General features: G+C 57.9%; 5 protein-coding genes across 6 annotated transcripts; all 5 read left to right on the top strand.

The window, feature by feature from the left end:
• Positions 1–10,091: 10,091 nt before the first annotated feature.
• On the top strand, positions 10,092–35,837 carry LMNA (lamin A/C). Its single transcript, XM_040088243.2, has 13 exons — positions 10,092–10,279; positions 10,954–11,475; positions 29,461–29,617; positions 29,803–29,928; positions 30,037–30,207; positions 30,308–30,433; positions 30,540–30,760; positions 30,852–31,056; positions 31,192–31,299; positions 31,465–31,584; positions 31,667–31,762; positions 33,505–33,756; positions 34,410–35,837. The coding sequence occupies exons 2-13, from the start codon at positions 11,126–11,128 to the stop codon at positions 34,440–34,442; spliced, it is 1,965 nt and encodes a 654-aa protein (XP_039944177.1). The 5' UTR covers positions 10,092–10,279; positions 10,954–11,125; the 3' UTR covers positions 34,443–35,837.
• A 4,161-nt stretch (positions 35,838–39,998) lies between these two features.
• Positions 39,999–47,555, top strand: SEMA4A (semaphorin 4A). 2 transcript variants are annotated; one of them, XM_040088094.2, is made up of 15 exons: positions 39,999–40,447; positions 41,807–41,944; positions 42,915–43,075; positions 43,189–43,251; positions 43,333–43,431; positions 44,532–44,640; positions 44,733–44,849; positions 44,948–45,078; positions 45,311–45,480; positions 45,557–45,707; positions 45,947–46,136; positions 46,225–46,340; positions 46,437–46,600; positions 46,673–46,785; positions 46,875–47,555. In XM_040088094.2, exons 2-15 carry the CDS (start codon positions 41,809–41,811, stop codon positions 47,495–47,497), a joined length of 2,343 nt encoding a protein of 780 aa, XP_039944028.1. In that variant the 5' UTR covers positions 39,999–40,447; positions 41,807–41,808; the 3' UTR covers positions 47,498–47,555. The 2 variants fall into 2 exon arrangements, with proteins under 2 accessions (XP_039944028.1, XP_039944027.2); XM_040088093.2 differs by lacking the exon at positions 39,999–40,447 and having other exon boundaries at positions 41,754–41,944.
• Positions 47,556–48,559: 1,004 nt separating this feature from the next.
• Positions 48,560–58,208, top strand: SLC25A44 (solute carrier family 25 member 44). Its single transcript, XM_040088273.1, has 5 exons — positions 48,560–48,673; positions 52,498–52,608; positions 52,951–53,667; positions 55,537–55,664; positions 56,049–58,208. Exons 3-5 carry the CDS (start codon positions 53,046–53,048, stop codon positions 56,238–56,240), a joined length of 942 nt encoding a protein of 313 aa, XP_039944207.1. The 5' UTR covers positions 48,560–48,673; positions 52,498–52,608; positions 52,951–53,045; the 3' UTR covers positions 56,241–58,208.
• Positions 58,209–59,017: 809 nt separating this feature from the next.
• On the top strand, positions 59,018–62,899 carry PMF1 (polyamine modulated factor 1). Its single transcript, XM_040087959.1, has 5 exons — positions 59,018–59,175; positions 59,679–59,784; positions 60,469–60,569; positions 61,225–61,420; positions 61,736–62,899. Exons 1-5 carry the CDS (start codon positions 59,018–59,020, stop codon positions 61,787–61,789), a joined length of 615 nt encoding a protein of 204 aa, XP_039943893.1. The 3' UTR covers positions 61,790–62,899.
• A 744-nt stretch (positions 62,900–63,643) lies between these two features.
• On the top strand, positions 63,644–64,426 carry BGLAP (bone gamma-carboxyglutamate protein). Its single transcript, XM_040088089.1, has 4 exons — positions 63,644–63,704; positions 63,963–64,007; positions 64,093–64,159; positions 64,294–64,426. The coding sequence occupies exons 1-4, from the start codon at positions 63,644–63,646 to the stop codon at positions 64,424–64,426; spliced, it is 306 nt and encodes a 101-aa protein (XP_039944023.1).
• Positions 64,427–66,585: the final 2,159 nt, after the last annotated feature.

The raw sequence follows: 66,585 nt of genomic DNA, 5'->3' as shown, positions 1-66,585 counted from the left end.
AACACAAGTGAGCTCATCAGCAACATCAAGCTGGAGGCAGCCTGGGCTGCAGTGACCCCATACCAGTGGAGTTCACAGCCCTGAGAGATGTGGGACAGACGAAGATTCAAGTTAGGACTGGACCCTGAATTTTAGTAAAGCAAACTGCAAGCTGTTCAATGACTTGGTCAATGGGACCCCTAAAAAACTGCCCTTGGGGATATGAGGGAACAGAACAGAGCCAGCAGAAATTCGAGGACTCTTTCCTTAGAGTGCAAGAACTCTCAATCCACATGAGTAAGAAATCAGGAAAGGAAGACAAGGGGCTGGCATGGCTGAGTGGAGACCTGCGGGTGAACTGGAAGGGCAAGAAGGAAACGGACGGGCAGTGGAAGCAGGGATCGTGGAAAAAGGACAAATGGCAGTGGCTTTAAACTTTAAAAGAGTAGGTTTAGATTAGATATTAGGAAGAAATTCTTCCCCATGAGGGTGGTGAGGCACGAGCACAGGTTGCCCAGAGAAGCTGTGGCTGCCCCGTCCCTGGAGGTGTTCAAGCTTGGACAGGGATTGGAGCAGCCTGGTCCAGTGGAAGGTGTCGCTGCCCATGGCCTTTAAGGTTCCTGCTACCCCAATCAGTCTGAGATTCTGAGGTTCTATCTGCTGGAGGAGACCACCTCTGTGCAGACAAACTCCCAGGTGTTAAGACAGCAATGGAAGAATGGGAAAATGGAAGAGTGTGCTGAACCCAGCCTGGCAAATGGAGAAAGGCATGGCCCTCTGCATCATTGACAGATGAGCTCTGAAGACCCCAAACCTCACAGGAGGGTGGAGGGGATGTTTTGGCACCCGGGCTGAGCACTGCAGACCAGGCAGATTGGAGCATACAGTGAGCAGGGCCAGGCTTTGCACAGAGAAGGGCAAAAGATAGAAGTGGAGGCAGTGGAAAGAACTCACCCCCAGCATGGAAGAGGAGGGCAGTTTGGTGCTCTGTGCCTCTGTTGTTGGAGCCAGGGCTGTTTTCTGATTGTCCATGAGTCATTCCCAGTAGGATCTGTCCTCCAGCCCCCCTTGTGTAGTGGTTCTTGGGGCTGCTGTGTCACAGCACCCTCTGCTTCTGCTGCCACTGGCCTGCACAGCCTCCATCCTGCCGCTCCCTCCCAGCCAGCACAGTCTCCTTTCCTGGTACCACAGCTCCACCGTGCCAAGCCTAGCCCCACCCTGCGGTCTCAGCTCTGCCCTCAGACCGCAGCAGGGATCCCCCAGCTTCCCCATCCCAAACCCTCTCGAAAGAGTGGCTGAACCACAGCGCTCACAGATCCCAAGCAGCAGCCACGGGGCCCTTGGCAACAGGCAAACAAACAACCCACGGCTGGCTTCGTCAGCAGCGTGATTAATGGTGAGGCCGGGAGCGCCTGTTCGGCCACTCGGCCTCTCCTGCCTGGGACAGACTGGGATGAAGCGCTTTTTTATCATCTTTTCCCTTTGATGTTAATCTGCTCGTCTCCAGCCTCTCCAGCCAAACCCCACTAAGAAAACTTGCACTGCTCCTGCGCCCAGCAGCCTGGGGTGCTGCAGAGCTCAGGAGAGCCACGGCCATGGAGCTGCTCTGGCTCTGCCCCGTGCTGCCAGCCCCAGATTCCCCCTGCAAACCACAACTTGGGGTCTCCCTGAGGACGTTTTGGCCCTTCCCCGGAGCCAACATCTGGAGTTTTCCCCACTGGGCAGATTTGTTCACCCTGCTTTGGGAAAAGATTTCTGCCTCCCAGTTTGGATGAGGGCAGCCTCAGGGCTGTTCTACCTGTGCAGGGGTGATAATGAGTCCCACATGCCCTCTGCACCATGCTCTCACTCCGGCTTGGTGCAATGTCCTGCTCTAATTTCTACAGCTGAACCCGTTTTTGTTTTCTCCTTTAATCTCAGGGACTCTCCCAGCGCTTGGGTTTTGTACTATTTTTGGTGGGGTTTTTTTTTTGTTGTTGGTTTGTGGTTTGGTTTGGTTTTTTTTTTTTTTTTTTTAATAATTTGGCTTTTTGGATCACTAAATGTGGTAAAGCCAACCAGCCACATCATGCTGCCCTCCACCCCTGAGGAGGCCAGGAGGGAGCAGTGTAGTGAGCGGCAGGGAAGCAGCCCTATTGCAGAAAGCGCCGTGGGTGGAAAGGACTGGAAGTGGCTGTGGACACACCTGGCAGGGCTAGCAGGGTTTGCCCCTTGCAGCTTTTCCTGCTGATGGAATACGGGCAGTGATGGTTCATCTCCAGGAAATACGGAGTGTGGAGATGGGGAAAGGTGCTCAGCAGCCCCCACAGCCCGTGCCCTGCGCTGGTGCCCATCGGTGCCTGCCAGTTCAGGTTCCCTCCCCAGAGGCTGCAGCCCCAGCGCTGAGATCTGCTGCAGAGGAGCCAGGGGATGCTCAATGTGCTGAGTGCAGAGAGAGCATGTAGAGATTTCTTCCTCCTGCTGTTGCTGAGGACTCCAGGATGGTGTAGATAAATGGAGATGAGAGATCTCTGAAGTTGGGTTTTAGAAGATGAGGTTTATTGTAAGGGATGTGAGGCCTTGCTCTGAGCTGCCAGGCTGCAGCTCGTGGCAAGGCCTAGGAGGGTGGGGGAAGGGAGAGGAGAGGCAATTCCAAGAGAGGAAAGTCCTCAGGGAAGGGTGCAAGCAAAGAGAGCAAAGAGAGCATCCAGCCCCCCGGGACCCCTTATCAGGGGTCTTCAAGGTGGGCTGGAACAAGCCTTGTGCCAATGGGGTTACAGATACCTGATACTTCAGGGGAGGGGTACAGGTGTGGGATGAACCATACATTGGGGTGAGACAGAACATTCCATTTGACCTCTGGGTCTGGCTGCAGGTGACCTTCAGATGGTCACATCACTGTTTTCCCAGACGTCCAGTATCTAATACATCTCAAACATCAAAACTTACTTTCAATTCTATCTCACCTACAGGTTTCACATTCTCAGAATATAGGCAGTCATATTTATAGGGTTTTTTGGCTTCATCCTCCCCAACATCAGCACAAGCCTTGGGACAGGGAGAGAATTCCCCGAGGAGCTGTGCCAGGGGAGCTTTGGGCTGGATGTCAGGGAAAGGTTCTTCCCCCAGAGGGTGGTCAGGCACTGCCCAGGCTCCCCAGGGAATGGTCACGGCTCCAAGGCTCCCAGAGCTCCAGGAGCGTTTGGACAATGCCCCCAGGCACAGGGTGGGGTTGTTGGGCTCATGATCCTTGTGGGTCCCTTCCCACGAGGATATTCCATAATTCTATGGTTTTGCCCACGGAATCCTGCTCTCTGAGCTTGTTAATATTGTTCAGAATTGCCTCCACGGCAGCAAAGAGGCAGATTTGGAAGGAAAGAATGGAAGAATGGAGACTTCCATGTCCCTGTCATTCTGAGCTGAAAAAAGCTAATGCCATTTTTTATGTGAGGAAATGTCTGGGATGTTTCTGGCAGGATTTGCTGGCACTGAGGTGCTCACTGCTGTCGGATCCAGGGTGGCCAAAGGACAAACAGGGATAATATGCTGGGTTTGGAGGAGCAGTGGATTTATAAAACATCTCTGGCATAAGATCTCAAGATGCTGATAGCTGAATTTGCTGGGGTGTGATTTTGCCAGTGTGGAATTGTCCCTCTGCTCTGCTCCCAGCTGGTCACAAACAAGTGCAGACGTGGCCCCTTCCCTGAGGAGCTGCCAGGGGCGGAGGAGGTGGCCCCACCTGAGGAACTGGAGCAGCATGAAGACTGCTGGGGAGATGGGATGCTGTTTGGAAACACGGAGTGTGTGTGCTCCATCCCCTCTGCACCAAGGATCCCAGGAGGAATATGCCAAGGCCTCTCCCCCTTTCTGCCTTTTAAAGGCAGTGGAAAGGGGTGTGAATATCCCACAGGCAATGTGGGGATGCAGGTGTTTGTCCCAGCTCCTGTGCCTTGTCCCTGTCCCCATCCCTTCCCCCGGGCAGCAGGAATGAGGATGCTCTCCACTACAGCCCCCAGTCGAAGGGGAGCTTTAGTCCCCGCAGCTGGAGCAGAGAGGCAGAGCTGGACATTGTGCACGTGGGAAAAATGTCACCCTAGAGGTGGCAATGGTTCATCCTGAAGCTGTTCCTGGAGGTTATTTTTCTTGTGGGATTCTCAAAGCCCCAAGCAGTGGAGACCCTTGAGCATGAGGATGTTTTATTGCAGGAGCAGCAGCAGCAGCAGCTCCGGGCTGCAGTTTCTGACATCAGAAGACAGGAATCCTGGGGCTTCCCCCGGGACAGAGTGAAGGTGCCGAGAGCACTGCCAACCAACAGTTGGGCCCTCAGGCCAGATTTGGGGCTGGGCTGGCATCCTGGAGGGTGCTGGGCAAGTTCAGCAGGGCTGTGGTGAGCCCTGGAGGCAGGATGGCTTTTATGCACCTTCAGTGTGGCAATGGGGAGGGCTAAACCCTTCCAATGGCCTGGATCCTCTCCAACTCTGTTCTGCACAGACATCCCCTTGGCACCTCAACTGCCCCGTAAGGAAACTGCTGAGCTGCCGCCCCACTGACAGCTGGAGATTCCTCTGGCTCGGGATGGGGGCAGATGCATCCTGTCCATGGTGCTGGCTGCCAGACCTGCTGGGGCTCAGCGGCTCCGATGCCCTGCGTGCCAGGGTGAGCTGGCACAGACCGCACGAGGAAAACCTCCACAAATCCCTGTGCAAACCACATCCCTGTCCTGGCATCCCTGGCCGTGCCACAGGCTGGAGAGGCAATGCCACGGGCTGGCTGTGGGGTTCTGGAGGTGTTCCCAGCCCACGCATTGACCAGCTCATCCCTACCTGGGAGCATCCCAGGGGACATCCCATCCCTGCCTGGCAATCTCCTCAGGGACATGTTACCCTGGTTTTTCTGAGTTTCTTTATTAGCCTTTTGATTTTCCTAAATGGAGTCAGATCTTTTAGTTACTGTAGAATATTAGAGCAGTTTTCTACCTTTCCCACAGATGTAATATAAACAAATCCTTTGTTTTTCATTCTCTGTCCTTTGTTTGCATATTTCTAACCTGAAAACAGTTGTAACTGACAATTCATCTGGCCACTGAGGCTGAGGGGTGGAAACCCCAAAAAGCCAATCTTCTGCTAGATCCACAAATGCATAAAAAGTAAAAAATAAACCAAGGGCTCTCTTCTCTCCGCTCTTTCAGCTGGGAGCTGGATCAGAAGAACCTCTGCGAAAATCTCTTGTCTGCGTGTGATCTCTTTGTGTGTCTCGGTGACAGGGACATCCCTGCTTGAACCCTTTTCCAGCACAAGCGGTGAGAGTGGGCAGGAATTACCGCAGGCAGCTCTGCTGGTTTCTTTGGGAAGCCCCGGGCCCCGCTCTGCCTCGGGGCCAGCAGAAAGCACCAACTGCTGCAGGTCCCCGGCTCTCCATGGCTGCCATGACTCTGCTGCTGCAGTGTGGGAAGCAAAGACTGATTTCCAGCTGTGCTGTGGTTCCCCTAATTTGCCTCAAGTGTCTGGATTTTTTAACTCTTTTGAGCCCCCCTTCAGGACTGATGGGGGTGAGCCAGGGTCCCATCAGTCTCTGCGGGTTTGGGGGCTGTTCCAAGGTGCCATTTAACGGGGCACATCCCGGGCTGGTGACTGTGGGTGTGAGCCCCCATCCCTCTGCCCCACGCTGGCCTGGTCTCGTGCCAACCCATTGTCTTTTGGCTCTTGCTGCGGGCACCAAGCTCGCTGCTTTGGGAAAACCGCTCATGAGAATGTGTGACCCCAACCCCACAGCGCTGGGGGCTCTGGGGAGCAGGAAACTGGCTTGTTTGGGATCTCACATTCAGAAACGCAGTGAAATGGGATATTTTGAGCAGATGTTTGTGTGGTCTACTGACTGACTTTATGGAAAATAGGCTGATCCTGCTTGACAGAAGGATCAGCTAAGCTGCAAAAGGGGTAGGAGGGCTCAGCATCTCGTCCCTCATCCCCCATGTGCTTAACCCATGAACTGAATAACGGAGCCACAAAGCAACACGGCACCAGGGCAGCTTTTCCTTTAAAGCCCTCCCCTTGGGAGCGCTCATGGGAAGCCATGAGATGCATTTTCCATTGGGTCACCACTTGCCACTTGGCAGCCTGACCGCAGCACCCGTGCTTGGGGTTTGGGAGGGTCTGGGAGAGCTTGGAGCAAGCTGCACACCCCAGAGCACACTCCCCTCTGCCTGGCAGCGTGGGTGGGCTTTATCCCTGCTACTGCATCCACAGGTCCCTGCACCCACGGATCCCTGCTCTCTTCTAAAGAGAGATTCGCACTCTGGATTACGGGGATGGTTCTTCTCCTGAAAGCGAAGCATGGGGATGTGGGGGCACACGGGCATCTCCATAGGCATTGCTGTGGGCAGACATCTGCCCCAGCACACGCAGACAGAGCTGCTCCCATCCCAGGATCTCCAGCAGAGCACAGGTGACTTGTTCCAGCGTCCCCAAGGGAGAGGTCAGGACACCGTGAGTCTGAGCCTGCCCCTAGGGAGCCTCCTGTTCCCATTTGTCCACCTGCCCTGCTGGGCTGCTGCTGGTGGGACGCTGCTGGTGCTGATGGTTCTCAGATTGTCCCAGGTGGAGGGGCAGGACCCATGCCAGAGAGGCTCGGTGGCTGCTCTCCTTCCCACTGCAGCGTATCAGAGCAGAACCACCAGTGCTGCCCTGGCTGCTGCACACTTCCAGACACAGCTCCTCAATAAATACAAATGGTAAATCTATTAATTTTACAGCTCTAATTGATGTATTGCTGTAATTACCTTTTATAACAAGGCAATTAAACCCGATTAAAGATTATTAGCTAATTAAAACTCCTCTATGCACACACCCCAACCCCCTTATGCGCACAGATTGTTGGATGAGGGAACTGGAAGCCCATTGCAGCTGGGTCTTGAGGTCAGCATGATGCATGGCATGATGTGATGGGTTGGGATGCTGGATGGGGAGATCATGGAATCACAGGCTTGTCTGGATTGAAAGGAGCCTTAAAACCCATCTCATTTCACCCCCTGCCATGGGCAGGGACACCTTCCACTACCCAAGGTTGCTCCAAGCCCCATCCAGCCTGCCCTTGAACACTTCCAGGGATGGGGCAGCCACAGCTTCTCTGGGTAGCCTCTGCTGATGCCTCACCACACTCACAGGGAACAATTTCTTCCTAACATCTCCTCTAAACCTTCTCTTTTTCAGTTTAAAGCCGTTCACCCTTCTCCATGTCCCATTCCTGCCTGTACCACCACCTGCCTCTTCACATTTGGGTGTGTCACTTAGGCTGTAAGGGATCTGGCCTGCTGCATGCATCCAACCCAGCGATTTTCAGCTTTCTGGGATCAGATGGGAAAAAAGTTTGAGGCTGGGATCTTCTCCTCCTGGTTGTGAGGTGGATGGAGGTGTGGGGCTAAGGATGGAGCCTTGGCCAGAAGAATGGGTTTATAAAAGGGAAATGCCCCACCTGGAGATGGGGTGTGTATGCCCTGGAAAGGAGAAATGGCCCTGTACTGGAAACAGGACTGAGGGGAATACATTGGCTGGGGAGAAAACTCGAGAGCTGTCTGCGACACAAGGGTGGCTCAGCCCTGGGTTTCTCTGCACCGGAGAAAGCAGGTGCCAAATGAAGGTGCCAAAAGTCTAGGAAGTGAACCCCAGGGTCCTTGCAAAGAGCCTAGAAGACCTGAAAAGCCATCAGAAAAGCAGCCACAGGTTCCCCCCAAGGGACACTGCCTGACCCCATGGCTCATCCCCTTCCTGCGCCCCTCCATGTGGAGCAGCCAGGGAGTGGAGGGTCCCTGGAGTTGCAGATCCTCTTGTTCCTCCCAAACGGAGCTTCATCACTGCCCACATGTCATTTGTATCACGAAATTGTACCAATTACAGGCCCCAAAACTGGGCTTTCCTTGGAGGCTAAAGAGCTGGAAGTGTGTTGAAATTCCAGGGATATGGCTGCTTTCCGCCTTCTGAGTCACGCCAGTAAGATACAGCCTCTGCTGAGACCCTCTCCTCCAGCCCCACACTCCTCTCCGTGCCTTGTCTCTCACCTGTCCATTACTCTGCTCAGTGTTCTGCACCTCGAGTTCCCCGGTGCCCACACAACGTGGGGAAATCCATGTGAGTGGGCTGAAGCCCAGCGCCGTGCCTGCGCCGAGCTGTGGAGCACAGCCAGTCCTCCTGGCTCATCTGGTTTGAGTTAAGCCCTCCTGCCTTGCGCAAATGCCAAGCGTCTCCTTGCCAGTGACCAGCTCGGGGCCGTGCTAGCGCTGGGCTCCCCGTCCCCGTTTTGGGTTGGGATGCTGGTGGGGAAGCAGAGCAGCATGGAGCTGTCCGTGCCCACGAGATGGGGGTTTGCAGAGGAGCAGGGTGGGGACAGCACTGTCCACCCCGTCCCGGGGGAGCTGTGCCGGGAGCAACTCCTGCAAAGGAGCTGAAGTCTCACTCTCCCTGTGGGCTTTTCACTCCAGGCTGCCAACAGCTCCTGCAGGCTCCAGAGCAAGCAGGGTTCCCCGTCTTGTCCTGCTTGCCCAGCCCGAGGGAGCCCCCAGGTTTGATCCCCCGGGCAGTGAAGCCCAGGAGCCGAGCCGGGGTCCCGTTCACAGCAGGAGCTTGGCGGGGAGCATGCGGAGCCAGGAGGTGCCAGGAGCGCCAGAACCGTGACAGGCTGCGCCGGTGACCCTTAGCTGTGATTTCCAGCTGTTGCTCAAGCTGGTCCCTCCCCGCTTTTACCCTGGATGCCGTTTCCCATATTAAGGCAAGGAAGCTTTAGCCCCACCACCCGTGACCCTGGAAATGCCCTGGTCCGTGCCCCCGCGGATGCCCCGGACCCCGGCAGGCGCCTCCTGCTGAGGGAGCGCCCTGGGGCGAAACGTCCTTTCGCTTTCCCTCCCGGCAGGGGGTTACAGTTTGAAACAAAACAAAACAAAACAAAACGAAGCCAAGGCGCGCAGGGCGGGCGCTCCGCGCGTCCCACAGTGCTGCGCGCCCTGGCAGCCGCCGCGCCCGCCCTCGGCTCTGCCGGGCGACCTTCGGGGCACCGTGGCCACCGTCCCTGGCTGCTCCCTGCCCCACGGCCCGGGCACGGGGTCCCGCCTGCTCTGCCCGCCTGGCTGTGTGACACGCACGGGGGTGCGGTGTCCCCCCGCGCCGGGGAAGGGTTATGGGAGGAGGGATGTGGGGAAGGAAAAACAGCCCGGGACAGGCAAGGAGGCAGGGAAGGAGGAATTGGTGTGGAACTGGAAAAGGAGTGGGATGAAGGTGCGCAGACCCCCCTGGAGAGGCGGGCAGGCCAGCGCTGGGTGTAGTGGCACAGTAACCCTGCCTGCAGCACTCATGGGGGCTTCTCCGTGCAGGGAGGGTTACTCCGCGAGCTGCGGTGGGGAAGGGGGTGTAGCGAGGCCGGGGGGGGGGTTGAGGGGAAAGGAGAGGGAATCCCAACCCCTCAGCCTGGCAGTGCCAAGAGGGCTGTGCCCAGCTGACACCCTCCTCACCCCCCAACTTTTCTCCCCTTTCCCCTCCCGTCTTTAACGTGGCGCTGGGACAGATTCCCGGCACGCAACTGTTGCTTTTTTAAAAGTTCCACCCTCGATTGTTGCCGGGGTCCCTTCCCTCCCCCGCTACCGTGCGCCGGCCGCCGGGGCCGAGCGGCTGCCGGGGGGTTAATCATTGGGAGAGGGCGCACACACGTGTGTCCTGTGTGTGCTGCTCGTGTTTGCGTGTGTTGCTCCGTTGCTGTGTGAGTCATTCTCAGCCTGCCTGGGGCTCTGCTGCGCTCCCGGAGCTGAGAAGGAAACTGAGCTTGGATTGCAGCGCGAACAGGGGGAGCGGGGCGGCGGCTCGGGTTGGCTGCGCCCTTGACCTTGGACCCCTCTGTTCGCAGGGAATGCTTGGGGGAGGTTATGCTTTAGGGGGCTCCGGTTCTCGCCAGTGTCCCCAGCTGCGAGGTGCTGCTGCTTCCCCCCACCACCAGCTTTCCTTGCCGCGGAGCTCAACTTTCCAAGCAGGAGCTCGCAAGGAGGAAGCTGGACCCCCCAGGAGCCCGCCCACCCCTCATTTCTAGGGCGTAAAAGGGTTGATTTTCCATTCCCATTGCCATTTTATTCCCATTTCTTACGCACGGGAGGGTTTGGCTCCACAGCACAAGCAGGGAAGGGAAGAAGTCCGAGGAGGGGACACTGGGAGTGCCTTGAAGCCTTTGGCCGATCTGGAAATCACGAGCTGCCCGAGTCTCAGCAGCGCTTCGAGGGAGACGGAGCCCCCCGCACCCACTGGGAGGACCGGGAATCACCCCCGCTGGAGCTGTCGACGCTGGAAAGGTGGTTGAGTGGGACTGGAGAGGGCTGGGAGGCAGGAGAACAGGAAACAGTGCAGGGAATTGGGGTGGGGGCTCAGCTGGCGCTCAGAATTTGGGGAATTACAAACTGGCACTGAGGAGAGCTGGGAAATGGCGACAACCAGTGCTGAGAGAAGTGGGCAAAACCCGGGTAGGTGGGTGGGGGCATTCTTTGGTGCCCCAGAGCTCTTTGTGTGGGATGCCTCAGGATTCAGAGGAACCCAGACCAAGGTGTTTCAGGTGACCTGGGACTGTATTTGGGTCCCTGGCCCCCAGAGTTTCAGGTACCCCGGGGTCCTATGCAGCCTATGGCTCCTGCATTCAGGGTGTGCCAGGACCCCCCTCCACAGCCGGCTGTCAGCCGCTGAGATGCTGCCTGCCCTGTCCTGCGGGAAAGCCATGTCCTGGAGGTGCTCAGCCCAAGGGTCCTGGGGGTGCCTGGCTGCACCCCCTCATTGCAGCCCCTTTTTCCTGGCCAAGCCCCCCCCAGTCTGCACCCCAGCTTCTGTCGGGGGAAGCGCCCTAGAAAAGGGTGTGGAAGGGGGCTACCCCAGACTGCGTCCCCAGAGACGCCCTCCCAAGGCTCCTTTACCCAGAGATATTTTCCCAGCCGTTCCTAAGGAAGGGCTGGAACTGATGCGAGCTGTCTCCACCCAGGGTTTGGATAACTCCACCCGCCGCCTCCTGGCAGCTCCTCCTCCCAGCGAACAGCCCAGCTGGGATATAAGCGAGTCACTCAGACACCGGGAGCTGCCGCGACAGCTGGGCGGGTGGCGAGGGACATCGCGCCGTGACCTGAGCCGTGCCCTTCGCCTCGACGCCGGACCCCATGGCGACACCTTCGCAGAAGAGGAGCACCCGCAGCGGGGCTTCGGGGACCCCCTTGTCCCCGACGCGCATCACCCGCCTGCAGGAGAAGGAGGACCTGCAGGAGCTCAATGACCGCTTGGCCGTCTACATCGACAAGGTGCGCTCGCTGGAGCTGGAGAACGCCGGCCTGCGGCTCCGCATCACGGAGTCCGAGGAGGTGGTGAGCCGCGAGGTCTCGGGCATCAAGGCTGCCTACGAGTCGGAGCTGGCGGATGCCCGCAAGACCTTGGATACGGTGGCCAAGGAGAGAGCTCGGCTGCAGCTGGAGCTCAGTAAAGTCCGGGAGGAGCACAAGGAGCTGAAAGCCCGGTGAGTGCCCTGGGGATGGCGGGGAATGCAGCGGGATGGGTGCTGTCGTCATGCTTGGCAGGGAGCCGGGAGGGGAGGAAGGAACGACCTGGAGGAGGCAGGGAGAGAGAGGAAAAACCCGTGGCCTGGCCGGGGCTGGAGTGTCTGTGATAGGGACCGAGAGAAGCTCTTTTGTCATTCCTCCTCTACTTCCAAGCGCCATCTTTGGCCGGGATGCCCTTGGAGGGCGGATTTGGGAGCGGAGCAGGGGACGCTTGGGGCTGAGCAGACATGCCCCGGGCCCCCGGCAGGCTCTGTGCTATGCGGGCCGCAAGCGCCGGGCTGGCGGCTCCTCTGCCTTCGTCATGCTGGAGCTATTCCTAAACACGCTCTGGCACAGCCCGGGAAGCGGTGCCAGCCAGCTGGCTCTGTCCTGCCTACAGATTTCGCCTGCTCGTCCTATTTTCTTTTGCTGTCTTTGGCACCGGTTAAAGAACCTGCTCCAGGTTTTGTGTGCCTTAACCCTCCCTGTGCCAGGCTGCTCCCGCTCTGTGGGGTCCCCGGCTTTGGGGTAAGCGGTGTGAGGGCAGCGCTCATGTCCCCCTCCCACCGGCTGTCTCTGGCCGATGTGCTCCCTGTCCGTACCGAGGCACGAATTCCTCCGGCCGCTTCCCCTAGTGTCCCTTTCTTTCCCTCGCTGCCTTCAGAAATGCCCCCTCATGGACCCCTCCCTGCTGCCGCCGGGTACCTCTGCCCTCCTCGGGGCTGTCACCGCTTCCCAGCACAGGTCCCCTGAGGACACGGGGCTCCCTGGCCGGTGTCACTGCTGGCCGAGCAGGGCCTGGCACCGGGCTTCCCCCGAGCTCTGCCAGCCCTTGCAGCGTCGGGACGTGTCCTTGCAGCGCTCATTTCCCCAAATCCTGCTCCACGGAAGAAGCCAGCGGATCCCTTTCCGTCATCAGCTTTGGCTCACAGCCGGATCGGGGCTGGGCAGTGGCGGGACAGCCCCCGCTTACTCCATTTGATCTTTTGCCTCTTGTTCTGGATGCCTCGTTTTGAGCCTGTGCCGAATGAGGCTAAAATTAACTTACTTAGTAGATGCCCTAAGTATTCTACCTGGGCGGGAAGGGCTGTGCTGCCTGTCACAGCCGTCTCCGAAAGCCATGCGGGGTTATATTTAGCTTTGCATTTCCCGTGGCGCTGCTGCAGCTTCGTCTTCGGATAAGGCGGCTTGCTGCTCGCCAGATCCCTGCTCCCGGATCCCAAAGATCCGGATGCTGGTGAGAGGAGGAGCTGAGCTGTCTAAAGGCTTTTTTCTGCCTTATGCAAACCCAAAACTATCTTGGCCACGATCTTTCGAGGGCTGGAAAAAATGCCCGGCTCGCAGCAGTGGTGGAGGGGAGCTGGCTGCGCTCCGGCCCTGTGGAAAACGGATGTGGAATTTTTCCTTGCCGTGGGGCTGCACTCGGGGAGCTTCTGTGCTTGTTCCCGGGCGTTAACAAATCCCCCGAAAAAGTGCTCTGACTGGCGGGGGTTCCCAGAGAGCAGCTTGTGCTTGAGAGATGGGTTTCGGTGCGTTTTGGGAGTTGGTGCGCGGGGCTCTGGGGGACAGCGGTGTTTCGGTGTTGAGTCATCTCTGAGTCACGCTCTGTGAGATGGGAGAGTGGAGATGCGGGGGAACCATTGCTGTTCATTCCTGCCTCTGGCTTGTCCCCTCTCCCTAGGGCGCGGTGTGAGGGCCGCTCTCTAACCCCCAAAACCCTTTCGAGGAGGCTGCAGCTCGTCTTGTTTCCTTGGGGGCCTGCTCCGTGTGGCAGGGCTGCTGGGAGAGCAGCACGATCGGCTGCTGAGCTGCAGTTCTGCTCCTCGGGCTCAGTTTGACTGAGGTGTCCCGAATCTCTGGGGTTTGGGGAATGGGGCAGCCACGAGCCCAGCCCTGCGGAGGGCTCGGAACTGTTGGTGGCGTTAGGAGGGCCCTGTTCAGACGCTGTTCTGCTCCTGCCATGCAGCTGGGCAGGGATGTGCCGGCTCTCCCCGCCCACCTTGAGCCCTTAGGTCAGCGCTTGGTCTGGGGCCACTTCACTGTCCTTGACACAGCGAGGCTTGGGCTAATAAGTAACTGGCAGCCCTCTGCAGCCCGCGCTGTGCCCGTCAGCCCTGGGGAAGTGCCGGGTATCTCCCGCGGGGCAGGCGCCCGGGGCTGCGTTATCAACACTCACAGCATCGCCACTGCCCGCTGCAGGGGTTGTCTCGGCAGCACAGAGGGAGGGTGGGGGGCCAGGATGACGTGTCTGGATGTGGCATGGTGCTGAGTGCTCTGTCTGGGGTGGGGAAAGAGGTGCTGAGTGGAGGGGGACAGGGTGTGCGAACAGGAGACCAGTCTAACCAGTACCAACGCAGGAGTGCGAGAGCTGCATGGGTGGAGGAGGGTCTGAGAAGAGCTGGGCTGGCTCTCCTGCCACCCCTCTGTTCCTGGCCAAATGCTCCTCTCTTGGGCAGGTTCCCAGTTCCCAGTGGGTTCTTCCCAGTGCCTGTTTGGTTGTTTCCAGTGCTGATTCAGGAGGGTTTCCCAAAGTGCCCACCTGGCTCTGTGCATGGGGACCCTCAGCCTTGTGCAGCCTGGCGCTTGTTGTGCCCCAGGACAAGGGACCCCTCTGGGCAGTCCTGCCTGTCCCCGTGCCACGTGTGTCCCCAGCTCTGGATGGCCTCTGGCTATGCTGTAGCCTCGCTTCAGGCAAAGCAGAGGGTGCGGTGAGGGTGGCTGGTGACTCAGAGGTGCTGGCAACAACAGCATCATCCCCTCCCAGGCCATGGGCAGGGACAGGGCCAGTCTGAAATGCCCCTGTCCCTGGTGTCCTCAAGCTTCTGTCCCCCTCCTCAGAAGACACCTGGATTCCTGCATGGCACCAGAGGTTGGAGAGATGCTCTGTGCTTGGTCCCGCTCATTGTCCCCTCTCCTTAAGCTGGCTTCTGACCCAGGGGGTGAGCAGAGCCACAGCCCTTGCCTTGCTCCATGAGAGTTCATCCCATCCCACATTTGTCAGTCTGGGGAGGCAGGGGTGTAGAATACAGACCTTCAGTCCCAGGAGAGGCCCCCTGAGGAATTCAGTGCCCACTCCATGGGCAAGGAGTGGCCATGTGGTGGCCATCCAGTCACCAGCTCCCTTCTCCAAGGCAGGAACCAGTCCTTGTTAGCACCATGGCTGATGATCGATGCCTTCCTGAATTACAGCCCCTAACTTGATTAAGCCAGTGCCTTGGCAGTGCCTCTTCCTCCTGGGGCCCTGATCTCATCCCTGGCTCTAATGAGGACAAATCTTCTATTTCCCAAATGTTGTTGTGGAGGGAGGAAACTCGTCTAAGGGCAGAGCAAGGGAGGCAGCAGTGGGGTGCCAGGAGGTGAACTCCCCAACCTTTCCCCAGTCCAAGGGGGTTTTTCCTTGTGCTTTGTTGAGCAATGACCCTCCAGGCAGGAGCAGGTAATTGAAACCTGTTTAGTTGGAAAAAAAGGGAGGAAAAAGAATTAGGGCTCAGTGCTGCTGGGGAGGAGGGGGGAGCACATAATTCCTTCAGCAGCAATGAGCTTGTGCTGGAACATTTTGCGTGGGGTGAAACCTCAGGCTCCTGGGTTTCTCCCCCATCTGCCTCACGGAATCCCTGCCAGGGAGGGAATGCTTTGGCTGGGAGGAGGCTTTGCCCTTTCAGAGCAAACAAAGAGTGGCTTGTGCAGCTGGGGATACTTTGGGGGAGTCGTGAACACAGAGCTGGGCTGATCCAGCCCTCTGTAGCCCCTGGGATGCTCTTAAACATGCCACCCTGAATCTCCAGCCCTGTGGACACGTTGGTTGCCCCTTGACATCTGCAGCCAGCAGCTCAGGACGGCTGGGCCGGCCCTCCTGGCACGCTGAAGGGCTGGAGGGCTCCGTGGCAAAATGTTTCTTCAAGGTGAAGGTTTTCATTAGCTGTTCCCAGTGGAGAGGAATTCTCGTCTGTGCAAACATCCAGCCCCTCTTTTTCCAAGAAAAATTGTGGCAGAGAAACGTGCTCCAGCACTTTTGGTTTGTGACCTCGCTCCCATTGCTGTTTGCCAGTGTCTTCCAGCCACGGCTCATCCCCTCACTTTTCCCAGGGACGAGGGGAGTGAGAGGAAATCCCGTTGCCTTATATATATTTAGGGTGATAGGATCCACTCTGGTAAATGAAGGACTTTATCCTTGGAGCTGGGGATTAAAGAGAAGCGCTTGCAAAGAGAATCAGGGCTGCATTTGGTGTGGGATGGGATCCATCCCCGGCAGCCCGTCCCAGCCTGCCCCGATCCCACATGCTGCCACAAGTGTTTTTCAGCCTTGCACGTGTCACCTCACTTGTCTGAATCCCAGCAACGCTCAAACTCCAGAGCCCAGAGGACAGGGAGTTGTTCCCAGTGTGGTGCTCAGGGATGCAGACAGAGAGAGTGGCACAGCCAGGGTGGGACTCGTGTGGCGGCTGCCAGTTCCATATTCTGCTGAATTTGTTCCTTTTGGGAAGTGTAGTTTCCTTCTGTGCTGCTGGCAACCAGGAAAGGAGGAAGTCACCAGAGTTCTCTCTCTGGTCCTGGACAAAATTAGGGCTGTTATGGAGGATTCCCCACAAAGTGTCAGCCCAGCGGGTTCAGGATGAGCTGGGAATCACTTCCACTGTCCCACCTCTGGCTGCATTACCTGTTTTGCCATCCTGCTCTTTGTGAGGTTGTTTGCTGAGCCTGTTCCTTCGTGACCAGCTCAGCATGTTCCCAAACAGCTGAGGCCAGTGCCATATAAAACCTTTCTCTGTCAACAGCTGCCATCAGACAGCATGGTGTCAGGGCTGGGTGCCCACCTGCCTCTGCTTCTTCCCCTGCCTGCCCAGGCTTGAATATCCTCAGTGTGAAGCTGAACAACTGTGGGGGCTGGCGTAGCCCCCCAGCCCCACCTGGTGCAGTGGCAGCTGCAGAGACATCTGTGTGACAGCCAGGCTCTCGGCCACCCAGGAAAAGCCCCATCCTTCCAGGGACAGGGCAGCCACAGCTTCTCTGAACAGTGCCAGGGCCTCACCACCCTCACAAGGAAGAGTTTTTTCCCAATACCTCGTCTAAATCTGCCCTCTTACTTTAAAGCTTCCCAGTCATTCCATGTCCTTGATAAGAGTATAATAAAATATACACATTTTTCCTTGTTCCTGCATATGCAGCATGTCCATGAACCGCGGTGTGATCCAGAGCTGTGGGTGTTGGGGAAAGCCAAAGGGTGTGGAAGTTGGTTAATGAGGTGCATTGAACTCAGCCCACAGAAATACCACAAAACCCAGCTGGGGTTGGGACACCTCTGTTCCTGGTGAGGCTGAGTCAACGTTTCACCTTCTGTGTCATAAACCAATTACCTTTTCCCAATGAAGGTGAAGGTGCCCTTGGCTTGGGGTGTCCTCCAGGCTGCAGGCAATGCTGTATTTCTGCCTTCCATGGAATTGCAACAGCAGCAGGGACAAAGCTCCCCAGCACACGGGGCACGAGGTGGGCACTGCCCTGCCTGTGTTGTACCTCCCTTAATTATGGGGTTGCACCGTTGCAGGCGTTGGCGCCGTGTCCCTGCAGAGACGTGGTGGAGCCAGGCTAGAAACAAACACGGGCTCTCCTGAAGTTGAATTTTTGTGTGAGTGGGGCTGTGAGTGGCTCAGAGGCACCTCTGTAGGAGCAAGGTTCTGATAGCAGAGGTCTCTCTCTCCTTCTTGCACAAAAGCCACCTCCAGCCACTTGCTCTGGCTGCTGGTTTGTGCACACACGTCCTCCTGCCGCCGTCCTGGTCGGGCAGAGCTTGGCGTCTCCCCGCTGCAGCTCAGAACTTTCGGTTTGTTGGGGTTTTTATTTATTAACAGCTTAAGGACACAGTTTCTCCTTAAAACGAGCCTGAAGAAATGTCCGAGCTCTTGGTGTGGATGTGTAATGTGATCTTCAAAAGGGGGTGGTGGTAGCCCAAAGGAAACTTGGCCCTGGTGCCCCTCGGTGCTGAGGGGTGCCCAGCTGCCCCCCTGCAGCTCCCAGCACCCCCAGAGCCGTGTGTGCCCCTCTCCTCACAGTGGCCCTGGCTGTGGAAGGGCTCTGGATCAGCCCTGGCAGACCAGGGAGGTGACTCACGCTCAGCCATGTGTCTCCGGGCTGGAGCAGGGTGCGGCACCGTGGGGCCGTGCTTTGGGGGGCCCCCGCCAGTCCGACGGCCACGCTCTGCCCCTTCCTTCCTGGCAGGAGGGCAGATAACCTGGCAGCATCCCTGGGGTGCGAGGATGCTCCCCCGCGGGGCACCAGGCTGCGCTGGGACAAACCGGGGGAGTTTTCTGAGTTGATCCTCCGTGCCGTGGGCTTTGGTGGGGAAGGGGAGCACTGAGGAGAGCAGCCTCACCCCTGGGTGTCGTGCTTGGCTGTTTGAGCGGCTGCCGGGCCCCAGAGACGCTGCTTTGTGCAACCCAGGCTCAGCTCTGCGGTTCCAGTGCAAAAAGCCACCAGGCTGGGGTTCGCCTCGTGCTGAGTGTGCTGTGGGCATGTGAGGCTGAGGAGGGAGGTGGAGGGGAGGCTGGAGCGCTTCATGGTGGTTCTGTTCACCGGCACTTCCCTGTAAGCAGATTTTGGGCTAAATTGCGCTTTCTAGGGATGCCTCATCTGCGGTCTTCGCTCTGGGGAAGTGCTCATTTCCTGCCCACGTGCCAAGCAGGTCTGGGCTCCATCCCGGCACAGTGCAGGCTGTCAGGGAAAGTGGGCAGAGGCGTGCTGGCAGCTCTGCGCGTGGCACAGCGCGGCAAAACGTAGTCATTCACCTTGGTTGCTGCTCGTCCCTGTGCTGAGCTGCGTTTTCCTGCTGGCATTCTGTCCGTGCCCACTCCTACAGCTGCCCCAACAGCAGCTGGAGCTCCTGGTGCCAGCAGCGACTCAGCCTCGCTGCCACCGCCACACGCAAACAGACCTTGTGGCAATGTAAACACCTTGCCTGCCTTTATCTGCGCTGCTGGAGCCGGGATAGCAAAACCCTTTTGTTTCCAGGAACACGTGTGGCATCTGGAGCCAACAATCCCCTGCTTTGTTTCTTAAGCAAATGTTGCTGGCCGGAAGCTTTGCGTACCCAATTTATGAAAAACAGGGTGAGCTACTGCCGCTTCTGAAGAGAAAAAGGAGGCCTTGAACTCGGCCCCTGCTTTGCCTCTTTTGGCTGCTTTCTGCCCTGTCCCACCTTGCAAAGGGACCTGGTTTCCGTTGTGGGTCAGGATGCAGCAGGTACAGAGCGACCTCCTCCTCCCTCCACATCACGCCTTTGGTCGCAGGAACTGCATGTGTGTTATGGGTTAGTACAGTTTGGTTTTTTAGTTATAAAGGAATGTAGAATGATTTTCTAACCCATGACTGTGTGAGCAGAAGAAGGGAGAGTTACAGCCACATCTGCACAGTGGCAGCATGTTTCCTTGCTCCTAGGGCTGGGATTGCATCCCTGCTCCACATCCTGGCTGTGTCTCTGGTTCCTAGCAAAACACGAGCTCACAGCGTTTTCCCCCAGTGCTCCTGGTCCTGGAGGCATGACTAATACAAGTGACTCAGCTCCCTGTTTTTAACTTCCTTTGTAAAGCTCCTGCCATGCCCAATCTCCCAGGGAAACACCGGGAATCTCTTCTGTCTCCTTCCTTTGAGATGGTGGTTTATGGGTTTAGCATTTCTCCTTCATCCAGAGAAGGATGTATTGAAGTGGAATGTTCTGGGGTTTCCATGGAGGGGCAACACTCAGAGCTGTTCTAGGTGAAAAAAAAAACCCAAACCCAGAACTTTCCCATTAAGTTTTAGCTCGGTTATTGGCTGGCTTTTGCGGTGCTGGAGTAATTTTTAATTTGTCATTACTTTATGTATAATTTAACTATATTAATGATACAGAACTGACTTGTTAAAATGGTGAGTGTTCAGAGTAGTGCCTTGAAGACTTGGAATTTCCTTCTTCCCTCCTCTTCCCAAAGGCTTTGGCTTTAGTCAGCAGTAGACAACACTGTAAAGTGTTTGCAAATTCTGGATTGGGAAAACAAGCTGACAATGCCCTCAAGCACATGGTGGGATTTTTGTGGCTGTCCTGTGCAGGAGTTGAAATCGATGATCCTTGTGGGTCCCTTCCCACTCAGGGTATTCCATGATCTCAAAGCTCTTTTCTCATGTCTCTCTTACTGAAATCTTGCCCTCAGAAGATGGAATTGAGCACAAGGTGGTGTATCGACATATTTGAGTTGTGTATAAAAAAAATCTCTTTCTGGCTCAATTCCAAGCTTTATTTATCAAGTTTCTTTTTCTTGATAAAGGGTATTGTTGCTTTAATCTATATTTAGGGTAGTCCCAATTCCAGGCCATCAAGTGTCTTCTAGACAGCCCAATTCAAGATTTCATGGGGAGCCACAAAAAGGCAGGCTGGCACGTTCAGAACGGATGGGTTTGGTTTGTGCCAAGCCTGGGCTGCACGTGGGGTTGACCAGTGTTTGACCGTGGTGCTCTGAGCAGTTGAGATGTTCAGGTTTATAAAGAGATAGAATCACATAACAGTTTGGGCTGGAAAATCCCTCCAAGATCATCGAGTTCCCCCAGCCCTGCCAAGGCCACCGCTAAACCATGTCCCCAAATGCCACATCTACACGTCTGTTAAATCTCTCCAGAAAGTGGACAACTGCACCGTTGCCCTGGGCAGCCTGTTCAAGTTTTTGGTGACTTTTTTCAATGGAAAATGCAGGGTTTTTTCAAGCAAGGATCTGGCCTCGCTCTGGAAACACTGAGCTCAGCCCATCCCCTCAGGACCTGCACAGACACTGGTCCCAAACTCTTCAGGACTAGCTGTGGTAGCAGACCTGGGCCTGGGCCAGGTTTGCTGAATCGAGTTTCGACTGGTAGCACTTTGCATGTCACCCCAGCCTGGAGGCTTGTTCCAGGTGACCCAGGGTTTGGTGGTAGACATTCCCCACAGGGAAATCCTGCCCTCGTTTTGCTGGGCTCCCTGTGCTCCCTACGCTGGGGACTCTGCTGGCTGATCCTCCTTGCACTTTGCATCCTCTTTGCATCTGTCTCCTAAGCCTTGTGGCACCCTGGAAAAGCTTTTCCCAGGCAGCTGGGAGAAGGAATTCCGTGCCTAACAGGGGGTCCTACAGGCAGTAAATGGGGTCCCACAAGTGACAGGGGGTCTCCCAGGCAGCCAGGCACTGGCAGAGCTGCTGGAGGGTTGTGGTGCATACTCCAAGCTGGGACACTTGTTCGTGGAGGGTAAATCCTGCCCTTTGTCTGTGCAGACACACAGATTCATGCCTGATGCAAACCTCCCCCAAATACTCGACGTGGGTAGTGAAAAACCAAGTCCTTCCCATTCCCCTGTCGACTCCCACATGGCAAAAGGGCAAAACCCCCATTTCCAGCCTTGAAAACCCCTCTGGTAATGCCATGGCAAAAGGGCAAAACCCCTATTTCCAGCCTTGAAAACCCCTCTGGTAATGCCATGGCAAAAGGGCAAAACCCCCATTTCCAGCCTTGAAAACCCCTCTGGTAATGCCATGGCAAAAGGGCAAAACCCCCATTTCCAGCCTTGAAAACCCCTCTGGTAATGCCATGGCAAAAGGGCAAAACCCCTATTTCCAGCCTTGAAAACCTCTCTGGTAATGCCATGGCAAAAGGGCAAAACCCCCATTTCCAGCCTTGAAACCCCTCTGGTAATGCCATGGCAAAAGGGCAAAACCCCCATTTCCAGCCTTGAAACCCCTCTGGTAATGCCATGGCAAAAGGGCAAAACCCCCATTTCCAGCCTTGAAAACCCCTCTGGTAATGCCATGGCAAAAGGGCAAAACCCCCATTTCCAGCCTTGAAACCCCTCTGGTAATGCCATGGCAAAAGGGCAAAACCCCCATTTCCAGCCTTGAAACCCCTCTGGTAATGCCATGGCAAAAGGGCAAAACCCCCATTTCCAGCCTTGAAACCCCTCTGGTAATGCCATGGCAAAAGGGCAAAACCCCCATTTCCAGCCTTGAAACCCCTCTGGTAATTCACCCTCCAAAGCCACAGTTACTATGGGGGACTCAGCCCAAACAGCAGCGTCAGTTGGTGACTTGGGATTTCCATTCCAGGCTGCTGGTGGAGGCTGGGCTGAGTCACCAGCTGGCGTGACAGGGAGTGAGCAGCACTGGGGCTCCCCAGCCAGCCCTGAGCTGCAACATTGTTAATTCTAGACAATTAATACACTATCTATTCTCAGAAATGCGCGGTTTTAAATGAGCTCTTAAGCAGCTCTGTTGGTTGTGATGCTGCTGAAGCTGAAGTGCTTCTCCCGTGGTGATGGGGGGGCTGTGTGATGACAGGTCTCTGCTCCGGTGCATCCAGGAGGAAAAAAGCTCCTTCAGACCTTCAGAGGGGACGTGTGTGGCTGATTCCTGGCGGTGTCAATATCAGCACAGTCAGGTTCCTTCATGCTCCAGTTTGTGTGCACCCACAGCTCCCAGCAGTGCTCCTACAGATGGGAGCTGTGGAGGGAGAGGAGCATCTTGGATTTGGGGAATCCTAGACAAGGAGGGGTCTGTTTGCCTCCCCATGAAAGGCTTTTTCCTGGTTCCCAAGGAAGCAGCAGTTTTGGTTCATTTCAAGGGCGCAAGGAAAGGCCAGATCCCAATTCCAGGAGGGGAAGCCCAGCTCTTGGGCGATGCCTGTGAGCTGGATTTGCTCCACTGGGGCCACGTGGAGCTGGACAAGCCCCTCAGCCCCATGGATGAGCATGTGGTGGGGCCAGCACTGGCCCTGGCGCCCGGAAGGGTCTTTGGCACCGGTGATGCCAGAGGTGGAAGCTGCTTCCACGCATCTGTGAACACAGCTGCCTGTGGCAGGGGGCTGGTGCCCAACAGGATGCCGGCTCCGTGCAGCCCTTGTCCTCGCTATACATCATGCTGGCTATTTCCAGCTCCCCTGCTAGGAGACCAGCCCTTGTTTATCCTGGTGATTTGGCAGAGGCGCTGTGGCACAGATGAGTCAGAAGCTGGGAGAAGCTGCTTTGCCACATTCCCATTGCCCCACTGCGGAGGTTTTCCAGGTCCGCCTCTCCTCGTGCTGTCCCTGCCGCTTGTCCTGTGGCGCCCTGGTCCCCTGGGGTGGGGGAACAATCCCTGGGGCTGGGGAATCCCTGCAATGGGGGGATGATCCCTGGGGTAGGGGAGTGATCCCTGGGATACATGTAGTGATCCTGGGACAGATCCCTGGCACTGCAGGCAGTGCCACGGAGAGCAGCCTGCCCAAGGTGGGGCAACGCAGGTTTCCTGGGTCCTCCTAGCAATCAGAGACTTCCATGGGCACACACTGATGCTCCTGCCTTGGGTTCCCAAGCTGTAAACATGTCAAACATACCCCTTTTCTGGGACAGTGTTCTCAGCCTGCGAGGCCAGGAGCAGGCAGCTGTGCCCCTGGCAGCCAGGTGGGAGTGAGACCTGCAGTCTTGGGAGATTTGCAGATGTCCATAAAGATTTATGGATGGGGCAGGAGGCAGAAGTTCCCTGAGTTGGCGCCTTTTCCGGGGTGGGGCAGCTGCAATTAAGAGGCAGGGAAGGCGGGGAACGCCTGCACCCTCTACGAGCTCCATCCCACTCGTTCCTCTTCCAGTGCATGAAGCCCAGTGCTGCCCAAGGTTCAGGAACACTTGTGGGGATTAATAATGGAGAGGGAAACCAAAGAGTGTTTCCTAAAAATGCATTGAGTGGGCTCTGGCATCTCAGAGAGGGTTGGCATCTTTCCAGCAGCCTGGTGGGCTCATGCCTGGAGCTGTTCCAATATGCTCCGATGACTTTGTCCTGTCTTGACTTTTCCAGAGGGAGAGCCCAGACCTGCCAGGTTTCCTGGCTGGGTTTTTGGGGCAGAGTGGGGGGAGCAGTAGCAGATGCTGCTCTGTGGGGCTGTCCCTGAGCCCTCTCCGAATCCATCGCGTCAACTTCGCAGCCTCGCGTCTGTCTGTGCTGAGCACAGCCAGAGCAGATCCAACTTTCCATTAACATTTGGATTTTCTGGCAGCTCCGCTGCAATATTCAATCTTTTTTTTTTTTTTTTTCCTTCTTCCTGCTTTTAAAAGCTAAAAATAAAATGTCTTGAGGCCCCTTTTCCCTCAATCTTTTCTCTTGAGACATTTGTTTCTTGAGGATTTGATGCCTCTGTTGTTTTTTCTCCTCTTGGATTGTTTTTACCCATGGCTCTTGCAGCACAGCGCATCAAATCCTGTGGGATTTGGAGGCACCCAGCCCTCCAGAATGAGTCTCTGCTTCCCTTTTCACTGGGGAATTTGGGATCTTGCAGGCTCTAGCAGGCAGGATGGAGAGGCCAGTGAAACCCTCTGGGGAGAGGAGGAGGAAGGTCTGGCTCCCTCCTCCTCTCCAGGGAAGTGGGAGTGACACAGCTGCCATGGAAGTTTTTATTTTTAGCCCAGCGCCAGCTGGAGCCTGTGAGGCTTCCCGGGAATAAAAGCAGGACCTGAGGGCAGGAGAAGGGAAAACTCAAACCTTGGCTGGCCTGGCATGAAGCAGTGGGCTGGGGGGTCCCCAGGGCCAGAGAGGACTCACTCACCTGTGTGCTGACACCTTATCCAGAGGCTGCTGCCACCTTTGGGGTCAGGGTGTGTTTGGAAGGAACATGGGGGGAGATGCTCAGGTCGCAGGGAGCTGAATTCTGCTGACCACTGGACTCCCCAGAGCAGAGGACAGCAGAGGATTTGTCTCACCCCTCTCCCTCGGGCAGAACTACTCCTAACTTAGCCCCGTGGCTGGTGAGCTCCAGGCTTCTGGCTCTCCTTCTCACAGTGGAATCCAGAGCACAGGAGGCTTCTAAGGAAAAAGGATTTGTCCTTGAGTCATCTGGGATTTACTACGGGGCTTTCCAGGCGTTGATGCCCAGAACTCTGGATACTTCTGGTCCCTGGAGAGGGTGAATCTGCTGCAGACACCCGGGTACCTATCAGCAGTTTTCCCTTGTTTGTCACTTATCAGTGGAACTGCTGTCCCTTGAAAGAGTCTTAGGATCCAGGTCATGCTTGGAGCCCCATCCTGGAGAGCCGGTGTCCTCCAGCTGTACCCAAACCTGCACAGCCAGCACAGCAAGCACGGAGCAGCAGCACAGCAGGGAGGAGCTCTTCCTGCAGTCACATCGCAGCTCAGCTCCATCGGGAACCACAGCACAGGACCCCGCCGGCAGTGCTGGGGTGGCCACGCTGGCTGCGGGGATGAGCCGGGGCCAGATGGGAAAACTCAGCCTGGAACGCGGGTTTGCAGTGAGCCTCGGAGCCTGGGATCCGCTCCCAGTTGGCATTCTTGTCCTGTGAGTCACTGGCACAAAAGGAGTGGGTTGAACAGGAAGGACCCAGCACGGAGCTCCAGCAGCAGCTCCATCAAGTGAGGCTGTGGCTCCCTGGAAAAGGGGGGCCGGCAGCATTTCTTGGTCAGTTATTCCACTGTGGGCTGAATTCCAAATCCTCTTGGCTGCTTAAATGCTACTTAGACATAAAAGAGGCTGTTCTATGGAATTTATGGACTATGAAATCATACTCTCTGCATATCATTGAGACCCTCTTACCTGAGAGCCCCAAACATTAAATTATGAAAATCTGACCACAGAAACATTACAGATTCATTATAGATCCAACATGTTATAGTGAGCCCTTTACACCACAATAAAGACAGTTCTGGGCTGGGAAAGGAGCTTTCAGAAATTGAAAGAAAGGCAGAAGATACATCTTCACTCACTTCCAAGAAAAAGTCTGCAAGCTGCTCCTGGATTCCCAGAGGCTCTGCTTTTCCTGACAGCAGCACTTTAAGTGATTCCGAATTTCGTTACTGTACATGTAGGAATTGTGTTTTTTCAAACTGCCTTTAAGTGGAATTCCCGCTCTTTTAACATGGAATACCCTGGGATTTGAAGTGAGGTTTGCACTTTAAAACAGTAGCCAGGGATTTCGAAATCTTTGCTTTAGTCTGCAAAATAACAGAATGCTAGCTAGGGTCAGGAAGCAGAAAGAAAAGCAGGAAAATCTGCCGCTGGCCAATCCAGGAGCTTCCGACGTGCCGCGTCTGCGACTCTGGGAGCTCCTGCCGGTCCTGGGTCCATTCCTGGCGGTCTGGACCCCGCTCTGGGATGGGCTGAGCGCGGGCGGTGCCGCAGCCGCTCCCTGGTGTTCGTGACCCGCGATGTCGCGGTGCGGGTGCGGGGCTCCCTCCTCGGCCGGGGTGTGCTCTCCTCGGCCCGGGTGCTCCCTCCTCGGCCCGGGTGCGCCTTCCTCAGCCCGGGTGCGCTCTCCTCGGCCCGGGTGAGCCCTCCTCGGCCCGGGTGAGCCCTCCTCGGCCCGGGTGCTCCCTCCTCGGCCCGGGTGCGCTCTCCTCGGCCCGGGTGCTCCCTCCTCGGCCCGGGTGTGCTCTCCTCAGCCCGGGTGCTCCCTCCTCAGCCCGGGTGCTCCCTCCTCAGCCCGGGTGCGCTCTCCTCGGCCCGGGTGCTCCCTCTCAGCCCGGGTGCTCCCTCCTCGGCCCGGGTGCTCCCTCCTCGGCCCGGGTGAGCCCTCCTCGGCCCGGGTGAGCCCTCCTCGGCCCGGGTGCTCCCTCCTCGGCCCGGGTGAGCCCTCCTCGGCCCGGGTGCTCCCTCCTCGGCCCGGGTGAGCCCTCCTCGGCCCGGGTGAGCCCTCCTCGGCCCGGGTGAGCCCTCCTCGGCCCGGGTGCTCCCTCCTCAGCCCGGGTGAGCCCTCCTCAGCCCGGGTGCGCTCTCCTCAGCCCGGGTGCTCCCTCCTCGGCCCGAGTGCGCTCTCCTCGGCCCGGGTGCTCCCTCCTCGGCCCGGGTGCGCTCTCCTCGGCCCGGGTGCTCCCTCCTCGGCCCGGGTGCTCCCTCCTCGGCCCGGGTGCGCTCTCCTCAGCCCGGGTGCTCCCTCCTCAGCCCGGGTGCGCCCTCCTCGGCCCGGGTGCGCTCTCCTCAGCCCGGGTGCTCCCTCCTCAGCCCGGGTGCGCTCTCCTCGGCCCGGGTGCTCCCTCCTCAGCCCGGGTGCTCCCTCCTCGGCCCGGGTGAGCCCTCCTCGGCCCGGGTGCGCCCTCCTCGGCCCGGGTGCGCTCTCCTCAGCCCGGGTGCGCATTCCTCGGCCCGGGTGCTCCCTCCTCGGCCCGGGTGAGCTCTCCTCAGCCCGGGTGCTCCCTCCTCAGCCCGGGTGCGCCCTGCTCAGCCCGGGTGAGCCCTCCTCGGCCCGGGTGCTCCCTCCTCAGCCCGGGTGCGCTCTCCTCGGCCCGGGTGCTCCCTCCTCAGCCCGGGTGCGCTCTCCTCGGCCCGGGTGCTCCCTCTCAGGCCGGGTGCGCTCTCCTCAGCCCGGGTGCTCCCTCCTCGGCCCGGGTGCGCTCTCCTCGGCCCGGGTGCTCCCTCCTCGGCCCGGGTGCGCTCTCCTCAGCCCGGGTGAGCCCTCCTCGGCCAGGGTGCGCCCTCCTCAGCCCGGGTGCTCCCTCCTCGGCTCGGGTGCTCCCTCCTCGGCCCGGGTGCTCCCTCCTCGGCCCGGGTGCGCTCTCCTCAGCCCGGGTGCGCTCTCCTCGGCCCGGGTGCGCCCTCCTCGGCCCGGGTGCGCCCTCCTCGGCCCGGGTGCTCCCTCTCAGCCCGGGTGCACTCTCCTCGGCCCCGGTGCGCTCTCCTCGGCCCGGGTGCTCCCTCTCAGCCCGGGTGCGCTCTCCTCAGCCCGGGTGCTCCCTCCTCGGCCCGGATGCTCCCTCCTCAGCCCGGGTGCTCCCTCTCAGCCCGGGTGCGCTCTCCTCAGCCCGGGTGAGCCCTCCTCGGCCCGGGTGCGCTCTCCTCAGCCCGGGTGCTCCCTCCTCGGCCCGGATGCTCCCTCCTCAGCCCGGGTGCTCCCTCTCAGCCCGGGTGCGCCCTCCTCGGCCCGGGTGCGCCCTCCTCAGCCCGGGTGCTCCCTCTCAGCCCGGGTGCTCCCTCTCAGCCCGGGTGCGCTCTCCTCGGCCCGGGTGCGCTCTCCTCAGCCCGGGTGCGCTCTCCTCGGCCCGGGTGCGCTCTCCTCAGCCCGGGTGCGCTCTCCTCAGCCCGGGTGCGCTCTCCTCAGCCCGGGTGCGCTCTCCTCGGCCCGGGTGCGCTCTCCTCGTCCCGGGTGCTCCCTCCTCGGCTCGGGTGCGCCCTCCTCGGCCCGGGTGCTCCCTCCTCGGCCCGGGTGCTCCCTCCTCAGCCCGGGTGCGCTCTCCTCGGCCCGGGACGCTCCTCGCCGCGCTGCCGGCGTGCGGCCGCTGCTGGGGCGAGTTCCAGCCCCGTTCTGAAGGAGGGGAGCTGACGATCCCACCCCGCGGTTGGCGGCTGCCTGAGGGGGGGCGTTGGGTCTTTTCTTTTTATAGGATTTACCGAAATAGCTCCGGGCTGTGTTTTGGTGGTGCGGTCAGATCAGATTCCCTGGTCACGCGGTGGGTCTGTCAGGAGTGGCTTTGACCTGCTGTCAGAGGGCTGGGAAAGAGAGGGGGGCAGCGGGGGCCAGGATGGTGCAGGAGTGTGGATGGTGATGCCAGAGATCGGACTGGGGAGGGGCTGAGGCACCGCAGCTCTGCATCCACTGAGAAACAGCTGAGCTCATGGCGAGGCACAGCCACGGGTGGCCCCTATGCCCTGCTCATCGCCTGGTGCTCCCTGTCCACTCCAGGAGAGGCATCCAGCTCTTGGCACTGGCAGGGTGCTCAGACTCTGCCTGGCCACCCCAGGTGGGCAACGCTGGCTCTGGGGCAGTTTCAGCTCCTCCCTCAGCTGCTGCTCCACCATGCAGCCCCACTTCACACGATGCTGGGCCGTGCTACGGCACATGTGACCGCATCGTGCCGTGGTGGGCTCTGCCCCACCTCGTAGTGCAGATCCGTGTTGTGCCGTACCACGCTGTGCCACGCCACAACATGCTGCAGGTGTCCCTCTGCCCTGCCCTGCGTCCCACCATGCCACACGGTGCCACCCCGGCCCCGGGCTCGTCAGCACCGGTCTGTCGCGATGCAGCCGTGCTGTGGGTGTGCACGTTGCACGCTGCACCCCAAGACTCCTGCTCTGCCAGTCATCCGCAGCCCTTCCTGCTTCCCCGTATCCAGACTAGGGCTGGGTGCGTCCAGTGGCTGGGATGGGCTGGTGCCCTTGGTGGGGGGTTGTTAGGGATGGAGTGCAGCCTTCTGGGGGTGATCAGAGGCATGTTGCTATATTATGTGAGCTTCTGTGAGATGTTTACAGCTCTGACTGAATTTTCTTTACAGTTTCTTGATGTAAACATCTTGTTTTCTACATTCTTTTCTGATGATAGTCAACTGACAGATTTCTAGCCTGGCCAGTGAGATGGAGAGGTGATAGCCTTGTTCTCCAATCCCTGGCCTTTCTTCAAAACCTATAAAAGCCAGGTCTTTGTAAACAATAAAGTCTTTCCTTCTTCAGCCTTCATTTTGTGGAGTCAAATCTGTGAATATTTACTCGTGTCCACTAGCGACACAGAGGGGGGCAGGTGTGACACTCTGTGCTTGGGGTACAGTAGCCAGGCTTTTCTGAGAACTGCCCTGAGGAGAAGAACTTGGAGGTTTTGGCAGATGAGAAGCTTGACAAGACCTTAGTGTCCCTTCCAGTACTTAGAGGGACTCCAGAATTCTGAGAGGGACTTCAGACAAGGGTCTGGAGTGACGGGGCAAAGGGGAATGTCTTCCTCCTGCCAGAGGGCAGGATTAAATGGGATACTGGGAAGAAATTCTTCCCTTTGAGGATGGTGAGGCCCTGGCACAGGCTGCCCACAGAAGCTGTGGCTGCCCCTGGATCCCTGAAGGTGCTCAAGACCAAGTTGGATGAGGCTTGGAGCAACCTGGGATAGTGGAAGATGTCCCTGCCCATGGCAGGGGGTGTAACTAGATGTGCTTTGAGGTACCTTTGAACCAAACAATTCCATTATTTCCTGATGACTATGATTATTCTTGCCATGCCACTCACCTGTGCCACCCTTTGCCCTGCAGGAATGCCAAGAAGGAAGGGGACCTGCTGACTGCCCAGGCACGCCTTAAGGATGTGGAAGCTTTGCTTAATTCCAAGGAGGCTGCGCTCTCCACGGCCCTGGGTGAGAAGAGGAATCTGGAGACTGAAGTGCGGGACCTGAGGGGCCAGGTGGCCAAGGTGAGCGGTGGCAGCTCTGTCTCCAGCTGACCCAGGGATCCCTTTTCACCCTGCTACCTGGAGGCTGCCAGGTCCCTGCTATGTCAGGGGCCGTGGGGCAGATGCAGTTGGGTTGTGGGTCCCCAGCCACGCCAGGTGCAGTGCCCAGAGCCTGCTTGTGATGGTCCTTCTCAATTCCCTGCCAGCTGGAAAGTGCCTTGAGCGAAGCCAAGAAGCAGCTGCAGGATGAGATGCTGCGTCGCGTGGATGCTGAGAACCGGCTGCAGACCCTGAAGGAAGAGCTCGAATTCCAGAAGAACATTTACAGCGAGGTGAGCCGTGGTGCGCTGCAGTGGGGCCGGCGTCGCTTTCGGTAACCCCCGCTACGTGTGTTGTGTCCCCTCCCTGAGGTGACACAGCGTCCCCTGACCCGTCCCCAGGAGCTGCGGGAGACCAAGCGGCGCCACGAGACCCGGCTGGTGGAGATCGACAACGGGCGGCAGCGGGAGTTTGAGAGCAAGCTCTCCGAGGCCCTGCAGGAGCTGCGGAGCCAGCACGAAGCCCAGATCAGGCTTTACAAGGAGGAACTGGAGAAAACTTATGGGGCGAAGGTGAGCAGCCTCCCCACACCACTCTCCTCTCCCTCCAGCCCCGTGGAGCACGGGTGGGCTGTGGGTGCTGAGGTGCTGATGCCCCTGTCCTGTCCCCCAGCTGGAGAATGCCAAGCAGTCAGCTGAGAGGAACAGCAACATGGTGGGTGCTGCCCACGAGGAGCTGCAGCAGACCCGTATCCGCATTGACAACCTCTCCTCGGAAGTCAGCCAGCTGCAGAAGCAGGTGAGCTGAGACCAAAGGGTTCCTCGGGATGTCTGCCCCGGGGGATGGTCCCCTTCTGGGCATGGTCCCAGGTGGAGTGGCCCACCCTCGCCTTCCCTCCCCACAGCTGGCTGCCAAGGAAGCGAAGCTGCACGATCTGGAAGATATTCTGGCCAGGGAACGCGAGACCAACCGGCGCCTGCTCTCCGACAAGGAGCGGGAGATGGCCGAGATGCGGGCGCGCATGCAGCAGCAGCTGGATGAGTACCAGGAGCTGCTGGACATCAAGCTGGCTCTGGATATGGAGATCAACGCCTACCGCAAGCTGCTGGAGGGCGAGGAGGAGCGGTGAGCACAGGATGCAGTGCCCGGCTCTGGGCTATGTGGGTCCCAACCCTTGTGTCCTCACGGGCTTAATCTTCTCTTCTCCCCCTGCCAGGCTGAGGCTGTCCCCCAGCCCTTCATCCCACAAAGGTGCATCCCGAAGCCACCTGTCCACCCCAGGCTCCTCCAAGAAGCGGAAGCTGGAGGACAGTGAGAGCCGGACCAGCTTCTCCCACCATGCCCGGACCAGTGGCCGTGTTGGCGTGGAGGAGGTGGACTTGGAGGGCAAGTTCGTCCGTCTCAGGAACAAGTCCAACGAGGTGAGTTTGCCTTCAGGAAGATCCAGAGAGTCCCTGGGGTGAGGTTCAGCCCTGCTTCACCCTATGGGCAGGACGTGAATGGGACAAGTTGGAGAGGAGCCAGGGTTCTGAGGGTCGCTGCTCTCTCTCTCACAGGACCAGGCGATGGGAAACTGGCAGATCAAGCGGCAAAATGGGGATGATCCCCCCATCACCTACCGCTTCCCCCCAAAGTTCACCCTGAAGGCTGGCCAGGTGGTCACGGTGAGTCGCTGCCTGGTGGAGGATCCAGGCAAGGTCCCAAACCCTGCCAGGCCGCTGGTTACGTGGAGTGCTTGGTGTGTGGCTTTCTGTGGTGATGGGCCCCCGTCCCCGGGCTGTGAAATCTGCAGATCTGAGAAGTCACTTTTCTCCTGCTTTTCTCCTTAGATCTGGGCCTCAGGAGCTGGAGCAACCCACAGCCCCCCCAGTAACGTGGTGTGGAAAGCCCAGAGCAGCTGGGGCTCTGGGGACAGTCTGCGCACTGCCCTCATCAACTCCAACGGGGAGGTGAGAGCCGATGGCAGCTCCAGCATGGGGCATGGGGGGTGGCAGGCACTGAACCTCCCAACTCACCTCCTGTCCCCTGCAGGAGGTGGCCATGAGGAAACTGGTGCGCACTGTGATCATCAACGACGATGAGGATGAGGACGATGATGAAATGAGCATCCACCATCGCCATCACCACGTGAGTTGGGCGCTGGTTCCGAGGGGTGCGAGGGGGTGCAGCTCCAGTCAGGGTGGGAGGGAGCTCAGCAGCACACAGTGTCAGGCTTATAGAAGGAGGCAGTGGGGAAGCTGCTGTGGAAACAACTGCAGGAGAGAGGCCAGCAGACCTCTGGAGGAGATTGCTGCTCACTATAAAAGCTCTGAAGACCGTGCTGAAAGTTCCAACCCTAAGGAGCCCAGACATGGCACAAAAAGGGCCAGAAGAGTCAGAGGGAGGCTGAGCTGGTACCCAGCATGGCTTGGAGGATAGGATGGTGGGAAGTTGATGGACAACATTCATCAGCAGCTGCTCTGTCCTCTCTGCTTCATGAGGGTGCTGGAACACATCCAGAGGTGGCTTTGTCCTTCCTCTCAGCCCGTCTTTCCCCATATGGAGCTGAAATATGCACCAGGAGGAGGAGCAGGCAGTGGGCAGAGAGCAGGCAATGTGCCAGGAGCGGAGCTGCAGCCATTTCTCCCCAAGAGACATCCCTGGCTGCAGCCCAGCATCCCCCACCAGCCCATCCTGCAGGGTGTGTGTGTCCTGCACACGAGAGACCCTCAGGAATCACACGCAGAGAGGTGCTGTCATGGCCAAGCCATGCCTCAACGATGGTGAAAGATCTTCTGGATGCCATTTCCAGAGCTCTGCAGGAGCACAATGGGGCATCCATCATTCACTTCCCTTTGAGTTCTCTGGATCTGAAGAGCTGTGCAAGACTGATACCAGCACATTGAGCTAATGGATTGTCCTCCTCTACTGTGCCCTTGTGAGACCCAACTGCAGAGCAGGGTCCAGTTCTTGGGCCCCCAGCACAAGAAGGACACGAAATTGCTGGAGCAAGTCCATGAAGATGCTCTGAGGACTGGAGTCTCTCTGCTCTGGAGGCAGGCTGGATGAGTTGGGGGCAGCCTGGAGAAAAGAAGACTTCAGGAAGACCTTAGAACTCCTTCCAGGGCCTAAAGGGTCTCCAAGACAGCTGGAGAGAGACTTTGGACAATGGCCTGGAGTGACAGGACAAGGGAGAATGGCTTCCCACTGACAGAGGGCAGGGATAGATGGGATACTGGAAGGGAATTGTTCCCCATGAGGGAGGTGAGTCACTGGCACATGTTACCCAGAAAAGCTGTGGCTGCCCCTGGATCCATGGAAGTTTTCAAGGCCAGGCTGGATGAGGCTTAGAGCAACCTGGTGTAGTGGAAGATATCCTGCCCATGGCAGGAAGCTGGAATGGGATGAGCTTTCAAGTCCATTCCAACCCAAACCATTTCACGATTCTGTGATTCTTTTCTATATTGTCTTTCTATTATTGTATTTCTAATCCCAAGCTCCTGCAGCCAGTGCTGCCCAGTCATCTGGAGGCTGAATCCTTTCCAAGAGCAAATTTCCCATCAGGAAGCTGCCAGCTTAGGAAGTGGTGAGGAAGATGTTTTGGGGAGCACAGTTCAGGTGTCTCCCATGTAGCAAGAGCTTGGTGTGCAAGGTCAGGGCAGCAGGGCAGTGTGCTGGCCCCAGTCACTTGGGATTAGAAACACAATAATAAGGATTCTATTCTATTATTTTTAAACCCCATGATGGAGAGGACAGGTGAGTCAGGCTCTCTTCAGGGCCTAATGTGAAGAGCTCTCCTGGATCACACCGGTGCTGTGCCACCATCCTCAGGGCAGAGGATGCTCTGGCAGGAGCTTGAGGTCGTTTTGTCTGTCCCCTCTGATGTCTAGGGCTGCAGCAGCTCTGGGGACCCCGGCGAATACAACCTGCGCTCCCGCACCGTCGTGTGCGGCACGTGTGGGCAGCCGGCCGACAAGTCGGGCACCCAGAACGCCGGCATCAGCACCGTGTCCTCGGGCTCGTCCACGTCCAGCGTGACCGTCACCCGCAGCTACCGCAGCATGGGCGACTCTGGCATCGGCCTCGGGGACAGCCTGGTGTCCAGGAACTACCTCCTGGGGAACTCCAGCCCCCGCAGGCAGGTCAGTACCCGTCCCGGAGCCCGGGTCAGGTCCCTGCCGCTGCGCCGCTGGCTGTCCTGGCGCTGCTGGGTCTCCACCCCGTCCTGGCATCATCCTTTCCCAACGGGGCAATGCTGTGGGGGTCCTGTCCCCTCCCACCTCTCCTTCTCCCTGCTCTTCCTCCTTGGGCTTGCACAAGGCTCTTTATAAAGGATGGGAGGTCCCGAGAGGGGTTGGAAAGGGATGTGGCCATAGCAGCTTCCCACCACATTCCGTCTTAGCTTGGCCCCCTTGGCACCCCAGAGCATTCCCCATCCTCCACATCACTCACTCCACTGCTGCTAAGTGTTCAGGCTGGTAATCGTGAATATTTCAGCCCTTTAACGTATATTTTATATCTCTATAATTAGATTGATGTGTGATATATTCTACATTGATACTCTTAGTCAATATCATAATCCTCATGTATCACCTACCAATAATTCTCAAGTTTTGGAGCTATGAACATCCCAGCTTGGGAGGATTTATTTATCACACCACAAGGGCCAGGATGGAGGAGAGCCTGGGGGTGCTCTGGGTATCCAAAGGATCCCACTGGGCATTTTGCAGTCAGAGCAAATGGATGGTGACTTTGGGGTCTTCTTAACTCTTTTCTTTTTCTTTTTCCCTCCCAGGCTCAGGCTGTGCAGAGCTGCAGCATCATGTAATTCCCTGGCAGATTCCTGTGGTTCCTGCCCATCTCCAGCTACGTTGTATTTTTTTTTTTTTTCCCAAAGCAACAGAGATTTTTTTTTCCCTAAAAAAAACCAAGATATCAAAAACCAAGGGGGTTTTTTGTTTGTTTTCTATAGCAGGAATTTTATATATATATATATATTAAAAGTGCTAAAAGATGCTTTGATTTTTTTTTTTTTTTTTGTAAAGAAAAAAATCTATTTCTATATTAAAAAAAAACAAACCAAAAAATAGCTTTTCAGCTTCAAATATTTTTTAGAACTTCAGCCAAAGACAGCAAAGAACTGTGTTTACAGAGCAGCCATGCAGAAGGAGTTTGTAGCTGAAATGCTCCTTAGATTGTACCTTTTTTGCCAAAGCTTTTTACATAGGACAGGGAGAAGCGCAGCCTCACCCACTGGAGCTGCATGCCACAGGAGCCGCTGTCCTGTCTCAAGTGGAGCACAGTGCCTTTACAACCCTTTTTCTTGGGATCTGAAGCCAAAATTCCCTTTTTCTTTTTTTTTTTCCTCCCTCTCTTTTTTTTTTTTGAATTGTGATTCCTGGCGGTGCTGGTGCGGGGGCTCCTGGCAGCTCGTGGGTGATGCCCATGTCTCTGTGGCCATTACCCCCTCCCCAGCCCCCTGCCCGCCTGCACTCCCGGCGCTCTATGTACTGTATTCCCCAGATTCCCCTATTCCCCTATTCCCCATCCCAGGCACTTCTTGCCCTTTGGGCTCCCTTTTTTCTTAATCAGCCAAGTTGTGCCTTAGCTGGGGCGGGGGCCGGGCTGGGAACCCCGCTGGACCCCACCTGGCATCGAGCGGAGATGGAGCAGGAGGAGTGAAAACACCCCGGATCTGCGTTCTGGGACCAGATGGATTTGATGATGGACCTCGGTCCCGCAAGCTCAGCCCCAGTTGGGGCCCCCCCAGCCCCCTCCTCAGGACCCACTGCATCCAGCGGGGTTCACCCCATCTTTTCTCAGCTGCGGTTCTCGGGGCTCGTCTCTCGTGGCCGAAGCTCGGGAGCTGTTTCAGGGATTAAGCGAAAGATGCTCAGTCCAGATCAGAGCTGGTTTTCCAGGAAAGCACCTAAGAAAGCGTTTTGTTCTAGTGAGATGGAGTTTGGGGTCTGGGAGGTGCAGTTTGACCCTTGGCAGGAGTCCATCCAGCCACTGACAGATGTCTTGCCTTTTTGCCTTGATTGAGAGATGCCCTCAGCCCCCCGACCTCAAGGGCAGCAGAGGGATGGGGCTGGAGGAGGTGCCAGGACAAGCCCCCCGCGCCCGTGGCTTTTGGGGGGGTCGTGTATGTATCCGTGCTTGCAAAGCTTCTGTATTACTGCCTATATTTTCTTCCAGAGTCAAAATACAGCTGAACCCTTCCCATGCTGTGTGCTGTCATCATTTTTGTCCAGGGGGATTTGGGGGTGCTGGGCTGTGCCCCATCAGCAAAGGGACCTCCCAGGGATTTCTTTCCACCCCACAGCCAGGGCTGGGGCTCAGCACCCGCCATGGGTGGGGGAAGCAGGGTGGCCCCTTACACCCCGGCGCACCCAGGGGTGGGTTGCTAAGAACCGGGGCAAGGAGCCCCCCGCGAGAGGGATTGGTCAGGGGATGGAATTTGAGGTAAGAGAGACTCAGAGGGGTCCTCTTGGGGTTTTGGGGACCAGACATTCCCCAAGGTGGGGTGGACTGGGGGGGTGCAGACCCTGAGCGAGCCCCTGAGTGAAGGTTTGCTCCTACCGTAGGGATGACCCCACACTCTGCCAAGTGGATCCCCCGTGGCCCCGGGCCGTGCCAGGCACTGGAGCGAGGCAGGAGGGGATGCTGGGGAGAAGGAGAGCCGTAAAGCCGATGCATAATCGGCTTTACCAGGCACAGCGCTGCGGAGCCACGATGTGAAGGGACGCAGGCGGGCGCCCGGGGCGCAGCACAGCCAGGTAGGTTCCCGGGATGCCCGGTCTGGGGGTACCCCCCGCACCCAGTGCTTGCATGGCTGGGTCCCCCCATGCCGTGTGAGGCCTCATCGCCCCAGGTTTGGGTGCAGCGGGGCTGAGGCTCAGGAGGGCGGGGGTTGCCAGGGGGTCGAGGGCATTGCTGTCACCCCACGGCTTCAAGTGAGCCTGTGGAGACCCAGCAAGGTGCCATCTCCCCTCCCAGAGAGCGTACAGGGAGGTGTCAGAGACAGGTGCTCACAGCATGAGAGGGGACACCCTGGCCCCCTCTCTGTGCCCTGTTTGCCTCCCATTTCTGCCAGCTCAGGGGTACCCGTGCCACAAGGCTGGGGCAGCTACCCCCACAGTGCTGCAGCCTGTCCCCTTTCATGGGGATTCAACCCTGCTCCAGCCTGGCACTGCCAAAATCATGAGGTTCTGCCTGAAATAGCAGGTTTTGAAACGATGGGGGGGAAATGAACCGTGCTGCTGGCTGGACGTGTTCTTGGGAGGAGACAGGTCAGGAGGCACGGGAACTGCCACGGGGAACTGCCATGGGGAAATGCAACGGGGAAACGATGCCCTGGATCCTCCCCACTTCCCTCACAGGGCCCCAGTGTCCTGGCACTCCTGAGCTGGCATCCTCTCCCCCTGGGGAACCCAGCGGGGCTTGCACTCCAACAGGCTGGGGAAAGGTTGAGCTGGAGACGCATGCAGAGCCCCCAGGGACATTGCAGAGCCCCCAGGGACATTGCAGAGCCCTGTAAGGACAATACAGACATTGTGGGTTCCGTACAGAGCCACACGGGGTCCATGCACTCCCCCACAAGGACTCTGCACACCCCAGTGTGGATCTCACATGATCCATGGGGACCTTTCACCTCCCTATGGAGCCAAGTGCAGCCCACGAGGACCTTGCACAGCTCGGGGGAGCTACAGCCCACAGACACCTCACACACCCCCACGGGGACTTCGCAAAAGAGCCTGTCAAAGAGCTCCAGCACCCGCTCAAGCCAAAGCACCGCCTCAAGGTCAGGTTTCTCCTGCTCCTCCTGTTGTCCCATGGATCTGAGCCCTGCTTCAGGTCCCCCAGAGCCTGGCAGGAGGAAGATGGGATCCCAGAGCAAAGGCCACGGCCAGGCCTTGCTCACTTGTGCTCTGGATGCTGGGGTCTCTTCAGAGGCAGCCTGGGTGGGCAGGAGCGCCGGGGTTTGGGCACATGTTGAGGAGAACCGGTTTTTTGGGGGGAAAGTCTAGCACAGGAAGCCCTGGAGCAATCACTGGGATGGGGTAAAGCCAGGACTGACTCCAGTGTCTGGCAAGCCACCAGGGTTTTCCAGCCAGGACACGGCTGAGTGGGTGCTGGGGGCCCCGCCAGCCCCACAGCAGCCCCTCCAGGCCCCTGCGTGCCCAGGGAGATTAAGGTCAAGCCACCCTGCTAATCTCAAGGGAGGGTTTAGATGTGAGCTTGTGCCCACTGCTACCTTCCAAAGCTGCACCCCAAGGTGCTGCAGGAGCCCCACAGGGCGCCCTGGGGGTGTCTAGGCAGGGCTGAGAGCAGCAGCTCAGCCTTGGGGCAGGAGGAGTCTCTGCAGCAGGCTCCAGCTAAGCTTGGACTTCTGGTGGGCACTGGGCACAAGCTCCTCAGAGAATCCTGCGAAAGGCTTCAACTCCTGAACCCTGTGGGAGCCGCAGGGACGCTCAGCTCTGCCCTCCAGCCCAGGCAATGCTGCAGGCCTGTGGCTTTTGGGGGTGCTGATACTGCACCCCAGCTGGTGCACAGGGCTGAGACGCTTCTGTGCCTCGGCTGCAGCTGTGCACGGCTGAGGTCACGCAGGGAAGGTGGCTGCAGAGCGGGGGAGGAAGCGGTGGCTGGGGATCCTGTTTCGGGGCTCGTGGCACCACGCTCTCACCTAGCTGGGAAGGGAGCGAGTTCCACAGGAGAAGTGGGGTCTGCAAGCACCGGCGAGGCCAGGCTTCCTGGCAAGGGAAATGCCATAAACCAAAATTTGTGGATGCTGGGTGGGGGAGAGGGGGGCACACGTGCAGCCTGGTGCCACAGCTGCACCTCCAAACCTCCTCCTGGGACCCCCCAAATCCGCATGGGATGGGAAGCCAGAGCCAGCAGCACTCCTCTGGGATGGGTAAGAGGGAGGGCTGAGGCAGGAGCGGGCATGAAGTGATGTGGGGATGGAATGCAGGGATAGGGTCTGGATCTAGAGGTGTTGACATGGGGGTGCAGGGACTTTGTTGCCAAAAGCCGAGAGCAAAACTGGGGTGAAGGGCCCCAATGTCGTTATAGGGGGACAGCAGTGTGTCAGGAGAGGGGCTGGATGTGACACATCTGGGGGCAGAAGGATGTCCCCGCGCTTCCTGGGGGTGGGGGTCTCGGTGGTGCGTGTGGCCAGGGGGAGGCGGTGCCCGCCCTCCGTACGCGGAGCCGTGGCCGTGTCCCGCTGCGGGGGGAGTCTCGGGGTCCGCAGCCCCTCGTCCGTCCGTCAGGGTCTGTCGGTGCGGGGGGGGTCGCGGTCGGTGCAGCCGTAGCTATGGCGACGTGAGCCGGATGCGGGGCCGGGGGATGCTGCTCCCGCCCGCCCGCCCGCCGCAGGTCGGTACCGCCGCACCGCGCCCGGGGCCGGGGGGCCCGAGGGGATCCGGGGAGGCTCCGCGTGGGAGGGAACTCGAGCGGGAAGGGGGATGTCGCCATAGTGGGGTTGGGCTTGGGGGACCCCCAGCGCTGATGCTGCCAGCCAGCAACAAAGAGGCCGAGGTCCCGGCGCTGGGGAGACTCCCCTGCACCCCCTGCACCCCCTGCCTTCACATTCCTCCCGAGACCCCCCCCCTTTCCCCCATCTCCGTGCGCCCCTCCACGCCTCCTCCACCCCGCACCTCCCTCCTGTGCATCCTCGTCTCTCTTACCTGCAGCCCCCCAGCTCTCCCCACCCTCTGTATGGAACACCCCCATCGATACAATCCTCTGCCATTTCATCTTGCATACAGCCCCCCCCATTCCTCCCCTTCATCCTCCCCTGTTCTTAGCCCACACCCCCACTCCTCCCCTGCCTCCCATCTCCCCCCCACGCACACCCTGCTCCGGATCTGGGGGGGTTGAAAGCGTTTACCCCAGGCTGAGCTGCCCCAGCCTCTCTTGGGTGTTGGGAACATTCCTGTGTGGGAAGCTGCTGGGATGTGACATGGGCAGGGGATTTAAATCCAGCTGCAGGGAAGGACCAAACTCTTCTCTGCTGTGGGAAATTGAGGCACGGGGAGGGATCAGCGCCGTCAGCTTCACACCTGCCCTGCATCCGTCACAGCTCACCCTGCTGAGCACAAGGGCTGTGCCTGCCTCCATCCCCTGGCAGGTGATGTGCTCTTTGCAGGGAGTGTGAATGCTCATTGACAGCACAATATTCCCTGGCTTAGAGGGAATCCTCCAGGTGGAGGAGATCCAAGCAGGAGCAAGGCCCATGAAGCTGCAGCTGTGATCAACCTGAAAGCGCTCGGGGAAACTGAACCACCCCGGTGTTGAGAGGCCCTTGATGGCACTCGCTCCCTTGTGCTAAATCCCATACAAGGAGACTGTAAATTACATCCCCCTACCCTGTCCCCAGACCACTCTGACCAGGGTACCCAAAAAAGAGAAGGGCTGAGAAGGGATTCCAGCTTCCTACGCTGCCGGAGCAGCCTCGAGGCTGCTGTTGCCTCACATCCTGTGTCAGCCCCGGCTCACGCTGGGGAACACTGGTGGTTTTCCTCAGCCCCACCGCAGCCCCGATCAAGCCTTCAGCCTCGCTAAAGAGCCTCTGCTCCCTTTCCCATCCCTCCTCCCCCTCCGCGGCCTTGGTGGCTCTGGCCCAGGGCAGAACAATGCAGCCGGTCCAAGGCTCCGTGCGGCCCCGTCCCTCAGCCAGCCCTTCGCCAAGTGGGAAATCCGGGGCAGAGTAACCTACTTTCTGTGCTCACAAGGAGCTTCTGTCCCAGCCAAGCAAGGTGGTGAGGACAGCGCTGCCCTCCCAGGGCTCCGTGTCCCGGCGGGCTGCTGTGGGGACGGGAGAGGCAGGTAAGGAGGCCCCAAGAGGGCGGGATGCTCCTCAGCCCTGTCCAGAGGGATATTGGGGTACCTCAGGTGATGTTGAGGAACTCCAGGGCTTTGACTTTGGGGGGTTTCTTGCCTACAGCCATCCCAGAGCAGCCTGGGGTTAAGGATGGAATCTCCAGGGAGGCAGGTTCCTGGAACAGATGCAGGAGCTTTGCCCCACGATGCTCTGCCCCACGGGGCTGTTTGTGGGGGGCAATGCTCAGCCCTGGGGGGCTGGATTTCTGGGTGATGCTTGTCCCCGTGGGGCTACTTTTGGGGGTGGTGCTCTGTTTCGGAAGTGGGGACTGTTGGTCCCCACAACCCACAGGAAAAATGCCATCGTTTTTCCCAACCCCAAAGATTTCCCCAGCAAGCAAACGCAGGCACCTGAGCACATCTCCCTCCCCCACGTCGCCCTCCGGGCCATCAGCTGGAGGAGCGGAGCTCCCCGGTTCCCATCCCAGCTCCCTCCGCCAGGCTTCGCTGCTGTCCCTGCGGAGGTGCGAGGCGGCGAAGGCGGGCACGGGCGCCCACTGCCCCGACCTGCCGAGGCTCGTCCTCTTCCAGCAGGACTTTCAGGTTCCCGCAGTCCCGGCGGAGCCGCGCAGGGTTGGGCTGGGCTGGGCCGGGCTGCAGCGAGCCCAGCACGAGCCGGGCTGGGAGCTTGGAAGCGCGGCCACCCTTCGGCTGGATCCAGGGCATGGGCCCACGCGAGTGTGGTGGGCGCAGCCCCCAGGGCTCAGGCTCCTGCCTGGTGCCCGTGCTCCGGGGGTGGAGGTGAGCAGCTCTGTCCTCGCCCGCCAGAGAGGTAATGCCGCTCGCTGGGGACACGGTGGCCATCAGCAAAGGGGTCCTGGGCACCGTCCGGTTCTCGAGATGTGGCTCTTTCCTCGGTGCTTCTGGTAGGAGCTGCAGAAAGAGCTGGAAGGACGGGGTTCCCGTGTACGTCCGTCCCCCCCATTTTGTGGATGCTGTGATAACTGATGGAACCGGTCAGAGGAATCCCTGATGGGGATGGGCTCTGAGGCTCCGGGGGCAAAGGCAGGAGCACCTAGACACCTCTGTGCCAAAGTCCCCGGTGCAGGAGGCCCAGAGGATGGGGGTGGGGGGGTCCCTAACCGTGCCAGAGATTTGGGTGCAGGAGGAGGCTGCGTCTCTGACTGTCGGTGCAGCAGTAGGAAGTCGGTGCCCACACTGGGGGGTACCACGTGCGCCTCGAGGCGCTGGGGGCCCCCCCATCCCCCGCCTCTCTGCCGGCTGCTGCTTCCCCTCTCTTGTTTCCGCCGGGTGAAGTGACACGCAGCCCAGCAGCGTGTGCCCTCACCCTCGGCCTCCCCGCAGGGATGGTGCTGGGACCCTCTTGGGGCGCGTCCCTGCCGCCCCCCGCCATGCCCGCTGCCCTTCGCCTGCTCTGCGGGGTGGTGGTGCCGGCTGCCATGCTCTGCGCGGAGTCCCTGCCCCGCGTCACCTTCCCCAGCGGTGAGTATGGCACCGGGAGCAGGAGCACCGGGAAGGGATGGGACGGCTGGGGAGGGGCACGCACAGCCTCTGCGGGGGAGAGTGTCCGTCCCCAGGGTTGAGCATCCAGCATCAGGAACCTTGGGGTGCCCCCCCATCGTGACCCCCATCACTGACCCTCACGTGGGGCTGGAGACAGGGGCCGTGGCAGCGGGCAGGGGATGAGAGCAGATGAGGCTGCTTGGCACCCCGACACCCAGTGGGCCAAATCCAACAGCGATTTTGTCACTCACCTGGCACCCAGGGTCTGCTCGGGGTCACTCTGGGAGGAGGAAAAGCTGCCTCTGGAAGGAGCAGGGCATAGCGTGTCCAGCTGAAAGGCAGGAGGCAAAGCAGGAGCTTGGGGGGGGCTGTGACGTGGCAGTCGGGCTGCAAGAGGGTCTGTGCTCATGGCAGGGTTGTGCAATTCCAGCCCTGACTGCGCTGTCACTTCCCTTTCCCCATGCAGCCTTTCCCAGAACAGAAAAAATCCCCCAGCCTGGTGCGGGTGAAAGAGATTCTGCAGTCCCTGGCTGTGCCCAAGGGCACCCTCGGGGCTGGTGATCCCCCCAGTGTGGCACCTCGGGGGTTTGTAATCCTGCCAGGGTGGCGCCCTGGGGCTGTGCATCCTAAACAGAGTGCTGCCCATGGCCATGGCCCCAAAGCATCACAGGCACAGCTTGGGGGAAAATGTACCCCATCTCTGGGGGTCTGCAGCTTGGGGATGTTCAGCTCTTGCAGCAGGACCTGGAGGGGACAGGGGGAGGTGGGAACCTGGCAGGCGAAGGGGTGATGGCGATGTGGGAGCTGAAGGGGAAGAACTGCACCGTGTGAAATGTAACGTGAGCCACAATGGGAACTGCTGCCACATCCGCAGTGAATGACGCTGGTGGGGTGTGTGTGGGTGTGTGTGTGACCCCTTGGCCCCCATCACCCCCTTTTCTCCTGCCAGGGGACCCCCGGCGGACCCTCATCCACTTCAGCCAGGATAACGTTTCCCATTATGACGTCTTCCTCCTGGATGAGAGCAAGGAGGAGCTGTACGTGGGGGCACGCGACTGGGTGCTGGCCCTCACTCTTGGCACCCCTGGCAGCATCCATGCCAAAGCCTCGGTGAGCAGCCAGCACTTCTGGGGATTTGGGAGGGGGCCGATGCCTCCGCTGTGTCTCAGTTTCCCCGTGGAGCTGGGCTCAACAGCCCAGGAACATCTCCATTCTCTTTGCAGTTAATGTGGGGACCCACGGCCGAGAAAACCTCGGAATGTGCTTTTAAGAAGAAGAGCCAAGAGGTGAGATGGCCCTGTGAGGGCTCAGGGCTCCCACAAAGCCACTGAGGTGCTCAGCACCCAACTTTTCTCTTTCCCTCTCAGACCGAGTGCTTCAACTTCATCCGAGTCCTGGTGGCCGTGAACCAGACCCACCTGTACGTCTGTGGGACCTACGCCTTCAGCCCCACGTGCACCTACATTGTGAGTGTCCACCCCAGCACGGGGTGCAGCAGGTCTCTGGGCAGGTCGTAGTGTTGCTGTGAGGTCCCACGATGGGGGTGTCCCCCTGTCGTGGTTTCGGGCAAATCTGGGAGAAAATCTCTGAATCTGGTCCCTCTGGTGAGCAAACCCAAACGGCTGCTCCTGCAACCGGTCCGGGAGAAAATCTCCTCAGAGAAACTATTTAACAAACAAAGTGCCCACGAGCATAAAGAGCTAATAATATGAAACAGTAAAACCTCTTGTTCTGAAGTGAGATGGCAAATTGAGAAAGTCTGTGCCGTGGGTTAGCTGGGCTCGCTCAGTGTCCCATCAGTGCCTCTGGTGCTGGAAAATGCCGAAGTCCAGGCCCCAGTGGGTCACAGGTGTGAGCTCCCTATGCTCCTCTGCATTTTTAGTGCAGGGCAGGTTTTAACAGTCCTGAGAAAAAGAAAAAAAAAACCAGTCCAGGGAGCTTCTCTGCTTCACCTATCCAAAACTAACTAAAAGCAAAGAAATCTCTGTCCCGCTGCCTGCCTGTGCCTCAGACAAACACCGTCCGGAGGAGGAATGTGTAGGAGTCAGGCAGTTTTCTCAAAACAAACTCAGTGCTTCTCCTTCTCCCTGCTTCACTGTCAGAACCAGTCTTAAATGTACAGAACACAACAGCCAACACAAACAGAACAGATCACTGGGGATACAAGCATCATAAAGTCACCCTAGGACATCCCCCCAAGGGACGTCTTTGTGTCCCATCTGCTAAAGGAGCCCTTGGTGCTTCTCACTCAGCTGCCAGCAACTCCTCCTCTGGCAGGGAAACCCCAATTTTGGGTCCCCTCAGGGGACTCAAGGCTCTCTGTCGCCGCCTCCGTTTCCTCTGTGCTGAGCACACGGTGGGGACAGCCACTCCCCAAAATGAAAATGACGGAAGGTGACGGGAGCTGGGTACCCCCAGCATCCTCTGTCATCATCCCCTGTCATCATCCCTGCACCCACCTTGAGGACACGGGCCACCCCATGTCTGCAAGGTATTCCACAGTCGTTCCCTACAGATTTGGGCTTGTTTTCACTCCTTTGGCTGTTTTTTCTCCCCTTTTCCACAGCACCTGGAAAACTTCACACTGGTGTCCAGTGACAGAGGACAACTCTTCCTGGACGGGAAGGGCCAGTGCCCCTTCGATCCCCAGCACACCTACACGGCCCTGCTGGTGGGTGAGTATGGGGCCAGTGGCCTCATGGGTGGGCACCCATCCATGGGTGGGGGGTCCTCACGGCGGCTCACTCCCCACTCTGTCCCTGGGCAGACGGGGAGCTCTATGCCGGCACCATGAACAACTTCCAGGGCAACGAGCCCATCATCTCCCGCTCGCTGGGCACCCGCACCCTCCTCAAGACAGACGCCTTCCTCCGCTGGCTCTCGGGTGAGCGGTGGGAAGGTCCTGGGGAGGATTCCTGGGGAGGTGCCAGCAGCCTGCCCCTGCTCCAGCTCCTCACCCACCTGCCCTGGCTGTGCCTGTAGCCGATGCCGCCTTCGTGGCCTCCTTCAGCGTACCCGGGGACGACAAGGTCTACTTCTTCTTCGAGGAGACAGCGGACGAGTTCGACTTCTTTGAGCGGCTCCTGGTGCCACGAGTGGCCCGTGTCTGCAAGGTGTGTGCAGGGGTGACAGCAGGGAACGATGATGGGCTGCAACCAGGGTACAGTGATGGGGGTTGATGACCACATGGGACAGTGACAGGAGACGATAGCGGGGACAATAGCTGTACTGGGATGGGCATCGACGATAGGGGACAATGACTTGGGATGATGACACCGTGATGTGGGACAAAGGGAGTAACTGGGTCCTGTCACCTTGGTAATGAGCACCCTCCGGCTCCTGCAGAGCGATGTAGGTGGGGACAAGGTGCTGCAGAAGAAGTGGACAACTTTCCTGAAGGCGCAGCTGGTGTGCTCCCAGGCCGGCCGCTTCCCCTTCAATGTCATCCACCACGCCTTCGCCCTGCTCCGCCAAGACGGCCGCGCTGACTTCTACGCTGTCTTCACCTCGCAGTGGTGGGTGCCCAGGGGTGTGGAGGAAGTCTGGGGGCCTGTGCCCTACCACTGCTCACCTGGCTGTCCCTCCCTGCAGGCAGGCGGGCAGGGCGGGCAGTGCTGCCGTCTGTGCCTACAGCCAGGAGGATCTGGAGAAGGTCTTTGACGGCAAGTTCAAGGAGCTGAACAAGGAGAGCTCTCGCTGGACCGTCTACAGCGGCCCCGACATGAATCCCCGGCCTGGCAGTGTGAGTGCTGCCCACTCAGGGGGACTGGACTTTCCAGGGGACAGTGTTGATCCCCAGGAGATGGGTCTGTCTATCCCAGTTTGCCCTGCGTGCTCGCACTTGCAAGCAGGATGAGAAAGGAGAAGGGTCCCTCTGCATCCCACGGATGCTGGCACAGGGCAGTGCGGTGATGCAGCACATCCTCCCCTCCCCGTGCCTCAGTTTCCCACACCAGCACAGACCCCTCTCTCCTCCTGCAGTGCTCCATGGGTCCCTCCTCGGACAAAGCCCTCAGCTTCATGAAGGACCATTTCCTGATGGACGGGAAGGTGTCACCCATCCAGGGGCGGCCTCTCCTCGTGATGCCGGACGTCACCTACACGCACATCACGGTACATGAGACTCGCGACGTCTTCGGGACCATGTATCGTGTCATGTTCCTGGCCACAGGTGGGTTTATACCTAGGTGCACACAGGGTCACCCCTCCGACCCTTCCTTTGGCTCCAAAGCTTCAGTGCTGTCCCTTGTGCCCCACAGCTGAGGGTTTTCTGCACAAGGCAGTGGAGCTGCCCGAGGGTCCCCACATCGTGGAGAGCATCCAGCTCTTTGCAAAGCCAGAGTCGGTGAGGAACCTGCTGCTGGCCCCACAGAAGGTAGGGCAGATGCGATCACCCAGACCACCCAACAGCTGTCCAACTCCGGCACTGGAGGCTCTGGGGAGGCTCAGCTCTGCACCTCTCGCTCTCTAGGGCATCCTCTATGTGGGTTACTCCAGAGGCGTCCTGCAGATCCCGCTGGCCAACTGCAGCCTGCACCGGAGCTGCACCGAGTGCGTGCTGGCACGGGACCCTTACTGCGCCTGGCACGGCCCCAGCAGCTCCTGCCGGCCTGCCCGCTCCGCCACCGAGGACACGTGAGCACTGGGACAAGAATGGGCAGGGGGTGTGGAGGTCATCGGGGTGCTGACCCCGCTCTCCGCCTGCAGGAGTGCGTGGCTGCAGGATGTCGAGGCAGGGAGCCCGATCACCACGTGCCACCGTGGGAGGAGTGCAGCCATGCCCCCATCCTGGGGGGCACCGGAGGATCCCGCTGTACAGGGTTGAGTATGGGAGCGCAGCAGGGTGGGCGCCTGGGGCGGGCTGGGGCACGTGGAGTGCACCCCGTCACCCCGCTCTCCGCACCCACAGGGCTCAGCCCCCGGATGAACACCGTGGTGCAGCTGAAGTGTCCCCGCCACTCTGCACTGGCCACCTACCGCTGGCAGCAGCCCGGCAGTGCCCGGGGCCGCACGGTGCTGCTTCCTGACCACACGCTGGTGGTCGTCATGCAGCAGGGAATGGCGGGCACCTACAAGTGCCAGGCCACAGAGAACGGCTACACCTGGACCGTGGCTCACTACCAGCTCCGGGACTCTGACGGGGGTGCCCTGGGAGATGGGCTGGATGAGGAGGAGTTGGCCTGGGGGTCCTCAGGCCGCGGCAGCTCCCGGTCGTACTGGCCACAGTTTGTCACGGTGACGGTGCTGCTGGTGGTGACCCTGACCGTGGCTGCCTGCCTGGCCCTCCTCACCTACCGTGACCAGCTCAAAGCTCGCAGCAAGGTGCGGGGCTGCAGCACGCCCCACAGCCCCCCGTCCCGCTCCCGGGAGAAGGTGCCCCTCAATGGGGGCACCAGGGAGCCCCCAGCACCTGGAGCTGCCACTGAGGAGGAGGAGGAGGATGAAGGATCACACGCCTGCTGCCTCCAGCTTGATGGGGACGTCGACGCTGACAACAACCGACTCCACGTGCCAGCAGGGGACACGGCGTGACGCTGCCAGCGGGTCAGGGAGACCCTGGGGAGGGAGGATATGGGGAGGGGTGTGAATGTGAAAGAGGTTCTGCTTTGTTTGTTTGCTTTTTTTTTTTATTTAATACACCTGGTTGAACCTAAGGTTCACATTCTGGGGCAGGGGGTGGAATGGGCCCTGGGAGCATCGGGGTGGGACGGGGCAAGAGGATGGGATGAGGCAAGGGAGTGGGATGGGGAAGGGAGCGGAGGGCAAAAGAAAGTCATGGGGATGGGCAAAGGATGTGGCACAGAGGAGAAATGTGGCTGTGGGGCAAGGACGTGGGGTGGGGATGGCTGGAAATGGTGGCTGCTGACGCTGTTATTACCCCAGGAAAAAACCCAGGTTCCATAAAAACCTCAAGATGGGGTAAGCTGTGCTCAGTGGGCTCCGTAAGCCAGCCCCGTGGGCACTCACCCTGTGCTGCCACCCGCCCCTCAACGCTGCATGATCCTGACCCTTGGGTCCCCGAGGTGGCAGAGCTATCCCCCCATCCCCCATCCCATTTCCAATGTCTTTGATCTGCCTTTTTAAAGTCAAACCAGCTGTAAATTTTTCTGCTCTTTTCTTTTTTATTAAAAAAAAAAAAAAAAAAAAAAAAAAAAAAAAAAGGAAAACTCAAAACCTCACATTGCTGGGTCCACGGAGCAGCCCGGGGTGGGGGGCTTTTGGGCAATGTGCGTGGGGGGTGTGCAAGGCCTGGGCCAGGGGAACACGCGTGCACACGCGTGGGCGTGCAGGGACACTCGCTCCCGCGTAGCGTGCGCCAGGTGCGCACGTGCAGCGAGGGGCGGGGAGAGTGGGGACTGCGGGACAGCTCTCTCACGCTCGCCCATCACTCTCTTCCGTGGGTGCATCCCTGCTGTTTTCCCTTCCAGCACGTGGCACGCGGGACGCGCACGCCCCCGCTGACGGCCGCTGGCCCTTTAAGAGCCGTAATTCGGCGCGGTCCCTTTAAGGAGGGCGCCCCCTCCCTGCCGCCCTCTTTACTACGGGCCGGAAGCGCGTGCTCACTTCCGGTGCTGCTTCTGCCCGCTTCCAAGATGGCGGCGGCGCTCGGGTGGTGACGCCGGCGGTCCCTTCCGGCCGAGGAACGGCCATGGGGCGGCGGGGCCGGGACGGCTGGGGGGCGTCGGGGGTCGCTCCCGGCGGCGTGAGGTGAGGGGGTGCCGGGGCCGGGGCCGGGGCCGGGCCTGCGGCGGCCCGAGGAGAGGCTTGGCCTGGGCTAGCAGCGGCGCGGCAGGGCCTGAAGGTGGTGTCCCGGCCCGACGCGGCGCCGGGGTTGGGGGCGGCGATTGAGCGGAGGCCTGGGCAGGTGTGGGGGCTGCGCGGCTGGACGGGAGGGCGGCAGGCTGGGGACAGCGGGCGGCTGGCGAGGGGTGCGCGTAGAGCGGGGTAGGGGAGGGGGTTGGTGTGAGACCCACTTGGCCTTGAAAGACCCCGGAGAAGGGGCCGGAGGATCCCGGGGCAGACGGGGAAGAGCCCGGAGGCCTCCTCGGTGAGGCCCCCCGGGGCAGGCGGGACAGGGCTTGAAAAGTCGCGGGGAAAGAATCTGGATGGTCCAGGGACCCTCCCCAGGGCAGAGGCCGAAGTCCTCCCCGGGATGGACGGGGAAGCGGCCGGAGCTCCCCGGGGCTGCAGGGGTAAAGCTGGCTTAGGGACAGCGGGGACAGTCCCGCTGTGCGGAGCCGCGGTGCTGGAGGCGCGTCTGGCCCGGCAGTGACCTTGAGCGGATCCCGGAGCGAGCTGTGCCGCTGTTCACGGCCTCAGAGCGCGGCCGAGCTTTTGTGGACCAGGGATCAGAGCTGGTGGTTTCGCTCGGGGGGAGGAGGATGGGGGCTCCCGCTCGCGGGGCTGGGGGTGCTGGGGAGAGAAGTGCTGTCATCAGAGTGCCGCTGCCACCTCGGTTACAGAGCGACAGCCGCTCTGGATAGCTGCGGGTTGTCAGCGGGGCTGGGGTTATAGCCAGCATTCCCTCGCGGGTTTCTATCCACTCCCACCGTGGGCTGAACTTAAGGAGCGAGCAGTGGATTTGCTTAGCTCGGTGAGTTGGATGTGGAGCTAATAACACCGAGGTCAAGGTTCGATCCCCGAATGAGCCATTCACTCGAGAGTTGGACTCGATGGCCCTTCTGGGTCCCGTCCAGCTCCGACTATTCTGTGGTTCTTTGCTGAAGGAGATGCCAGGCAGCCTCGGTGCTGACTCCGGATGCTTCCCAGGCGGGTGCTGAGGCATTAGCATGCTGGGCAGGACACATCCCTGGCCAGGGAACACAAAGGCCCTGTCTGTGTTTGCCAGAGAATCATCTTTAGCTCCAGCTGCAACAAAGAGCGGTTTGGGACCAGACTGACAAGGTGGCATTAAAAGGACATAAACTGGGGGGTTTATACTAAGTTGAGTTCTGTGTATAGGAGACTGAGGCTGTGCCCAGACGAGAGAGCAGGAGCAGGGACACCATGCTTGGTATCCCCTGCTTGGTTTCCCAGGCAGAAATTCAAGAAATGCTGTTTTGTGCATGGTGGGAAGGAACCACTGAGGGCTGGTTTTGGCACGGAAGCTGCTCCAGAGTTTAAGGATGTGAGAGCTGTGGTGTGCTTGTACCTTATTTTGGAGGGCAGGTCACTTCTTAGGAGATGTAGCATTACTTTTATATCAGTCTCCCTAAAATTACTTGAAAGATCATCAGAGAGTTGCTTAATGAGTGTGACAGGATCCCTGCCCTGAGCAAGGCTTTAGTCTAAATTTCTGGAAAATTAAATGCTCTGAGCAAAACTCTTTGTGTTGGCAAAGTAAGAATTGCAGCCATGTTGGTCATCCCTGGAGCTGCCAGGTTCCTTCTTCCACACAGGAGGGACTTTGAGTGCCTCAGAGCCATGGGGTTAAAGTGACTTTGTTTAATATAGATCCCAAATGAGAGGAGTTATTGGTGAGCATCCAGAGAAAGCACAGCTGTTTCCTCAATAAGTTGTTGAAATTCTAAACCCAAAGCACTTAGAGCACATAGAAGTAAATAAAGATCAAAGGTCATTACTACTACTACTATTATTATTTTGTCTTCCATATTGCAGTAATGAGAATGTTTGTTTTTTGAAGGCAGCCCTTCCCTTTCCTTTGTGGAGAGCTCAGTTCCATCCCTGGATGGCAGAGGAATTTGGAGTATGGACTAAACCCTCAGGCTTCACCAGGGAATCATATTGGCTAGACTTTTTTTTTTTTTTTTTTTTTTTTAATGAAATATTAAGCTGGTGGGACTCCTAACCAGAACCAAATAATGTTTTCCCAGGTGCTGTGTGCAGATAATTCCTGTGCAGGAAGCTTTGTGTGTCAAAGTCTTAGCCAACCCAGTAAGGCTGTAATTGTAACTAAAGCAATCCAGGCTTTGTTTTTAGCCAGGCTGTGGTGTTTGTTGTGCCTTAATTGCCATGGTAATTGCCTGGGAGTGTGAAGTGTAGCTCTCTTTATAATGGTAAAAATGTTGGGCCCAGATGCCCTTGGTTGTTTTTAACTCCCCGGTCCATCTGCAGGAGCTGTAATGCTGTTTGCTTCTGTTCAGCAAATCTTTTATTGGCCGATGGGCAATGAAATGGTCACTTAATGGGACACCCACCCCTGATCTGCCACAATTTCATAACTGTAATTTCTTCTCTGTGCCAGAGGTAAACAACTTCCAGTTGTTTTTGTTTTGGTTTTTTTTTTTTTACTGTGTTTCTAACAGAATGTTGTGGCGTGTGTGAGTTCTTCATGAATTCTGAAGTGTTGAGACATTTCCCCAAGAATCACTGATTGGTTTGGGTTGGAAGGGATCTTAAAGCCCATATCATCCCACCCCTGCCATGGGCAGGGACACCTTCCATTATCCCAGGCTGCTCCAGGCCCTGTCCAACCTGGTCTTGGACACTGCCAGGGATGGGGCAGCCACAGCTTCTCTGGGCACCCTGTGCCAGGGCATCACCACCCTGACAGGGAATAATTTCTTCCCAATATCTCATCTAACCCTGCTCTTGGTCAGTGGAAAGCCATTCCAGCTGTTCTGTCGCTCCAGGCACTTGTTCCCAAATCCCTCTCCCTTGGTGCTCTTTTAGGCACTGATGTTGTGGCTTGGTAATGTGAAGTGCCCCCAAACTGGCGTGTGGTGGTGACTGCCTGTCCCTTTGAGTTCTCATTTCGTGTATCTGTTTTCAGATCTTGGGTTTTGGCTCCCTTGTTCATGTTCCTGCTTCTTGCTCTAGCTCTGCTCTCCAGCAGTTCAGCTCATGCTTCCTGTACCCATTTGCCAGCACCTGAAATACAAGTTACGATCCAGCTGCAGTCAGACCTTTTCCAAGAGTTCAACCACCCAAACATCCCAGGGTTTCTTTTAATTTCATGTGGAAAGTAAGCCCTTACAGGCAGTGAAATCGTCCATGTTGCATTGGGTGATGCTCTGAGCTGCCCATCTCTTGTTGCCTGGCCCTGTGTGTAGATTCCCTTAGCCCAAGCTTGGTTAATTGTGCAGCAGGTTAATTTACTAATTACAGCAGCTGCAAGCGCCAGGAGCATGGTCGTGGAGAAGCAGTTGGTGCCTAATGAGATGTGGTGATGAGCTGCAGCAACTGGGGCTGGGGGAGGCTGAACCAGTTCCTCCCTCCTCATCCTCCCCATTCCTGGTGCTCTGAGCACAGCCAGCAGTGGAAGGGGATTATCAGACCAGGAGCAGCGATGGAGTGTTGGAAGGGAGGGTGAACTTTGCTCATGTTGCTGTCAAGCAGCTTGACAGAGAGATCCTGGGCTGTGATTTAACCTTTTCTTTTCAGGGTCTTGGTAATCAATGTGGAGACTCTACATGGCTGTTTTGTCTTGTTTTCCCATTGTTCTTCTTTTCACCTTCTCATCACCTTCCAGCTTTAGAAAGATAAGAATGAAAGTGCCCAAAGAAATGTGTCTGATTTGTGCAGGGAATCTAGGAGCACAAGAAGGACTTGTCACTTTCTTCTTTGTACAGATCCTGGAACTGAAAAGTGATGTCCTGACACCTGGGAGCATCACGGACCTGGAATGACCGGGGAGAAGCTGCCTTGGTTGGCCACCCTTGATCTTGCGTGTCCATTAAAAGGTGTGTGTGCTGCTGGAGTGGTGCTCATCTGCTGGCTCTCAGCTTGCTTCCCAAAGCGTGGGAGCTTTGCTTTTCCACAGAGCAGTCTGAGCTGTAGTGAGAGCTGCCACACGTGCCAGCTGCTGCTGGAGCTCAGAAAACAGCCACAGTGACGTCAGAAGGTGTCACCATCAGCCACATGGTCGGGCCCTGCCTCTGGAGGTTAAAGTCCCTCTGCTCAGCTGGCATAAAGCTGTGCAAGGACCTGCTCCATGCTAGAGGAGAGTCAGCAAAGTTTGAGGTGATGTGGGTGGCTGTGGCAAACGGGGCTTTGTCCTCTAGCCAAGGGGTCTCTCATTTCAGGTGCCAGCGCTTGCAGTCTGGTTGCTCAAGGCTGGAAGGCTGGGCCCAGACCTTTGAGGGAGATCTGGACCTCTCCTACCTGACCCTAAGGAGCCATGGAGGACAAACGCAACATCCCCATCATTGAGTGGGAGCACCTGGACAAAAGAAAATTCTACGTGTTTGGGATTTGCATGACTATGATGATCCGGGTGAGCGTTTACCCCTTCACGCTCATCCGGACGCGGTTGCAGGTTCAGAAGGGCAAGAGCCTGTACAACGGGACTTTCGATGCTTTTGTGAAAATCCTGCGGACAGAAGGGACGGCCGGGCTCTACCGTGGCTTTTTGGTCAACACCTTCACCCTGATCTCGGGACAGTGCTACGTGACAACGTATGAGCTCACTCGGAAGTACGTGTCACGGTACAACAACAACAATGCTGTCAAGTCTCTAGTGGCGGGGGGCTCAGCCTCCCTGGTGGCCCAGAGCATCACGGTACCCATCGATGTCGTCTCCCAGCACCTCATGATGCAGAGGAAAGGGGAAAGCATGGGCAGGTTCAAGGTGCAGAGCCAAGATGGCAAGCGTCTGCTGGTCTTTGGCCAAACGAAGGACATCATTGTACAGATCTTCAAGGCTGACGGTTTTAGAGGCTTCTACAGGGGTTATGTGGCCTCGCTGCTCACTTATATTCCCAACAGTGCGGTCTGGTGGCCCTTCTACCACTTCTATGCTGGTAAGTGAAGGGAGGCTTGAAACATATCTTATCCCAGGAGACCCAGAAACCCCTCGGATCGTCTCTTGACACTGGATTCAGCGTGATTCACTTTCCCTCTGGGGGCGGGAGCAGAATCTGCCCTGAACTGAGGAGCTGTATCTGGTTGTGTAGGAATTCTGCAGGTGTTGGGTGGAAGTTTAACAGAGTAGCACTGTTTCAGTGCAGAACAAGGGGTCCAAGTGCTATAGGACTTCAAACTGGATGGCTCTAGGCAAGTGGGGCTTTATGCACCTGCTTTCACTTTCTCTTCCACTGATCCCAAATAATGCCTTCTCCACGGGAGGAAAGCTCTTGTGTTGGGCAGAGTTTTGGAGCCACCGTGTAAGTATAGTTCATCTTTCAGTTCATGTGGACTCAGGAATCTCATATATGGCAAAGGGACTTCTAAAGCCATGAATCTCATGGCAAGACCAGTCAACAGGCAGAGACAAGGGCCAGATCCCTGGATTTCTGTCAGGTGTTGCTTCAGTTTTGGCAACTTTAAAACTGGCACCGAGTCTTGTGATGAAAAGCTGCACTCAGCAGCATCTCCCTAGCTCAGTTCTCATGCTCCTTCGGGTGTTTCCAGAGGCTAAAGGTATTGGCCAGCTAAGGTTTATTTCCACCTCTGATGATCCTTTAGATTTCTGCCATGCAGCTTTGCACATGGTTTTTAGTTATCTAGTTCCTGCCTAAAGGTGGTATTAATGAGCAGTTTGGGTTTTGCTGTACTGTGCCTAAGGTACATCTTGGAAGTCACCTGTTCTTTAAAATCCAGATGTCTCAAAGGTCCTATTTGCTTTCCAGAGTTCTGGTAGCTAGATTCTGTATCCAGACTACATTTAAATGGCAGTGGCAGCTTGGCATGTTGGTCTGTGCTTTGTGGGAGTGCTCCCATCAGTCTCCGTGTCAACATTAGACCAAAAAGCACTGTATTAACTGTAAGATTTTCATACCAAAAGTGCTCAGAGGAAGGGGTGTAAGAACAAGGCAGTTGATATGGAGAGACCGGGTGATACGGACACTCCCTGGTGTTTTCTCTTTCCCTGTCTTCTCAGTGGAAATTGAGATGATGGGAAACATAAGACCCAGCTGTCAGTGAATCTCTGCTCTGGCTGCATTTGCCAGTCCTCTGTCCCTGGAGCAGCAGCAGGGGTCACTGAACCCTCCTGGGGTTCAAAGGACGCTTCAGGCCCTGATTCCAATCAATGTTTGAGGTCTCAGACCCGCTTCCTTGCCTCCTGCCAGACAGGCTTCCTCCTCGTCCAGAAAAAATGGGACTTTCGAACCGTCTTCTGTCCAACTTTAACCAGTAAAAGTGTGGGAGATTCAAATCTTGTTCACCAGGCAGCAGGAGCAGAGTGAGGAAATACGGAAAGAGCACTACATGGTGCTTTTCTCTTTAGGGATCCACAGTGGGATACCAGGGTGTCTCCCGGACAGCGTGCCCAGTAGTGACAGCTTTCTTTGCAAATCTGCAGACACCTTCCAGCAGAGCCTTGTCTTAAGGCTCCCCCCACCTTCTAAAGAGGGTGGGTATTTTCATGCCCTGTTTTGGAGACATGGAAGCTCATTCTGTCCAGTTTGCCCCACAGGCCTAATGGGAGGCTGTGGGACAGAGCATGGGGAGTGTCCTGAAGCCACCAGTGTGATGAGTCCTGCTCCCTGTGCTGTGCCAGCTTTCTGGCTGCTGTAGGAAGCACCACTTGGAGATTCTATGGGAGGAGCTGGCAGGCTGTAAAACAGGGATTCTGCCCTCTGCAGATCAGTTGGGGTTAGGGGGTTGAGTTAAAGAAATGATAAGGAGCCACTGAGAGTTTGAAACTTTGCTCTCTCTCCTGTTCCCAGAACAGCTTTCGAGTTTGACTCCTAAAGACTGTCCCCACCTCCTTCTGCAAGCAATATCAGGGCCGCTTGCAGCTGCAACAGCTTCCACGCTCACCAACCCCATGGATGTGGTGAGGGCTCGGGTCCAGGTAAGAGCTCAGCGTGCTTGGCACAGTGCAGGGTGGGGTTCAGCTCTCTGATCTCTGTGGTGTCAGGTGAGCTGCTTCCCTGCCCTCCCTGGGCCTTTCATCCTGCGTAGTAGCTGCTTAATTAGCCCTCAGCATTAACAAGGGAGCTCAGGGAGCAAGGCTGGCAGTGCCGGCCCGACCTGCTCAGAGTCTTTCTCTTCAGAAAGGGAGAGGTGCCTCCTGCTGCCTCCTTAGGATTTTGTGCTTTTTTTGCTCCTCAGGGAGTTCTGGAGACCAGATCAAGGCTGTTGGACTGGCTGATCTGTTGTCTCCAGAGTGTTCAGTTGCAGCAGAGCCTCAGTATGGAGTCTGGCAGTTCTGTCAATGTTTGTTCTGGCTTTGCAGGTGGAAGGCAAGAGTTCCATCATTCTCACCTTCAAACAGCTCATTGCAGAGGAAGGTCCCTGGGGGCTGACTAAAGGCCTCTCTGCCCGCATCATTTCAGCCACTCCTTCCACCATCGTCATCGTGGTGGGGTATGAAACGCTGAAGAAGCTGAGCCTGCGCCCAGAGCTGGTGGACTCGAGGCACTGGTAGAGGCAGCTGGTGGAGGAGAACCTTCCTCTGAACCCTCTGAATTTGGATTGTTGCGTGGGAGAGCCTGGGATGCAACACAGTTGCTGTGCCTTTGTCTCTGGCTGGTTTCACAGCACAAGGCAGATGCAGGAGCAACTGCACTTCACCTCTTTAGATCTGGGTGTCATACAATGGTCTGCTGCTGGTTTTGCTTAAACTGTGACCTTTGGCAGTGCTGTTTGCCTGGGACAGTCAGGTGTGTGAACGCATCCTGGCAAGTTATTAATTCCTTTTTTCTTAAATTAAAGACTTACTGGCTTAAGCAAAAAGCCAGTTTATTCTCTTTAAATTATTTTCATCTTTGCCAAACTTCCAAGGAGAGGCGTCTCTGCAGCAGGACCCTCTGGTGGGATGTTTCTAAGTGGCAGTTGTGCTGTAGGAAGCTGGAAGCAGAAAACAGACAAGTGACTTTCTCCAATTACCTGCATTTATTTCCAGAAGATGTGAGACAAGAGTAACCTGGAACCACTTCAAACCTGATTTCCTGCGTTTTGAATAGATCTACATACTTGTTTTGTATATTCTTGGAAATGTTCCCTGTCTCTCATCCTCCAAACAGCAAGCTGGCTGATAGCAAGTCAGGAGCTGAGCTGGCTGTTTGGAATTAGCTGATGGCGGTTTTGACACCTAACCTGTGTTTTTAATCTGTTGTAATTTAATTTTTTTTTTTTTTTTTTAATTTTAGGGAAGCTTATTCTGATTTCTGGGGAACTGAATGGTTGTCCTGTGGCCTTGTTCAGTGTGTCAATCCTGCATGTTCAGAGTGGCTGCGGCCACTTCCCACCGTAGTTAGTTTAAGCCCAGAAATGCAGTTTGGAAGTGTCCGATTGTGGTGCTGCCGGCAGCTGAATGAGAACTGACTGGGGTTTGAGCTACAATTAGATGGGAGGTGGGGAAAGAAAAAACTTGTCCTGGCTTTTAATCTGCTTCAAACCTGACGGGCATGTTCATATTGAATAAGAAGTGATGGTTCACTTCATGAGTTTAAATTCTGCTCATCCAGTTTGGGAAGGGCAAGGATAATGTTTTGCACAATTACTGGATCAGAAGCCTGAGCTATGGTCTGTGTATTTTACCAGGTGAAAACTTCAGGGGGATGAAACCAGAGGCTGCTTTTGGGGGATGGGGAGGGAAGGGATTGTTTGTACTCTGCTGCTCTTGGTGGTTGAGATTTGCCTTTCATGCTGCCAGCCCACCCGTGGTGCTTGTCCTGGTTAGCCACATCCCAGGGGGGTTTGGGATGCACCTCCAAGACAACAGAGTGCACCATCTCCATTCCCCTTCTGCCATAAGCAGGAATTTTGGTTGAGATGTTGATCCTGCTGACCTGTGGCTGTTGCTGGGCTCCATTTGGCTGTCTGTTCCAAAGGGGCCTCACCAAGTGTGATCTGCCCTTCATCGCAGTGTTGTCCCTGCGCAGCAGGCCCTGGACATGCCACCATGTCTGCTGGAGATGGACAGTGCTGGAGCTGCTGCTGAGGTGGGAGAGGCTTCTCTGCTAAGGGCAGAGCTTGATTCTAAGGTGCAGTGCTGTGATGGGGCTGCAGGTGAGTCGTCAAAGCCCCCTTCATCCCATTTTTGTTTCTTGCAGTGCTCAGAAAGGCAGTGGGTGCTGAAGCCACTGGTGGAGTTGTTGGAGCAGCACCTGCTCTGGTCACCTGTTGTTCAAAAGTTGACACCAGTCTGGTCTTACTCTAATAACAGATTCTGCTCTCAAAAGCAGAACAATAGTACCCCAAATGGCAAGGCAGCAGTAATGCTGATATTAACGGAAACAATAACAATCGACCTCTGCCAAGTGCAGCAGAGCCAATCGCAGTGTGCAGCATGGAGGAGCGGCAGCACCAGTGTGGGGAGACACTGTCAAACTTAATGTTCCTCTCGTAACCAGCAATGTTCCTGACAACTAATAAACTTGAGAGACCTTCAGTTTGGTGCCTGCGTTTAAAAGCACATGACTTTCCATGCCAGGGTAGGCTGTTGCTTTTTGTCGTGAGAACGCAGTGGCAAGTGGCTGCTCAGTGTCGTTACCAGCCAGGGAAAACCGGCTGGAGCACGAGAGTGCCTGGAAGCTGCTGTGTCCCAGGGCCGCCCTGCGGACGCGGGCTTGGACTTGATTGGTTGCTACAGGGGAAACGTCGTTTTTTTTATTCTCTAACCGAGCTGAACTTTGCTGGTTTTTTTCCTCTTTGAATTCTTCAGGCTTGATCGTTTCATTTCTCTAAACGATCGAGAGCCCCAGTCGCTGGGGGGCAGGGCGGGCACTTTCACAGGGACAGAAGGACGGTTTGTCACGCCGCGCAGCTCCGGGGCCGGGCGCAGCTCCGCGCCGGGAGGCAGCAGATTCCCGTGGCGGTGTTTTTGTGGCGTTTTGGGTTGGGAGCGGCCGGGCCGAGGCCGGCCCCGCCGAGCGGCGCCACCCGCCCGGGCCGCGTTCCCTTCCTGCGCTCCGTTCCCGCGTTCCGTTCACCGCCCTCCCCTCCCGCGCTCCCTTCTCCCGCTCCGTTCCCGCGCTCCCCTCCCGCGTTCCGTTCCCGCGCTCCCTTCTCCCGCTCCGTTCCCGCGCTCCCCTCCCGCGTTCCGTTCCCGCGCTCCCTTCTCCCGCTCCGTTCCCGCGCTCCCTTCTCCCGCTCCGTTCCCGCGCTCCCCTCCCGCGTTCCGTTCCCGCGCTCCGTTCCCGCGGGGGCGGGGCCCGGCGCCCCGGCCAATGGGAGCGGTGCCCGCGCGCGGCCCGGGCCATGGCGGCGGCGGGCGGCGATGGCGGCGCGGCGGCGGCGGCGGAGCTCGGGGCTGCTGAGGGCGGCGGCGGCCCGGCCCTGGCGGCGGCCCCGAGCCGCGCCCAGGTGTTCGCCACCGTGGTAGACACATTCCTGGAGAAGCTGGTGGCCGCCGGGAGGTGAGGCGGGAGCCGGGGTCGCGCGGGGCGGGGCGGGGAGGGACTCCCGAGCCCGGTCCCAATCGTGCCACGACCCTGGGCCTACCCGGATCCCCGGGAACGGCCCTGTGTTGTTGGAGGACACAAATAAATACATATAGATCTGACTCTACGAGATGAAGGTTGAAGAAGAAACTTTATTTATAAAGACTTCGCTTTTATAGGTTTTGAGAATGACTAGGGATTGGAGAACGAGGTTACTACCTCTCCGTCCCACTGGCCAGGCTGGAGGTCTATCAGTTGACTCTCATTAGAAAGGAATGTGGAAAACATGATGTTTACAGTACAGGTTGTGAGAATTCTGCTACAAAGCTGTAAACATCTCACAAAAGCTCACATAATATGGCAACAGCCCTGCAGCCGGCTCTGAGCCTGGCCCTGACCCCGGCCCCATCCCTAACCCTGACTTCTGCCCCACCGTGACCCCAGTCCTGATCCTGCCTTCCTCCCCCTTCCTCTTGCAGCTACCAGAGGTTTGTCAACTCCTACCGCTGCTTCTACAAGCTGCAGCCCCAGCTGACCAGGAGCATTTATGATCAGTTCATCTCCCAGCTACAAGCGTCCATAAAGGTGAACAGGGGACTGAGCCGGATGCCTGGGGGGCTGCAGAGGGGCTTGGAACGTCCAAAAGGGAATTCAGATCCCTGTGAAAAAGTGATGAACAGGTTGATACTAAGGGCAGCAAATACATTTCCTAAATGGCAAAAGCAGAAAGCTGAGGCTGCTCTCCAGAGTTCTGTCTTTCCCAGAAGAAGCTGTGGGATCATTCGGGTTGGAAAGCACCACTAGGACTGTCAAGCATTTCCCCAGCACTGCCCAGGCCACCACTAAACCGTGTCCCTAAGTGCTGCATCCACACATCCGTTAAATACCACCAGGGATGGTGATTCCCAGAGTGTAGGCCCTTCACCCAGGACAAAGCTGGAAGGATTTTGAATAAGGGATGGAGGGGCAGGACAAGGGGGAATGGCTTTCCACTGCCAGAGGGCTGGGTTAGCTGGGATATTGGGAAGAAATTCTTCCCTGAGGGGGTGGTGAGGCCCTGGCACAGGGTGCCTGGAGAAGCTGTGGCTGCCCTATCCCTGAAGGTTTAAGGCCAGGCTGGACAGAGCTTGGAGAAACGTGGTCTAGTGGAAGGTGGAATGAGATGTGCTTTAAGGTCCCTTTGAACCCAAACAATTCCCTGAGTCCATGACCAGTGAAGGCTCACAAGCAGAGTGGTGCCTCTGTTTGTTCACTTTGTGTCCTTCACAGGAGGAGATCCAGGAGGTGAAAAACGAAGGGAATCTGGAGGGACTCTTCAGTTCACTGGATAAGATTGTGGAGGAGGCAAAGGACCGGGAAGAGCCAGCGTGGTATGGATGGCCAGGGGTGGGGGGCACGTTCCTGGGCAATGTTTGGGTGTCCTGTTGGCCTCATGCTGCAAGGGATGGTCTGAAAGCTGCTGTATCTTCACAGCAACGTCACTGGGCCTAAAACACACAAATATCACTTTAATCTGTGCTTCTCTGGGTCCAGGATCCATTTCCATTTGCTTCCTTAGTGCAGGGAGGTCAGTGCCACTGAGGTGGGGAAACAAGGCAATTCTGACCAATCCGAAGGGTTGATGGGATGTTTTGGGCACAGCACCTGTCCAGCAGCAGAGCTTCCCTGGGTGCTTTTTGTGCCCCTGGCTCGGGGCCTCAGCAGACACTGCAGGGCAGAGACTGGGGATTGTAACCAGAAGCACAAGATTTATTTTTCTCTCTGCTGAGGGGGTGAATGACATCTTGCCTGCTCCAAGCATCCCCTTAGGGCCAGGCTTGGGGAGGGGCTCCCTGTTCCCTCCAGTGGAGCTCTGCACTGGGGTCCCCGCTCCGGCTGTCCTCAGTTCCCTGTGCCAGAGGAAACTCTGGGAGGCACAGAGCTGATCCCAGCTGGCAGCAGTTCTGCACCCAGCTGGGCTGCGTGGGGCTGATGCCAGGCAGGGTGGCCGCTCTCTGCCTGCCTCACGTGCTGCCGTGTGCCCAGGCGGCCCAGCGGGATCCCGGAGGACGACGTGCGCAGCGCCATGGTGCCCTACTTGCTGAAGCACCGCTCCCACCTGCGCAGGGTTCTCAGGGAGAAGGAGGAGCAGAACAGGAAGGTGGCTGAGTCCGTGCTGATGGGGAGGGACAGGATTGCAGAGTTGGAGCGGCTGATCCAGGCTCGCCAGCAGGCCTGGCAGGTAAAAACTGACCAAACCAAACTTCTCACAGCACCCGCTGGAGCGGGGCTTGATGAGGCCTGGGATGATTTCCAAACCCTCCATTTCTCCCCAGCAGCCAAGTCCTGCTGAAATTTTAGGGGTGCACGTTTTCTCTGAAGGTCTCGGGTGCTTTTCCCTGCGCAGTGGGTGGGATGTGGGACGGTCCCAGGGGAGATAAGGGGGTTGTGTTATGCACATGCAGGCAACATCAGTGTGTGGCACACTCAGCCCACCCTGGGTGTGGCAGGGTGGAAGGAGCATCACGCTGAGGTCTGTGGGTCATGTTCCTTCCAGGCAATCAATAAGGAGCAACGAGAACTCATCATGACGTTCCAGGAGCCCCAGTGAGGCTGCGGGACGTCCCACAGGCTCTGCTGAGACAGTTCATCCTTCCAAAGCACTGATGGGACAAGGTGTGTGCAGAACCTAAACAGAGAATCACCCCATCTGCCCACTGGAGACTGCAGAGGGACTGAAATGGCTGCTGGACTGGCATGGTCTGATCAGATTTGGTGCAGAAACAAAAAACCTATCAGGATCTTTGGAAATGGATGTCTGTTCCCTATTTTCCACTCAAAGAGGAGTGTCACAAAGTGTGTCTGTGCTCTCATCTGCTCCACTCAGTACTGTGACAGGCCTGGTCCCAGTTTCCAAAGCCACATTTGGGTTCTTGTAGCTGTTGTAGCTGTGTGTTAGACAAAATTCAGTGCCTTAAGCCCCAGGCCTGAGGAGCCCAGGAGCAGGAGCACGCACATCTGAGGGTGGGTCACAGTCAGTGCTCCTGCCTGTGCTTGCAGGTTCATTCAGTTCTCATGGGTTCGAACCTCTGCCCATTGCAGATGTGGCAGCAGCTGCTCCACCAAGTTCCTTGTTACCATTCATTCTGTTCTCCAAGTTATTTTCTAGCCCTGGTCCCCTCCCAGCAGCCTGAAGTATCCAGGGTCTGTGCAGAGGTTGGAGTGGCCCTGCCTGCGCTTTGTGGGCTTGTGGCACAGGGATTTAATGTTTCTTTTCTGTGGAACCTTCTAGAACCAGACTGGTTTTCCCCACCCACAGTTGTCTGTTACTGCCTCATCGGAAGTTTGTGGCCTGGGGCAGCAGAGGCTCCCAGGATCTCCCTGGCAGAGCCCCGTGAGTGATTTGTGCCTCCAGCATGAACAGGTTGTTCCTCGGGGCTGGGAGGGAATGAGGAGAGTCCCCCCACACCTGGTGAGGACTGAGAGAGGCTCTGAGTGCAGCAGCCACTGAGGGCAGCAGGTTCTGTGGTCTCTGCCCCGGGGAGAGGCCGTGCTCTGTGACAGACTGGGGAGCAGCGGTGGCTGCTCGCACCACGCCCCAACCTCTGCTTGCAATTAGAGCCTGCGGCAGAGTGGCTGCAGCAGTTTCCCCTCTGCCTCCCCTTGCTGTGCTGGAATCTCAATAAATTGGGGCTGTTGTTCCCTGCTTGGCTCCTGCTGCGTCCTTGGCCCACGTACTCTGTACTTTATGGCTTTGTCTGACAAAGGCTCTGGTTCAGCAGTTTTGTCTGCCCTCTGCTCCAAAGCCTCCAGTTCCGCTTTTCAAGACAGGATTGGGATTCATAGGATCGGAAGGTGGTCAGGATCTGGAAGAGGAATGTTATTCAGGGGCTCTGACTGCCCTGGCCACGCAGCATCTGCCCGTGGCATGTGGCAGGGAGGAGCTGTGCAGAGACCAAGGGCACAGGCACCTGCTCGCCCTCCTCCAGGGACACATTGCCACAGCAGAACATATCCTGACCTCCCGAAAACGGGCCAGCAAAGTTCCTGCTGGCCCTGCCCATGGAGGGGAACCCCACTGGGTTTGGCAGGAAAATGTCACAGCAGACGCTTCTGGGATCCAGCAGTGGGAACTGGGACAGGGCAGTGAGTGGCTGGGGAGCGCAGCGAGGAGCCCCCAGTGCCCCATCGCCCGTTTCAGTGGGCACTGGTGCCGCCAGGCTGGCAGGGCTGGGCCCACCAACAAATCCCCTCTGGCCTGGGGCCGCTTTTCCCTCCCTTTGTGGGCTCTGGCTGGGCACAGGGAACCAAGTTCGTCCCAAACCACAATTGCCACCTCTGCTGGCCGTGGCGGATGTGCTGGAAATAACTCTGGTGGAGCCATCCCCCCCTTGCCAAGGCCACGGGACCCTATAAAGATACCCAGGGAGGCAGGGCTGCGCTCAGCCCGGCACAGGGAGGCACCATGAAGTCCCTCGTCCTGCTGACCCTCTTGGCCCTGCTCACCCTTGGCCTCTGCCGCAGAGGTACGGGGGGGATCCAGGGCTGACGGGGACAATGGGGGTGATTCTGTGCCCTGGGAAGGGCTCTGGAGGGAGCAAAGGGACTGGGAAAAAATTGCTGAGCCTTGGGGTGGGGAGCACAGGGCTGCGACAGGGAGATGGGGAGCAGGATATCCTTCAGCAGACTGGGGATCTGTGTGGGATCTGAGCTCCAAAAGGAGTGGGGTGAAAGCAGGACCCCCATGGGGCCTTCCTGAGCCCACCCACCTCCCCGTGTCACAGCTGCCGACGGATCCACCGGCACCAGGGACTCGCCCAGCTCCGAAGGTGAGTGAGTGACCGCAGCTGCTCGGCCCTGCCGCCCTGGGGAGAGGGGCACGTGAGCCCCCCACCCACCGCGCTGTCCCTGCAGCCTTCGTCTCCAGACGCGCCAGTGCCGAGGTGGTGCGGAGACAGAAGCGGAATTACGGCTATGACAGGTACTGCTCGCTCCTGCTGGGTGAGGGAGCGCGGCCCCCGCATTAGGGGAGGTTTGCTGGCTCAGCCCCTCCCCAGGAGCCTCCAGCTGCCACGGGAACCCCAAACACCCCCTGGGTCCCCCACTTGTCCCCAGCAGCGTCTATGGAGCCCCGCGGGACCCACTGGAGGCCAAGCGTGAGGTGTGCGAGCTCAACCCCGACTGTGACGAGCTGGCTGACCAGATTGGGTTCCAGGAAGCTTATCGGCGCTACTACGGGCTGGTGTAGCCCCAGCCGCGCCCTGCTGTGCTGTGGGGCAGGGGCTGAGCTCCTGTAAACCCACATCAGCCCCTCCCCACACACAGCTTCCCCCTTTCTGTTAGCCCTGGAGAGAAATAAATGCAAATGATGGAGCCAGTTCCTTCCCAAGCTTGGGGCAGGGGTGGGTGGGAGGCTGCAGCGGATGTGCCCCGTGTCACTCCACGCAGCTGAGGACTCCTGATTTCCCTTCCTGTGCCTCCCCAGGCCCCAAGGGGGTTCAGTGCATCCCCAGATCCTGCTCCCAGCAGTGAGGAGCCCAGAGCTGCACCATCGTGATTCCAGTTTAATTTCAAGCTGCTTCTCCCTTAAAGCGTGGGGTTATTGGGGAACAGCAAGCAGAGCTGCTCCATGCACCCCAGGGCCCCGCGGGCCTGCCCAGGAATTTCATCACAAACCACCTTAATTGCTCATTAACCTCGACACACACACATGCACGCTTACACTGCCGGGTCCCTGTGTAGGATGATGACACATTGTCCCTGCCCCAAATTCATGGGATCACTGCTGGTTTGCACTGGAGGAGCTGAGGCACACGCTGGCTGCAGAGGGAGTTGGGGGACAAGGCACACACAGCGGCTGCCGCGGCTCTGGGCTCTCGCAGGCCCTGCAGCCCAGCCCCTCACACAGTGCCAGGGTCCCTGCGGTGCCCAGCCCCCATGGGGACACCTGGGGCACCCAGAGCCACCGGGGGTCGGGGCCAGGCCGCGGTCGAGGCACTAACGACGGCAATGCCGAAGGTGCTTGGGATCCTGGGGAGACTCGGGTGGCCCCACAGCCGAGCCTGCAGACAGAGGATGTCCTCCAGCTGCAAGGGGGTGCCCAAGCACAGAAGAGATGGGGAAAAGCTGGTGGCTGTGTCCAGCCAGGCTGAGAGGCCGTCACCCCTGGCTGCTGGGGCTCCTTGTGCAGCTCCTCCTGCCAGGGGCTGCTCTGGGGGCAGGGACAGGGGACACTGGGGGCTGCTGCTCGCTGCTGCCGTCAGAGCGGCACGAGGCGCTCGGGCAGGTGGGATGTGAAGAGGAAGCTGGTGAGCAGTGCAAAGAGGAGGTGGTGGCCGTACCTGAGCTCAGCTTCACTCCAGGCACAGCCACAGCAGCAGAGGAGCTGTGGGCAGGAGGGTGAGAACCAGCGTGGAACCCTCTGGAAGCACCCTGGGACCCCTGTAATGGGGGCACCTGACTCCTGCCCTGGGCCACCCTGACTGACTGGGGAGAGGAGCAGGATGTTGTAGAGGAAGGGGCACACAAAAGGCACAGCACCTGGGGATGCTCCAGCTTGGAGAAGGGAAAGGGTGGGAGAGGACAGACCCCTGTCAGCTTCCACAGCGAGGACCCTTGCACAAACCTTGGCATTTGGCCTTATCTCGAACATACTGGGAACAGCAAGAGAGGTCAGTGCAGATGAAGAAGTTCAAAACAGCCACAAGGACAAAGCAACGGTGCCAGACATGGCTGACCCAGGAGTCTGGCATCATGTAGGCACCACACAGGCAAACAGGCAGCCTGTGACAGACACACGGTGCCATGGGGCCTGCAGCTCCCTGTGCCAGCCCATCCCTGAGCCAGCTCTGCAGAGCCTCTCCCAGGCTGCAGCAGCTGAGGGACAAAGCAGCAGGCAGATGAGCAGTGGCCAGTCGTGGGCCCGGCAGATCTCCAGGGCGGATGAGAGCATCAGGCAGCGCTGCATGAAACACCTGCTGGCACAGTATGGTTTGAGGTGAGCTCTGTCCCTGTCCCTATCCCCATCCTTGTCTCCATCCTCTCCTCATCCTGTCGCTGTATCTGTCCCTAACCCCATCTCTGTCCCAGGCCCTGCCCCTAATCCCATCTCTGTCCCCATCACCAGCCTTTCTTTGTCCCCATCTCCATCCTCTTCTTATCCTCGTCCCTGTCCCCATCTCCACAACCATTCCTGCCCCCACTCCCATCCCATCATTTCATCACTCTCATCCTTGTCCATGTTCCCATCACATCTCCATTCCAATGCCCATCACCGTTCCTATTCCCCTTCTCATCCCCACCTCTGCTCCCACCCCACCTGCTCAGCAGGAAGTGCATCCAGGACTGTCTCGTTCACCCTCTGAAAGGAGCTGAGGACACAGTGAAGGGCTGAGCTCTCGGGGTGCC

This window comes from Hirundo rustica, chromosome 29 (assembly GCF_015227805.2).
Source record: "Hirundo rustica isolate bHirRus1 chromosome 29, bHirRus1.pri.v3, whole genome shotgun sequence".
Lineage (NCBI taxonomy): Eukaryota > Metazoa > Chordata > Aves > Passeriformes > Hirundinidae > Hirundo > Hirundo rustica.
Note: the sequence above shows the minus strand (reverse complement) of the source record. Positions and strands in the feature narration are given on the sequence as shown.

Coding starts and splice junctions, on each gene's coding strand:
- BGLAP (XM_040088089.1), top strand. CDS start 63,644: ATGAAGTCCCTCGTCCTGCTGACCCTCTTGGCCCTGCTCACCCTTGGC. Junction 63,705..63,962: donor CCTTGGCCTCTGCCGCAGAG/GTACGGGGGGGA, acceptor CCCGTGTCACAG/CTGCCGACGGATCCACCGGC. Junction 64,008..64,092: donor GGACTCGCCCAGCTCCGAAG/GTGAGTGAGTGA, acceptor CTGTCCCTGCAG/CCTTCGTCTCCAGACGCGCC.
- SEMA4A (XM_040088094.2), top strand. CDS start 41,809: ATGGTGCTGGGACCCTCTTGGGGCGCGTCCCTGCCGCCCCCCGCCATG. Junction 43,432..44,531: donor GCCCCACGTGCACCTACATT/GTGAGTGTCCAC, acceptor CCTTTTCCACAG/CACCTGGAAAACTTCACACT. Junction 45,708..45,946: donor TGAATCCCCGGCCTGGCAGT/GTGAGTGCTGCC, acceptor CTCCTCCTGCAG/TGCTCCATGGGTCCCTCCTC.
- SLC25A44 (XM_040088273.1), top strand. CDS start 53,046: ATGGAGGACAAACGCAACATCCCCATCATTGAGTGGGAGCACCTGGAC. Junction 53,668..55,536: donor CTTCTACCACTTCTATGCTG/GTAAGTGAAGGG, acceptor TCCTGTTCCCAG/AACAGCTTTCGAGTTTGACT. Junction 55,665..56,048: donor TGGTGAGGGCTCGGGTCCAG/GTAAGAGCTCAG, acceptor CTGGCTTTGCAG/GTGGAAGGCAAGAGTTCCAT.
- LMNA (XM_040088243.2), top strand. CDS start 11,126: ATGGCGACACCTTCGCAGAAGAGGAGCACCCGCAGCGGGGCTTCGGGG. Junction 30,208..30,307: donor AGAAAACTTATGGGGCGAAG/GTGAGCAGCCTC, acceptor CCTGTCCCCCAG/CTGGAGAATGCCAAGCAGTC. Junction 30,761..30,851: donor CTGGAGGGCGAGGAGGAGCG/GTGAGCACAGGA, acceptor TCCCCCTGCCAG/GCTGAGGCTGTCCCCCAGCC.
- PMF1 (XM_040087959.1), top strand. CDS start 59,018: ATGGCGGCGGCGGGCGGCGATGGCGGCGCGGCGGCGGCGGCGGAGCTC. Junction 59,176..59,678: donor AAGCTGGTGGCCGCCGGGAG/GTGAGGCGGGAG, acceptor TTCCTCTTGCAG/CTACCAGAGGTTTGTCAACT. Junction 60,570..61,224: donor GACCGGGAAGAGCCAGCGTG/GTATGGATGGCC, acceptor CCGTGTGCCCAG/GCGGCCCAGCGGGATCCCGG.